This window comes from Magallana gigas, chromosome 4 (assembly GCF_963853765.1).
Source record: "Magallana gigas chromosome 4, xbMagGiga1.1, whole genome shotgun sequence".
In the NCBI taxonomy this organism is placed as follows: Eukaryota; Metazoa; Mollusca; class Bivalvia; order Ostreida; family Ostreidae; genus Magallana; species Magallana gigas.
Genome location: NC_088856.1, coordinates 55,724,251 through 55,796,339, shown reverse-complemented (window position 1 = coordinate 55,796,339; position 72,089 = coordinate 55,724,251). Strand labels below are relative to the sequence as shown.

The following is a 72,089-nucleotide window of genomic DNA, read 5'->3' as shown; positions in this document are numbered from 1 at the left end:
ACACACACACACACACACAGGTTATAACTTAAAATAGCTAATGACATGAATGATAGAAAATGTCCAAGTGTAGGGACAACTAGGCGCTTCTTCAGAACACAAGAAATGTTTTACATTGAAATAAAGTTGCAGGCAACACATCCTAGCACTACAGCTAATGCTTCAAAAGAAACTATAAAAGAAGCAGCAACTGTTTAGAACTTCTGTGATTAAGAAAGTAGGTATTGGCCACAGTTTCTTTAGTATTGTAAGTTGTAGTGCTAGGTTTTGTTTTCTATGTTTATATCCAAGTTTTATTCTTGTATCCTGAAGACTGTTTTAGTAGTTTATATATTTTATAAACTGGCTAAGTATCTATATATTGGATCCGACACTTTAAAAATGTTTAGTGATGGTGATTTTTAGTGCTTTATAAATGATCATGTATAACTGCTTGATACAACTACCCAACATACATGATCTTGTAATGATGGATCCATATTGATACATCATAATAAATGTAAATTGCTTGAATGATTATCTTTAAAGATCTTATGTTGTAATCTATACGGTCCATCTAACTTAAGTCTAATGATTATAGACCAGTAGCCCTTTTCACAAAATATCTTAAGGTTTTGCGTAAGATTTCAACTTAAAAATTTCTCACAATAACAGGTGTTTATCGTTGTTACCATATTTCTTGTGTGACATCAGACCGGGCTTGGGTTAGTGATGGTAGAAACAATCTCATCTTGACAAGTACAACAGGTGTCCCTCTACATCGTGTGGAGGATATATCTAAATTTTTATTTCGAGGATTTCACACAGAACTGAACTGAACTGAACTTTATTTATTTTACAACGATTGATAAACAAGTTCTACAACTTATATTAATATCTCTCGTTGGCACGGATGTTAGCGCGAGGGGGTCATTGGTGTGGGAAGAAGCCGGAGTACCCGGAGAGAACCCACGTGTCCAAGCGGGCGACCGCCATACCCTATCACATACGACCTCTGTCAATCACGGGGATCGAACTCTGGTCGCAGCGGTGAAAAGCGAGTGCATTGTCCACTACGCTACCTGGACACCTCGATTTCACACAGTGAACAGTGAGAGTGAACTGATTTATATAGATAGGAATTATAGCATCAACAAACTGTCAAAGGATATGAAAACAACCACCACATTTATAGAGACAACAGACTCTAGATGGATACCACAGTTTGTGTACTGGTCCCCGTCCACGGGGGATCTACTGATCGGGATGTATATATATACTATTGGGACAGGCAAGGGCAAGGTAACCCGGTACAACCAGAGCGGAAAACTGACACAAACCATACAGCAAGACAACACTGGACTGGAACTGTATATACAACCTGCCTATATAACAGAGAACAACAATGGGGATGTCGTGGTGTCTGACTCTGATGCTGTAGTGGTGACAGAGCGTGGAGGAAGACATCGTTTCACCTACACAGGACACCCATCAGGATCAGGACTATGGCCATTTGGAGTCTGTACTGACGCGCTGTCACACATCCTGATGTGTGATGATAGAACCGACACAGTACAGATGTTGGATAAGGACGGTCAGTTCCTGTCGCATCTACTGACAGAATCACAAGAGATGGGTGAACCATGGAGCCTGAGTTATGATGTCAACACTCACGTGCACCGTCTCAGGGTCGATAGATGGACCAAAACAGTACAGATGTTAGATAGGGACGGTCAGTTCCTGTCACATCTACCGGTAAGACCAGCGAAGACATTCGTTGCTCGCGGCCTGAGTTATGATGTCAACACTCACCGTCTCTGGGTCGGATCATACAACAACAAGCTGTGTGTCTATAGGTGTATAAACCACCAGGACGCTGCGACAGGTAAGTCTACTTCATTATTATTTTTATGAATTTATGTACACAATCTTTAGACACAGAAACCGTTAAACATCAGTCAGTAAGATATATGTAAGACATGTGTGTGGTTGTTTGCCAGTATCAAACCGCTTATTGTTACAGATTAATTGGCATTTACCAGTCATAATAATTAAATTACATTTAAATGAATTTAGGTAATCAAATAAAATGGCATATACAATAATTGATTTGGCTACAGCTCAATTTAAATGATTTAATTTAGATAAAAATTGAAGCAGTTGTCAATGTACAGGGTCAAAACTTATTTTATTTTCATTGCTTTATCAATATATTGTCTGATACTGATTAATTAACAACTATATAATGCTTTGTTGTAGATAAGGACACACACTTCCCTGATGAAGATGCTTTTATCAGCTCAACATCAGCCGTATAATAGAGATTACTTGGATATTGACAGGTTGTAAATGTTTCTGTACAAATGTAGTCTTACATTTAAAATCACACATGGTTTTCTCACTTTCTTTAACACCTGTAGCTGAAAGTGATTTGTGCATAATTCGCATAAACTGAAAACTGATTTGTTTCTTCTACACTTTAAAATCGTCTAAACATGACTGTCTGTTAATGAATGTGAAATATCCTGTATCAGATTATCAAATCAAGTTGATATAACTATATTGATCTTTATTGATTTGAATATTATCCTTCAACCTAGTCCTGTCAATTACCCATTTTGATATAAATCATTTACAATGTCATATAATAGTTATTTTTGTTTTCTGTAGATGAAACACCTTATTTCCGCACTGAAGGGGAGCGTCTGGATTTCGATTTGTGACAAAGAGAGAAATGTAAAATAATGTCATATTGCTTCTGTTTTGCGATTCTTTCTTTTAGATTTTTAATCATTCTTATTTTTCTTTGATGTTTAATTCAACACATATTCACCATATTTAAATCTATTCAAACTTATAATCCTATGCGATATTTGGTGCTAGGATAAAGCTGTCCCTTAAAAAATGTCTAAAATATGACGAAGATTTATTTTAATTTGTTTCTGTTTTAAATATCTTCAACATTGAGAAAATATTATATTAATGAGGAGTTACTGAAATTTGTATTTAGTACCATCTTATTAATATTCTAAGTTTATCGAAGTTTATACGTATGTGATTAACGTACAACTAAATATATTATAATATTATTTAAGAAATGAACTCAATGTCTACCCAAGTTATACGAGTATAACCTGGGTTGTATTAATGAGGAGTTACTGAAATTTGTATTTAGTACCATCTTATTAATATTCTAAGTTTATCGAAGTTTATACGTATGTGATTAACGTACAACTAAATATATTATAATATTATTTAAGAAATGAACTCAATGTCTACCCAAGTTATACGAGTATAACCTGGGTTATATTAATGAGGAGTTACTGAAATTTGTATTTAGTACCATCTTATTAATATTCTAAGTTTATCGAAGTTTATACGTATGTGATTAACGTACAACTAAATATATTATAATATTATTTAAGAAATGAACTCAATGTCTACCCAAGTTATACGAGTATAACCTGGGTTGGGGCAATTTACACTTTATAATCCGCGAAGTGGATTATAAAAAAAAAGCGTAAATTGCTCCAACCCAGGTTATACTCGTATAACTTGGGTAGATATTGAGTTCATTCCTTATAATTTAATTTTCTGTAATTTGCTGTACAAATTGAGTCCGTTTACTTTTAAAAATGATATTAATCTGTTCAAAATTCAAACGTAACGTCAAGCGGATTAGTACGTTTTTGACGTTAGTGCATTGTGACGTGTCTTGTGACGTGCAAACCAGGTTATACAAATTTAACTTAATTATTCTATCCAATCAAATGCCGCGTTACAACCAGAATTAAATTATAATAATATAATACAATGAAAGCCCCCCTCCCCCCCCTTAAAAAAAAAAAAAAACCCTCTAAATTCCCAAACAAACAACATGAACCTGTTCACTTACAAGAGGGTTTTTTGGGGGGGGGGGGTGCTTTCATTGTATTATACCTATAAACTTTAAATGCAAATATTTGAAATGATATTTACTTTATTCAGCTTAAATTTGACAGGTGTACCAATTGATGCATGTCTACTTGAATGCATGATACGCATTGTTGTGCTATAAAAGAAGGTCACAGTGACCTTAACTGAAGTCATAGTTTGTAGTGAAACTATGTATGTGAAATATTTCTTTAATGTTGTTGAGATAAAGCTTTTTTACACCGCCATGTGAAGAAGAAGTTGCTCAACAACCACGCTTGTTTTTATAAACTTCAATATGTCAACAAAGGCATTGATGCAGTATTAGCAATATCCTCAATCAAAAAAGCTCAAGTCATGTATTCAACCATATTTTGAGTTGAGGTCTACTACTTGTATTTCTTACAATTATACATGTACCATATATGGACCATTACATTTAATTGTTTTCACTAACAACCCCCCCCCCCAAAAAAAAAAACAAAAAAAAAACGAAAACAAAAAAGAATTATAGAATGCTTCGACATCAAGCATCTGAAAGTTAGTTAACCAACATGTTCTTGCTCTTCTTCACCCTTTAACTATAGTCCTGCTGGACATGGCATTAAAGGTGACGTAAATATAGTAAATGATGATGACATTAAATCGATTCTTCTTAAAGGTCCAAAATGTAGGGAACTTATTTTAAACATATTATGAAATATCTAGAGGAACACGACAGAAGGTGGGCCAAACCAGAAAAAGAAAAGCTTACTTTTTCAGTAAAAGTGGATCTCGTGAATTTACATACCTCCTCATCGGCATCGGCCATTTACGAAATTATTTGGTTAAAAACCATTCGGACAGGTAATCTGAAGTGGATATTAAAATTATGCTTGAGGTTCTCATAGACAACATTAATGTAGTGTTTGGAAATCAGGTCTTCCAACAATCTGTTTTAATTCCCATGGGTATTAGCGGACCTGTTTGTCTATTCATAAGAAGCATAATTTTATTTAAAAAAACTTGTTCATGAAAAAATAAAACACTCGCTATGGCATTCAACTCAACATTCATGTATACCGACGAGAAGTATTATCCGTTAACATTTGTTACTTCCATACTTACGTCAACTGGATTTATCCCAGTGAACTTGAAATAAAAGATACCAAAGTGTCAGCGTCATCTGTTTCATATTTGGATATTTCACTGGAAATGGACATTGACGGTAGCCTTACAACAAACCTTTATGGTAAACGTGTTGACATCAATTTCTCTATCGTCAACTTCCCCTACTTGCAATATAGCAGTATACCTTCATCACCTGCATCTGGAGTTATTGTCTCTTAGTTAATTTGATACGCACTGGCATCTCCTACATATGAACAGTGTCTAAGGCGAGGCAAGCTACTGACAAACAAGTTTATAAAACAGGACTGAACATTCTCGATTGAAGTCATCTTAACGTAAACTTTTAGCTCACCTGAGCTGAAAGCTCAAATGAGCTTAAGCTTTCTGAGCACATTTTGTCTGTCGTCCGTCCGTCTGTCTGTCTGTCTGTCCATAAAATTTCACATTTTCAACATCTTCTCAAAAACTACTGGGCCAATTTTAACCACACTTAGCACAAAGAATCTTTAGGCAACGGGGGTTCAAAGTTTTGAACATTAGGGACCACACTCTTTTCAAAAGGGAGACAATTAGGAATTAATAAACATTTTTTTAAAATATATTCAATAATCTTCTTCTCAAGAACCATTTGTCCAGGAAAGCTGAAACTTGTGTGAAAGCATCTTCAGGTAGTTTTGTTTATGCTTTATATCTATTATTACCAATCAAAACAGTATTCTTTAATCTTCTTCGCAGAAACTATTTAGCCAAAAAATCTTAAACTTTTGTGGAAGCATTTCGGGTAACGAAGATTCAGAGTTGTGAAATCATGACCCCCGGGGATAGGGTGGGGCCACAATAAAGGGGGGGGGGTCAAAATATTATACATAGGAATATAAAGAGTAAATCTTCAAAAATCTTCTACACAGAAACTCATCAGTCAGGAAAGCTGAAACTTGTGTGGAAGCATCCTGAGGTATTGTACAATAAAAGTTGTGGAAATCATGACCGCTGGGGGTAGGGTGGGGTCACAGGGGGGGGGGGTCTAAATTTTACATAGGAGTATATAGAGTAAATCTTTAAAATCTTCTGCTCAGAAACTAATCAGCCAAAAAAGTTGAGTGAAACTAGGTAGTGCAGACTCAAAGTTGTGAAAATCATGACCCGTGGGGGTAGGATGGAGCCACAATGGGGGAGGGGTCAAAATTTTACATAGGCATGTATAGATTAAATCTTTAAAAATCTTCCTTTCTGAAACTAATTACCCAGGAAATTTGAAACGTGTGTGTGAGCATCCTCATGTACTGTTGGTTCAAAGTTGTGATAATCATGACCCCCGGGAGAAGAGTGGGGCTACAACTGGAGGGGGGGGGGTTCAAATTTTTACATAGGAATATATAGAGTAAATCTTTAAGAGTCTTCTTCTCAGAAAACAATTAGCCAGGTGTTTCTTTAAGATTGCTAAGACTTTGGCTCCGGACAATTCTTGGGCCTCACACGGGGTTCAGAGTTTGATGTATGTTTATAGCCTATAGATAAACAATTGTTTAAGATCTTTTTTAGAACTGCAATGCTCAACATCTGATGTTACTATAAAGTCATCCTGTTAGAAAAGGAACTAATGATAACAAACATAAGAATATTCGGGAGGAAACACAAATTTTTATTTATACAGGATCTACATTTATTATAATGCATTGTCCAGATAGTTTGTATTATGACTCCATTAAGCTGATTTTATCATACCTTTTGTTCCTCAGGTGAGCGATGTGGCCCATGGGCCTTTTGTTATGATCGATTCAACGGCATTATGAGCAAAAACAATCTTTCACTCGGAAAACTTCATCAATGCACGAAGCGCATTGAGGAAAAAGTTTTCTGGATCAATGAACGAAGCGCGTTGAGGAAAACGTTTTCATCGATACGTCGATCAATAGAAAAATTAGTATAGTTCATTTCTTATCATTTAATAAAATCCCCAAAGGAAAAAGCTTCATTTATCAAAAATGTACATAATGTAAACGACAATGTAAATGGCGCGTATGAATACAAAACAACAACAACAACGATATCCAAAACGGATGCGCCTTCAGCTGATGCAGAGCTATTGAGCTGAATTTAATGGATTAAACACAAATAGTGAGTTGAAATCTGAACCGGCTGAATTGAAAACGAAAGGGAAATACATGCAATGGTTTGTGATGTTATTTACTGTGATGCAGGATTCGTAAAAATTGGCTTTTGTGTGAGTTAAATCACTGGAATTTGAAACTGGGCATAACCATGCAAGGAGACTCGATCGTGGACGACAATAGCTAATATAACGACAAATAATGCATGTAGTATGTATGTGCTACTTTTGTAAATGTTGTAGTTACTAGATAGTCTGTGAGGTACTTAAAAGATATATCTGCCGCTTGAAATACGCCGAAGGAGTTGATACACTACTCATAGCTTTGTTTTATGCTGCTTATTCTGATGACCGATCATGTACTTGTGTTAATTCAAAGCTCATCGTTACCAAATTTGAACAGCAGTTTTACCGTAAAAGTACATATACTTTAATGTTCGTTATTATCATTCCTAGAATTGGAACAGCCAACCTCGCCATAAATGTTGATCAGTGTTCGCTCGAAAGTGTATACGCCTAAATGTGATCGTTATTACTATTCCTGGAATTGGAACCGCTAGCCTCGCTGTAAATTGAGATCGTTGATCTCAAGCAGACGAAATCGTAAGAAGACGCTTAATTTTCTATTTAGTGAATTAAATAATGTGTATTGTTTATCTATGAAGGCTAAACTTTTATTTTTTTCTATTTATAAAGTTGTATATTGTTTGCTGACAGTTTGCAAACAGACGCAACTTTACAAATTTGTTGACAGTGTTTATTTTGTAATAATTCCCGTTCTTTAAATAGTGTTATATCAAAAACAGATGAGAAAAGTAGATCCGGCAAAAATTTATTGATGCAGGCATCGAAATGTTTTTTTCAACCAATCAGAAACGCCAATATCTTATCAAACTAATAAATATTAAATGACTTATATTACAGAGCAAATTGTAACAATATTTACTTGTCAATGTATGTTCATTGTTATAAAGCATCTTTCGAACATATGTGAAATAGCTCTGTTTAACGGCTGGATGGGCAAATTAATTTTATGTAAATGATTTTTGAGATAGATTGTTCCTATGTTTAAGTTAACTCAGCTGCAAGTCTGAAAAAAAATACGGATGGACGACCTGGGAGATGCAGTGCCTCCTATAGTAAAATAAATGCAATTTTTTTTTTAATTTTTCAAAATTTGGACTTATTAACCTTATTCTCACCCTAATCCTGTGGATAAAAATAATTCCACACAATTTTGCATGCAGGTAAATTAACTACTCATATCGATATTCTTATCGCTATCACACAAGTTTAAAGAACATTAATAACATGAGTCACCAATGTACATGTTGTGAAATCATCTAAAAAGGAAGTAACGAGTGCAGTATATCCGGATATAGCAGTGTAAACAAAACGCAGGTGAGAGAATACCCTTTGTTTGTTTTCTCTTTTTAAAGTTTAAAATGTTAGTCCTTTTATCCAATATCTGGATTAATACAGTAACAGTATATTATTCGATTGGTACATATATACAATTTTCTGAAAATGTCGTTTTATTTCTTTGTCTCTAACGTCCGCTTTCAAATTAAGGCATGTGCGAATATGTCACAGATATACATAGAGTCAGAGGAATCGCGAAATAGATTTTGTTTTCATTATTGTAAGGCGTTTTTCACTCTCAATACATCGATTGTGCACCAGTGTATAGACTTTTGTTCATACATTTTAATTAGTAGGAACGAGTCATGATAAGGTCCGGGCCGGGGAAAGCAGGGAAGGATAGTGTCCCCACCACACTTCTGTAGCTTTGTGTTTTAACGTACTTGACAGGGGTGGGGGGAGGTCAAGTACGTTAACACACATAGCTACAGAAGTGTAATTTCCTGGGACGTGTCTAAAGACAACCAATCATTAAAATAAATAATCATTCATTCACAAATTATACTTTTATTGCACACAAGGTGAAACTCTATACAGTTTAAATACATTTTTTATCCATTAAATTTTGCAATGTCCAAAAGTATTGTAGGAAATGTGAAATAGTTTTAAATATGTTGGAAGATTCATTGGTCCTTATCATGGCCTGGTTTTGTACACAAGGAAAACTTATAGTTTAGACCGTCCTCGACAACTGCGGAATGCCAGGTGTGAATCTATGGCCATATCTACATACTGATGGGCGAGGGTAACGATACTCGTAGACCTACGCACGTCTAAATTTAGCTGCATGTCTTGGCTCCCAGGTCTGAAAAATTTCAGATGGACGACCTGGGAGCTACAGTGCCTCCCATAGTAAAAATCTGCAATTTACGGCGCACAAAAATCTGCGCTAGTTTTGGACTGATTTACCTTATTTACACACAAATTCTGTGAACAAAATTAGTACCATTAAGTTATTCATGCAATTTTCTACTGGTATCGTCTCTTTATTTGCCTCAGACTTTCCCCAAAACACGGTTCCCTACCTTGAAAGATGAATTATGTTAAAGAGACAGTACAGCTGAAAACACATGTGTGAATAACTTCAGATTTACCCATTGTTTCGTTACGAAATAAGAAATAACGTTGATTGTAACAGTTGAAATAGATAAAAATCCCTTTCACGTACCTAATTAATGTAATTATGAGCTTCCGGAAATTTAAGAGTCGCACAAACCGGAAATAATCTTATATCGTTTATTTGTATCACGTGGATTTTGATTGACAGTAATTGACACGTGCTGAAAACTACAAGATATTCGCCCGACCCCGATCATCATGGTATACGAGGTAAATTTCCAATTTCGGTTCATTTTAAAATGAACAGACATAAATGAGTCAAATAACCCCTCAAGGGGCCTCACTTACAAAAATAAATTAAGCTTGTAGTCAACTCCTATGATAAGCACGCAAAATACATGCTTACAAAATAATAATTGTGGTTATTTTAAAAACTTTGAACAACTATTACCTTGGAGAAGTAGAAAAGACATATTTTTATCAACAAACATGTACAGAAGAATCTTCGCGAGCCCTGCATGTGTTTTGTTTACAGTAAATACGCATGCGTAATAGTATAGAAGGCTGACCCCGTAACACGTGCGATGTATTTATGTGATAGGTTATACGTAATTTTTAAATTTAATGAAATAATTAGATTTATTTAATGGGGAACTTTGTATTTTCTGAAAGTTTATACATTCAAAAGTAGTACAAAAATACCGAACCTGATCAGAAATTTTTTTGATAAGATGCGCCGTACTGTCTATTTAAATTTACGTCGAGATCGAGAGTCACCATTTTTACATGTAAACATACTGGACCTCTGCAGGTTGCACTACAGTATTAAATTTTACTATATGTTCTTACCAAAATTGCACAACTTTACATACAGATTAAAAATTCAAAACGAACTTCTGGAAAAAATCCTCTTGACATCTTTTCAAACAACGCTTCATTTACAATTTTCTAGCAAAATACACACGTGCATCCAGCAAGGCGTGAGACTTTGTTTACCTCGAAGTTACACATGTGCTTGAAAATCAAGCCCGGGCCTTTTTACCCCCCTCCGGAAACAACACGCATCAAAAATTCAAATGACCTCGCATTATTACAAAACTGGGATAGTTAGACCTCTTACACATTGTTTTTCATCTCAATAAAAAAATCAGCTCCTGTCTTGTACGGAAACGCCCCAAATTCAAAGGAAAATTCGGGAACTATTTTACATCAGCCATGTTTTGACGTGAACCTTCAGTGAAATACTGTAGTGACACCTTCAGTTAGCTAGTCCAGCTAACGCCATTTAGGTCACATACCACTATTTGTACTCCGTGCTCATTGACCACGCAAGTAGTTCCATTCTAAAAATGTATGTATTATTTCAAAAATTCCTAGGGGTACAGTGAGGTTGCCATTAACGAATCGTCTCCATTACCGAATCACTTTCAGATAAACAATTCTGTATTTTTCTATTAAAGGTTCAATACTTAACTTAACATATCCTGTCATGTAGAATTTTCTTATTTAAATAATTTATCATGAAATTATTAAATTTTATCTTGTTTTATGTCGTAATTTCTAAACAAACATGAACAAGCTTTTTGAAGACGCAGACAAAAAGCATGCGTGCAGCTCACTACTTTCACTTTTCGGTTGAGCTCTGATGTGAACGGCTCATTGTATGTAAGCATATTTGGTATAGATGTTTAATAAAATTATCTGTCTACAAGCACTGAAAGGGTCAAACAATTTCTTAATCAGAGAATAATTATATTGGCTATAATGTTGTTGGTAGTCAGGGCTCCAATAACGAATCACTGAGATGGGGGGGGTCATCGGAGGGATCATGTCAAAATTAATTGATACCGCTACGATTATTTGCACATCTGCTTCAATAAAAAAAACCCAGAAACAACAATAAAAGATTTTAAAAACACATCTCGTTCCCATTTTCTAGAACATTTTTCCATTCGATTATGATTTCAACCATAGTTTGGTTTCCCCAATTCCCTGTATTAATTAATACGGATATTTATTGATTTAAAAACCCATGCCTTTCAAATTAAAGTTATTCGTATTCGATGTCATTTAGTAGTTTATTTCCTAAAAAAATTAATTTCCTTGAACATGGATCCAGTTTGCAGATTCACTATACTTTTTTATTTTTGTTTTAAAAAATTTTCATAAGTACAAACGATCGCTGATTCCATACATATATTTATTTATTTTCCTTGAACACCCATCCAGTTTGCACATTCAGTCATTCACTATACATTTCTAGATTTGTTTTAAAATATTTCATAGTACAAATGATCGCCGATTCAAAACGTCTATCTTCCTGGTATTTGTTCTTCCATTTCTATCGGTGGGGGTCTTCTTTTTTTATTGCTGGATGTCAAAACTGGGTCCTGTTTTTGTTTGTTTTCTTTTTTTTGGTTGCTTAATTATACAATCACTAAACACATTTTTAGGCAATTTTGTGTATTTTAATTTGTTTACTTTAAAATCGCCCTTGGATATGCTTCTAGATCTTTTAAAACCTTTTTTTATAATTAGTTACCGTGTGTATATATTCAAATTTCAACCTTTCTAACGTACGTGCTAAAAAATCTTTAAAAAATTCGGAATGGCTATTTTTTTTTTAATAAATAAAAAAAAATGCAGAAATGTAAATTCATTTTTTTCTTCTTTTTTTTTTTTAAATTTTTTATTCGTGAGTTATTTTCCTCACGATATTCTTCAAGTTTTTATATGTTTATTTTATTTTTTTTAAGTGTCGTTGCGCTGCATTAAAAATTTATGATGTAGTATATGTTATAAAAACCCAATCTGATACAATCAATGTTGACACATAATTTCAATGCAAATAACTTAAACCCGTTGCGACACAAACTTCATCATTCTGTGAGTTCTATGAACTGAATAACGTCACTTGTCTATGCAATTTTTGGCAAACCCTCGTACATGTCGTATTTCGTTTTTTTTCTTGATCCATTTACATGCCATTGTATATTTCTTTGTAATTTCATGAAAAGATATTCATATACACGTATCTCATAAAATTGACAATATTGATGACTTACAATGACTAAAAACTAATTGATTTTTAATAAATTGGTGGATTAAAGTTTACAAATCATGCAGTCATTTTTTTTTACCTTTGAATTCATTGTTCTTTTTTCATGAATTGTCGGTTTCAATAGAATGAACACTTAACTCAAAATATAAAAAAAATATTAGCATTTCCATTTTGCTTATTCATGCTTTAAAGCATATTAAAACTTAAAAAAAATATTTCGACACTGTCCCTAACAAAAACTAATCAGCTGTATATCACGTGATTCGGTAATGGAGAAAATGATCCGCTAAAGGAGAAAACATCGTTCATCAAAGTACAGCGATAATTTTTGTTTAATCATTGGTTGTTGAGAAAGAAATATATGATGTTATGAGTCAAGTATGGTACAATAAAACAATGTTGTATTATGAATTTAACTCGGGCTTGGTTACGTACTATCAACGCGAATTTACTTAGTGATTCGATAAAGGCGACCTCACTGTACTAAATGGTCGAATTTGGTTCCTTTTATGGCATGGATGGAAAGAAGAAGGTTTAAAAAAAAATACAGGCAGGAAAAAATTTAGAAAAATTATCTTTACAGGCGCAATAGAAAGGGTGTAAAGAGGCCAATGTTTACACAAATTCCAAAGTGAAAGTGAATTTTTCATGGTAGGGGTTATTTTAGGGGCCATATCTCAGTCCCCTCTCGATTGATTTTCCTGTAGTTTGGATATGTTGTTGGACTAGTGTCATTCTATAGGTATGCTGTGTTTGAACTCATTTGAGCCGGTGGAATTTTTTATATGATTTATTTTTGTATAAAGGAATAAGAGGGAAAAATAATTGTGGTCTGTGTCCATTTTATGGTAAGAAAGATAACTCGTGTTTGTTACCTGACAGCCATTGTGATTCGAATTTCTTCTGTTATGTAAACAATGGTAAATGGTAAAGTCAATAAGTGAGTAAGTAAAATTACACTTCCGTTACATATTCCCATCCTTGAGATAAGTAATAATTCGATAAATAAGAGTATATTGATGAAAATGAACTTAATATAGGAAGTATGGTAAACTCGATTTTTTTTTATCGATTCTCATTTATATATAAGTAGTTGGGGAAAGTTGCACTTCCTGGTAGTTAATACTACTACTACTGATTTTTCCAAGCATAAGCTGAGTTCCCATTGAGTTGCGAAAACGTGCGCGGAATTTTACAAAATTTTGTCTTGGTTGGGATCGGAGACATCTTTGTATTTTTGTGAATATATATAGATAGCATTATTCACTGCTGAGAAATAAAGACAGATCTTATGACATTTGCGATATAAACTCATATTAATTAATTCTTTCTGTATAAATTGTTCCAAACATGGAATATAGATTTTTTTAAAATATATAAATATGTGCCTTATTCAGATCGCGCTCGAAATGCACTACGGAGTTATCTTTCTTGATTCGCTCTCCGGGTAATATACATGTACTTTTTGAGTGTTTGGGTATATTTAAGCATCAAAATCTTCTATATTTTGTGACATTTGGTTAAACGGATGGCAATTCTTCCCAAATGATGGATCATTCTGCCTAGAAATCAATGTTTAAAATCGAAATTTTTGTTTTTAATTTTTAGGTGGACTAGCTACTTCAGTTTACGGGACTGGTAATGGTGTTTAAAAGAATATCATTTTTTATTTTTTATTTTTTTTGGAATCAAATATCTGTACAGAATATGCTCGGAAATAAGACGAATCGGTCCAAACCTAGCGCAATTTTTTGTGCATTGTAAATTGCAGATTTCTACTATGGGAGGCACTGTAGCCCCCAGGTCGTACATCCGAATTTTTTCAGACCCGGAGCTACAGACCTGCAGCTAGTCTAAATTTTGATGTTGTGGTTGTAAGAGTCGTAAAATATTGACATGCAGGTTTATGTTCGTCAGAAGTAATAGACAATATTTAAGGTAGTATAAGACACTTCCATATCGTGACCTACTCTAAACATTGTTACCTAACAGCGTAGAGCAACGAGTTAAAACGTTCACTACAAATCTGTTAGTCATAATTCGAATCCCGCTGGGGCTTTTATAATTTTCCCCTTTTCTAAACATTTTTAAACGTAACTTTAGGTCAAATATTGTAAAATTTGTAAATTTAACATCAATTAAAGTATTTTGATTTTAATGTCTTGTTATCCACGTTAATGTAAATGTCGACGGATGTTCCATACCACCTTAAATATATTTCATTGACTAAACAAAAATTTTTGATATTAGTTCCTTGTTACACAATATTTTTGGTAAACATTATTGGTTTTTTTCTTCTAATCTTATTAATTTGATGACACCTTATGTAATTAAAAATTCCTAAATACTATCTAAACAGCTTATGTTTCTTAACAGAATATCCACAATGTGTACCTACTTTTTTCGGAAACCGTTTCTATCCAGTTTCAATTTTTATAGGTATACTTTTCAATCAAGTATTGTGTGCTATACACATCATACTTCTTATTGATAAACATATTAAAAATATGTAGGGAAAGAATTTAAGAGTTTTGTTTTGAGAGCGTTTCTACGCAACCGTTAATCTTAGCTAGGATGTTCACTACTTGACCCTCCCATGATTGATTGAATTTACGATATTAATTTAAATATGTATAAACATGCGTTATAAACAAACTCAGTTAATCCAATGTGTCCTTTAGTCTCTTATATACACATCAAATCGGATATCTGTATTTTGAGTACTTTAATTGAATTAGTTTGTATTAGTTCTGTTATACATGTATATATTATCATTAAACTATTTTTTCCGGAACTATACTTGTATGTAGTAATTTGTAAGAAATAATTTGTTTGCAATCTTATGATGGGTTTCTACACAAGTGAATTACTTACTTTACTTACTGCCCGTGACACCTTTGGCGTATAGGAAGTGAATTCATCACTAATATGTTAACATTGTATTAAAAATACGTAATTATCATTATTGATAAAGCACATAATTTTTTTTATACACCATGAGTTGATTATACTGCATACATGTAAGTACCAAACCGATTTGTTTTTAGCTCACCTGAGCTTTCGCCTGAGCTGAAAGCTCAAGTGAGCTATTCTGATCACATTCTGTCCGTCTTCCGTCCGTCCGTCTGTACACATTTTACATTTTGAACTTCTCTAAAACTGCTTGGCGAATTTGAACACAATTTGGCACAAAGCATCCTTATGGGAAGGCAAATATAAATTGCAGAAATGAAAGACCGATCTTCATTAAAAGCGGAGAAAACCTCGAAACTGTAGAAAAAGGGAGGTGCATTTTAAAGAAATCTAGCAAAAATCATCTTTATGGGAAGGATAATATAAATTGCAAAAATTAAGGGCTAATTCTGTTTCAAATTTGAGTCATGTACGAAAATAATAATAAGACAGAGAGAATGGGGGTTATTCAATTTAACTTCGGGCTCGATATTTCATATATTGAAAACCAGTTTAGAGGACCAGTCTATGTTAGAAGCAGCCATCTTTAACGGAGATGAATTTGCTTGTTGTGCAACAGTTTACGTGCAAAGGGAATATTTGAAACATCCAAAATATGTTTGTGCTATTTATGTGAAGTAAATTGAGGTTAAATATTTCAATATGTTGACATCTTCATTTATAATGGTGGTTTTCGCTTGTTTTGATTTTCGTTTAGCATGTTTAGTTTCTTTTTATTTTAATTTGAGAAGACGTCTTTATTTTAGAATTTAAAATTTTTACGTGCATACCGGTAAATCAGTCAGCTGATTGTTTACATGTACCTGCGCAAAATCTGATGCACTAACAACATATTGTAAAATACTATTCATTATGTTGGTGCATGTATTGTAATTTGGTACGATCTCTACGTAATGGTTGATTTTTGCAACGTGTGCATGCTTTTAGCTCACCTGAGCTGAAAGCTCAAGCGAACTTTTCTGATCACATTTTGTATGTCGTCCGTCTGTCCGTCTGTCCGTAAACTTTTCACATTTTCAACATTTTCTCAAGACCCACCAGACCAATTTCAATCAAACTTTGCATAGAGCATCCTTAGCCTAAGGGAATTCAAAGTTGTGAAAATTAAGGACCACGCCTTTTTGCAAAGGGAGATAATTAGGAATTTATGACAATTTTTGAGAAATTTTCAAAAATCTTCTTCTCACGAACCATAAGACCAGGAAAGCTGAAACTTGTGTGGAAGCATCCTCAGGTAGTGTAGATCATGATCCCCGGTGGTAGGGTGAGGCCACAATGGGGGTCAAAGTTTAACATAGGAATATAGAGAGTAAATCTTTAAAAATCTTCTTCTCAAAAACTAATCAGCCAGGAAAGCTGAAACTTATGTGGAAGTATCCTCAGGTAGTGTAGATTTAAAGTTGTGAAAATCATGATCCCCAGGGGTAGGGTGGGGCCACAATGGGGAGGGGGTCAAAGTTTTACATAGGAATATAGAGAGTAAGTCTTTAAAAATCTTTTTAGAAACTAATCAGCCAGATGATTCTATATAATTGTTAAGACTTTGGCCCAAGGAAAATTTTTCGGCCTCACAAGAAGGTTCAGTGTTTATTGTAGGTTTATATCCCAGATATTAACAATTGTTAAGGATCTTTTTAAAAACTGCAATACTCAACAAGTGATATGACTATAAAATCATTCTGTTAGAAAAGGGACTAATGATTATAAGGGGAAAAATGGATTTTATTTAAACAGGATTTACATGTACATATATTATTGTACATTGTCCAGATATTTTGCATTATGACTCCATAAAGCTGTTTTTATCATACCTATTGTTCCTCAGGTGAGCGATGTGGCCTATGTGCCTCTTGTTGTTGGTATCGTTTTGGAGTGGTTGACTCTTTCTATAGTCTGGACCAGAATGATAAACTATCATTTATTTATTTAGAGAAAATATGTATATTATTACTTTTAAATTTGATATCATGTCTTTAAAACAGTTTTGTAAAAAGGTAGTTTTCATAATTGACATCAATTGACCTAAGATTTTCTTTTTTCATTGAGTAGATTATGATTTGAAAAGATCTATACCCCCACATCATGAAACCTGCAAGCACAACATACAGAGTAAATCAGTGTTCTAAGTGTCCGGGGGACAGAGAGTACTATTGTGAATCGTGTCCATGTGATCTGTGCCAGAGGTGTACAGAATATCATGTAAAAACTCTTAAAACAATAGACCATTATGTTGTGTCACATCATGAGAAAATCAACAATATCCCAAAACAAGAGATGTGTGTGAAACATCCAAGCAATGATTATATAAAGTACTGTGAACCTTGTCAAGTTCCTGTGTGTGATTCTTGCTTTGGACAAAGTAAGCACAATGTTCTCAGCATACAAGGAGTTTATAAAACAAAGCGACAACAACACAGAGGAACCATTCACACCATCAGAAGTGAGGCTCTCTTTTACAGACCTGTTCTCCTGCCAGGAATCACAGATGATATCAAAACCTGTCGCACAGAATTCTCCCGCTATCAATCAGAGATGTTAACAAAGGCCCAGAAACTGAGAGATCTCATTGACTATGTGCTATATGATCTATTGAACAATGTGTTTTGTTGCTTCGATTTCAAGCACAGGTGTTTAAAACAGATGATAGAAATGAGCAGACACATTGTCTGCCTACAGAGATATGTATACATATATGAACAGAGGAGAGTAATCAGACCGCTACAATTCCTCTCCTCCATAAAGACAGCCCTTCCCCAGATACATCCTACACTCCACACCAGCCAGCTCTCCATGACTGAGTCACTTAACAAGGAGGATGTGATATATTCACTAAGTATGATCCAAATCACTGAGAGAGGAAACCGACGCGTAGAAAACGAGTGTCTGCTGAAACTGACGTCTGGTGCTGAGTTCCATAAATCTCTCAAAGTGACACAAGCTGATCGGTGTTTACACATTTCCTGTGTGACATCAGACCGGGTCTGGGTCAGTGATTATGAAGGCAATCTCATCTTGACAAACACAACAGGTGTTCCTCTACATCGTGTTGAGGATTTATGTGACTGTGATTTAATTAATGGTAATGGATTACACACAGTGAACAGTAAGCGTGAACTGATCTATATAAATAAGAATGATAACATCAACAAACTGTCAAAGGATATGAAAACAACCACCACATTTATAGAGAAAACAGACATAACATGGAGACCACGGTGTGTGTACTGGTCCCCATCTACTGGGGATCTATTGGTCGGGATGTGGAACCCTAGTAACAAAAGAAGCAAGGTAACCCGGTACAACCAGTGCGGACATCTGACACAGACCATACAGCACGACTACAAAGTTTGGCGACTGTATAACGCACCTAAATATATAACAGACAACTACAATGGGGATGTCGTGGTGTCTGTATTTAGAGCGGTAGTTGTGACAGAACGTGGAGGAAGACATCGTTTCTCCTACGAAAGGAATCCATTAGCATCAGTACTACAACCGTATGGAATATGTACTGACGCGCTGTCACATATTCTGGTGTGTGATGGTGTAACCCACACAGTACAGATGATAGACAAGGACGGTCAGTTCCTGTCACATCTACTGATAAGACCATCAGGAATTTTCTTACCATACAGCCTGGGTTATGATGTCAACACCCACCGTCTCTGGGTCGGATCAGAGGACAACAACATGGTGTGTGTCTACAGGTATATCATCAGACAGGACGATCTGACAGGTAAGTCTGAGTAGTTATCATTGTGAATTACATAGATTTTTGTTTTAATTAGGATCATTTTTTTATTTAAACATATTGGAAACGAATTCTTTCAGGTGGCTTTCATCATGTTCCTCTCCTAATGATAATATTTACAATATATACAATAATTTTTGTCATAGTGACATTTCTTTATAATTATAGTTATTGACTTTATAATCGGTATATTCATTAATATGCATTTGCAAAGTAATTGTAAATAAATAGTTAAAAAAGTGTTTATGTACAGAATAAAAATAGCAATAAAATAGAAAATTTGATCATTAAATCTGCAAGACTCTTAAGGTTCCTCGACACACCAAAATTTTATTTTATGGATCGATAGAGAATCTTTTTTGAAACATGATTCCACAAAACAGAGATCAATATCGGCTTTCAGTAATTTTATACGAATTTTTTTGTATTTTTTCAGTGAAATAGGAAAAACTGTTTTGCAGACAAACAGAATATATTAGAGCTTAAAACTTGTTGTCAATTAATGTGTAATATAATTATAAATAAATTCATGCCAAAGATCGTTTGGTCAAGTGTTTAATTTTTTAATTAAAAAAATATTTCTGAAAATCAAAATTGTAATTCTTTAATATCTTATTAATCTATGGATAAAATTTTTGAAATAACATATAGTCACATAAACTATTTACTAAACAATGATATTTTACAAAGAAATTGAAATGAAAATGCGAAATTTTGGAAAAATTGCTATTTATCAAATTTGAACCGATCCCGATTGAAAAAAAAAACTGATCCCGATCAGAATTATTTTAAAATTGAAATTTTACAAATAAACTGCAGTTTTTTTCTAAGTAATTGATATCAATTATAAAGTTAGTAAATGACCATTTTACAGCTAAACAACCTGAAATTTTTGCAAAATTCTGATTCATTCTAACTTTATGTGATTTCGTTCGGGATCAGTTTAATTACAATCGGGATCGGTTCGATTTTAAAATTTTCCATTTATACTTTAATTTCACTATTTGGTTTCAATTTCTTGTTGAAATATGATTGTACAGCAATTGTTAAATGCGAGTTACAGTTTACCTGCAGTTTTTTTCCATAGATTTAAAAAATATCTACAATCCTTTTTTTTCATTTTCATAAATATTTTTTTACAAAAATATTTCAAAGTTTATCTGGCCGATTTTGATATGTATTTATAGATAATTGTATTGTGCATTAATTGATAACAAATTTTTAGCTCTAATATATCTTGTTCGCAGCTAAAACGATGTTTCCGGTTTCTATAAAAAAAAAATACAAAAAAATTCATATAAAATAATCAGAGGCCGATATAGGTGTCATTTTTTAATAATCATTTCTCAAAGAGAATTCTTCATCGATCCATCAAATAATGCATTGGTGTGTCGAGACACCTTAAAATAAGTATTAAACTGTTGAAAAAAATGAAGCAGATTGTATTGTTAGACAAATTGTCAGAACCCCAAAGAAGCAAATATGAATTAATCAGAATAGTTTCTTCAAGCCTATTTAAAAGTAAATCATAAAAATGTTTTCTTGTATTTTGATAATTCTTGCATACAAGAAAAAGTGATGTACATCCTCCTTTGATCCACATATACAATTATTTGATTCATTAATGTTTCTTCTGTGCAGATAATAATTCAAAAACAAAAAGAATATGTTGAGATGTTATTTTACTAGCTTCTAATTTGAGAGAATGCCATTTCCGAAAGTGTCGGGTACAAAAGATTTTTTTTTTACCAAGTTCCAATATGCTGATAAGAACAATGTAATTCTTTCTTTTTCTTGTATGGTACATTGAGATATTTTTTGTTACAGGGGGAATAATGTTGTTCAAGTACTCAGGTACTTGCTTTGTATAAATTTTAAACATGGTTATTAAATTAACCTTATTACGTCGATTGACAAGAGGTTCCCGGCCAGTTTCTGTGTTTAATAAATTTGTTCTTTACCTAGAGGTAACTTATTTTTTTTTTCAAAAGTCCATTTTTTATGTATGCATTGTTTACTATATTATTAATACCATGAGACCAACTTATATCATCAGTAAAACGTAAACCAGTTGAAACATGGTCCAGCTGACATTCTTGTAAAAATACTCTGATAATGATGACATATTAAAATAAAAAACCGGAAGATACACCACTGGTAGTAAACATACAACTGAATGAAGGAATTCAAATAAGAATGATACCTCAATATGACAACTAGCGAAATATTGTTTGAGGTGATAGAAAAAACATGGGGGTAGAAGTAAGAACACAATAAATATAAGTGCGCAATGACAAAACAAAATGGTGAATGACAATATATATTACAGTGTTTAAAAAAAAATCAACGAACCGTAAAAGGTAGTAAATGTGATAGTAAATGAAAAAAACCATGAGTTTTATAAAACATGTAATGAAATGAAAAAATACAACGAAAATAAATGTACAAAAGGCTGTAATTCACTGCTCCTTAAATAGGACGGCTTCTGTTGACCAGTACAATGCTTAACAAAGCACGATGATGAGAAAAAGTTGACCAGTACAATGCTTAACAAAGCACGATGATGAGAAAAAAGTGACACAACATAGTGTAAACCGGAATGTAAACACTTTATCTACTGTCCCGCAATTTGTTAAGTGGGTTTTCTATCGTATACATGTAATCACACAAGGGAGGTGTAAAAATACAACATAGGATGACTGCACTAAGCAACGGGTTTAATGTCTTTTATGGTTCTTCTGTTGGGTTTATTTCTTATACTAATATCAATTTTGTTCATTTTATTAAAGAGTTTTGTCAATTTTTAATATAACTTAAGATTTTAGACTGTGAAATCGAACTTAATGTTGATATTACTATGCATGAGAGGTGAAGCTGACATTATCAAAATGGTACTAAAATTAAACTAGCATGAATAACAATGCCATGTATAAAACTTAATGTGATCACTCTTTCACCATAGCTCTATCTATTCTTTTTGGTACATATTTATCATTTATTATTCACTATGATTTCCACAATAAGACCACGCCCATGTAAGTATAAAAGACTTTAAATCAATGTTTGACAACGTACGCGTGTTCGATGACATTGTCCTAGTTAGCACATAACATGTTTCTTTACACGTCACGTGATAAAATTTTGTATTCCAAAAGTTACCTGAGGTGAAAAATCCCGTGGTGAATTATAAAATTGAACATGTACATGTATAAACCGTTGGTTATAACAGAGAAAGCAAAAGTAAAAAGAAGCAGTTTTTTTTTCTCATTTAAACCATGAGCGCATGTTTGTCTATTAATCTCGCTATGACATAATTGGATAATGCAAATATACAACTACTGTTAAACGGAAAGCAATAGACAAACATGCGCTGACTATGTATAAAGTCAGTAAAATGTGGGTGTCCTCATTATCGATAAGAGATTCAAGAAATTGTGATGACCCCCGTCTATGAAAACAAATTGGTACAACATGCTTTTATTTTACGCAATTACATAGAGTTGCAGTTTGAAAGTTGAATTTTTGCAATTGAAAAAAACATTCGTCCTTTAAAATTTATTTCTCCCAAACATCGCATGCCCTTAAGTGCGGTCACCCTTTGTAAAATTCACATATTTGATATACATTTAGTTAATTAAGGATTTAATGCTGTCGTACGATCGGTCATTTTGTGAAGGAAAGCTCGTCACCACATCAGAAAACGAGCTTTGGCGCGTTTGATTAGTAGCTTCGATAGCTTCCTCAATGTACGATTTACTGTGTCCCGCATCGTTGGGTCACGAGAGACAAGATTTCCTATGTCCTGATCAAGACTCGTTTACATGTACCTAGTTACATATAATATGTAGTTACAAGTTAGACATGCATGAATATCATTATTATCATTCTTGGGAGTTGATTTCAATCAACTCTCCAATGCAGTCACTCTGGCAAACCGAAAGTGAAACAGTGTTTGGACCAAAGCACAAATCATCGCCGCTGACAAGACTTAGTTCTTGAGAATAATTGATAAACTCGAAGTAATGTACGCTAAACCTTTGTTTTTAGCTCACCTGAGCTGAAAGCTCAAGTGAGCTATTCTGATCACATTTTGTCCGTCGTCCGTCTGTCCGTCTGTCTGTCCGTCTGTCTGTCTGTCCGTCTGTAAACTTTTTACATTTTGAACTTCTTCTCTAAAACTGCTTATCCAATTTCAACCAAATTTGGCACAAAGCATCCTTATGTGAGGGCGAATATAAATTGCAAAAATAAAAGTCCGATCTTTATTCAAAGCGGAGAAAACCTTGAAACTGTAGAAAAAGGGGGGTGCATTTTTAAAAATCTTCTTCTCAAGAACTACTGATTCCAATTCAACGTAGTTTAGCATAAATTATCCTTATGGGAAGGAAAATATAAATTGCAAAAATTAAGTGCTAATTCTGTTTCAAATCTGAGTTATTACGAAAATAATAATAAAGGAAATGAGTGTTTCAATCAGTTTAATAGCTTCGGGTTCGGCATCCGGTAATCCGGCATCCGGTAAAATTGGTAGGCAGGACTTGGTCTGGGCAAAACAAAGATTGGCAGTTATTAATCTGCCAATCTCATTAAAATTTCAGGATATCTGATGGACTAGTATATTTGTATTCGCTGTAAATATTGCTGCAAAATAATGCGTATTTGGAATCGACGATTGTCGATCTGCCTTGGCTTTTATTTTGCCACGGCCCGGGTTTGCATACCCATTTTACCTAGACTCGTATTCCATACTTCTAAAACGAGGTTCTTTGTTTAAAGCAGCCATGACATTATACGAAAAAGGGTCGATCTGACTATGATGAATTTGCTTGTTGTGCAACAGTTCGCGTATAAAGGGAAATCTTTGAAACATGCAAAATATATTGTTGCCGATTTTGTGAAGTAAATTCAGGCTAAATATTTCAATGCGTTGACAGTTTTCACACATGACGTTGGTGTTAGCTTGTTCCGATTTTCGTTTCGTTTTCATTATTTCTGCTTGTAACCTGGGAACTATCGTCTGTATTATTTCGTGATTTTTACGTATCAAATCAAACAGAGACTTTGGTAAATCAAACAGTTAACTGTTTACCTGCGCAAATTAAGCAAAATCGGATGTATCAAAAAATAATGAAATACAATTCATTCTATCGGTAATTCGATCGGCATTATCTTTTGCGTAATGGTAGATTAATGCAATAGGTTTTGTTGCGATGCTCGTCATTCTTGAGTTTATTCAGTTTAAATAAAGTTTGACATTGCTGACGGAAATATGTAGGTATATACATGTATATATATGATTCATTTCGAAAAAATAAATTGTGTTCTTTATTTGTTATAGTGAATGTTTCTTGTGTTTAATTGTTTTCAATTTCTATTTACTAACCATATTTGAGTGTTAAGCTTCAAATTATAAGCAAGATACAGAAATTTTCTCACAATTCTATGTTTGTACACATGATCTTAAAAACTAAAGATTAAAAAAGTAAAAAAATTGTCAATATTTATTAAGAAAATTTTCAAAGTCTGTTCGTTCAGAAACAAACTTTAACATCTTATTGTATTGTATACTTAACATGTTTTCGTCATTATTACTCCTACTGTACATGTGATCCTTCACTGTGTTTGTGTACATTTGGATAAACTGATTTTGAACCTCAAATACCAGTGAACTGGTCTTGAGTGAATAAAAGAATATAAAATCTAAGGCCATTCGTTTTTTCATTTTAAATGCTGAATAGGAAATACTAAGTTAAAAATCATAAGCTGAATGTAATAAACTCATGTGAACAAAATATGAATCAAACCTAGGCGAACTGTGAGCTCTGTATCTTGCTTATAATTCTACGATTGACGCTGAAATTTTGGTTGAACATTAGAAAATCTCTATGAATTAGAATATGTTAAATACTTGTACAAACAAAATAAAAGAATGATACTAGTATTCTGTATATATCTACTCTCTGGGGCCCTCTCTTTATACAATAAATAATGTGAAATCTACATCAATTTTGATAGTTTTTCAGACACGAGTAAATAAAAACATCTTTAAAACAGTTTCCATATTTCTGACACATTTCTGTTGCGGGGATAAAGTAATTATCGCTATTCCTAAGAATATCACATCGGAAAATTATCCTGGTTTGTACGCGAGGTAAATAACAGTCATTTACTTATAATGGAGAAGACAAATAAAATTTTTGAATGTTTTTAATTTGAGGAATTGAGCACATTGAGGTGCAATTTTCTTCTTCACATCTATACATGTAGGGTTTTTAAAATAAAAAACAATAACTATTATTTTTTTTAATACAATAACTAGTAAGTACTGAGTAGTTGATGAAAAAATGTACCTATATGCACTCATATATTTTGATCGCTTTACAATATTTATTTTTTGTTTTTCTACCGAGGGACCATATGACACAATATCTTTTGAACGCCCATTGTTGCTCAGGTGAGCGATGTGGCCCCATGGGCCTCTTGTTTATAAATACCTTGAAAATAGTCAGATTTTAAAAGGTACGAACAATTTCGACATTTTTTGTAGTTGTATGTATTCTTTAGCCAGAGTTCAATATAGTACTCTACGCTCGGCCGACAAGCATAGAGCCTACCTTGCAATTGCTTGTCGGATATTAACAGCGACAGCCGAGCGTTTGGTTGAACAAGACGAGGGGTTCAATTGCTTGGATCCATTTTTCCAGAAATATTTCTAACACTGATACATAGTTTGATTGAATTTATTCCATCTTTAAATTCATATGGGGTTTTATCAACATTCTTGTGTCAAAAAAGTCCGAAAATTCGTAATATAAAAATGTGCGTAATTCAGATACAGATTAGAAACTTCCTGTACTTGTCATGCAAAATAACATATCATTGATTTTAAAATAAATAAACATCGATAAAATCCACTCCCATCAGTTCTTCGGTACTTTGATTAAATAAATTGAATTATCTATTTATCAATAAATTGTAAGCATCCCCTACTTAGAATAAAATGCAGATATATAGCATATCTGTAATCAATCAATTTTTTGTATAAATATCTATGTCTTCATGAAATCATTCCATTCATTAGTTATTGTGCACGTCTCCATAATTAAAAGATCCATTTTAACAACGCGGTGGACTCTTGTTATGATTCTTTGCATCAAAACAATTTAAAATTGCAATGGAGAAAACTTTGCATTGCAGATGAAATATATGCAGGGACAACTTTAGAGTCAAACAAATGTTGTTGATATCAAAGAGTCGACAATGAAATAGACAGACATATCATATTGTTGTGTGAAATAACCACCGAAATTCCATGGTCTGTTTATGATGGTTCTATATAGTTACATTATAATAAACACAAATTGCTGAATAAGTGGTTAATAAAAGATCTGTTGTTTGTAATCAATCGAGTCAATGTCACTGTAAATGTTTAATGTTTGTAGACCTTAATCCATCAACTTCTGATGTTATGGAACCACTGAGTGACATCCCAACTACAGAGACAGAAAAACCACAGAAAGGAAACAAGTATCTGCTGAAACTGATGTCTGGCGCTAAGAACCATCAATCTCTCACAGTGACAGGTGTCCGTTGTTCTTATCACATTTCCTGTGTGACATCAGACCAGGTCTGGGTCAGTGATAGAAACAATCTCATCTTGACAAACACAACAGGTGTTCCTCTGCAACATGTGAAGGATTCATGTAATGCTATAGGATTGTGCACAGTAAACAGTGATAGTGAACTGATTTATATAGACAAGGATAATAACATCAACAAACTGTCAAAGAATATGAAAACAAGAACCAAATTTATAGAGAGAACAGAGTCTAAATGGAGACCATGGTGTGTGTACTGGTCCCCGTCCAATGGGGATCTACTGGTCGGGATGTATAGAGAGATTACAGAGTTTAAAGGAAAAGGCAAGATATTCAGGTACAACAAGAGGGGAAAATTGACTCAAACCATACGACACGACAAAAAAGGACTTGAACTGTATAGATACCCTATGTATATAACAGAGAACAACAATGGGGATGTCGTGGTGTCTGACGCATTGAGTGCTGTAGTGGTAACAGAGCGTGGAGGAAGACATCGGTTCTCCTACACAGGACATCCATCAGGATTAGGACTAAAACCTTTAGGAATCTGTACTGACGCGTTGTCACACATCCTGGTGTGTGATGATAACAGTCACACAGTACAGGTGATAGACAAGGACGGTCAGTTCCTGTCACATCTACTGACAAAATCACAAGAGATGGGTAACCCATGGAGCCTGAGTTATGATGGCAACACTCACCGTCTCTGGGTAGGATCAGACAACAACAAGGTGTGTGTCTACAGGTATATAGACAGACAGGACGCTCCGACAGGTAAGTCTGAATTACAAATCTTTCACACTTTTCACATTTTTACTCCTTTTCCAGAAGCAGTGTCCCAAATTTATCAAACTTAGTACAAAGCATTCTTATGGGAAGGGAAATATGAATTGTTAAAATAAAGGACACCACCTTCTCTAAACGGGAGATTATTGCGAAACTGTGAAGACTGAGTTAAAATTGGTTGAGTTAAGATTGTCTTCAAAAATCTTTGTCTCATGAACCACTGCACCAAATATGCAAATATTTACAAAAAGCTTGTATATATGAAGATTCTGAATTGTTAAAATTGTGATCCCCGTACCAATACCTCGGCCCAAAGGGTGGTTCAAAGTTAACGTAGAAATACAGAGGGAAACTATTTAACAAGATGTCCACCAAGGACTACAATGCTGCAGTTAATTAGATTACTATGCAAATATCCTAAGATAATGTAGATTCTGAATTGTTAAAAATGTGACCCACGGACACCATGTTATAAATGTTTTAAGATATTGTTTTAAGAAATACAGTGCAACCCTGAAGTAGTTACTATACTTTGTAAGCATCATATTTTTATATTCCCGTGGTCACATTAACCTTTCAGTAGCCTTTCAGTAACCTTTAATTTTTTTTATTTTTTTTTCATTTTAGAGTTTTGTTATCTCTTTAATGCGTTGATGCCTAGGCTATTAATATTGGTCAGTTCAAGCATCATTGATCTTATGATAAGATGTTTAAAAAAGCAGGCTTTTTATATATTGTTTCAATAAATGTATGGCAAAATCTTGAAATATATGAGAAATATATGAGAGTGTTACAATAATTCTTTGAAAGTTCAGTTCAGTTCATTATAAACCCTTTCGAAATAGAACTATACAGGAACTATAGTTTAGGTGGGCAATATGTGACCCATGTGCCTCTTGTTTTGTTGATTTGTAGCTTCATCAATATACTATATGATATTAACTTTAAGCTTATTAATGCCTTGTTCTAGATGATGATACAAACTTCACTTATTTGGATGTCTCGTTCAAATCAACATCAGCCATAGAATGGAGATAGCGTGGATATTGACAGGTTTTAAATGTTTTGTACAAATCTAATCTAATCTCAAAACTAACCTAGTTCTTTAACATATTCATTGTAGATGTATTTAACATGTATATAATTCACATGGACTGTAATGCTGTAACATGGTTGTCTGTTGATGAATGTAGAATAACATCTATCAGATATTATTATGCCTCCTGTCAATTTGTTTCTCTACATTCAATACTTGTATATTTTTGTATAGTATACAACGGGTTTATGTAGCGTAAACATACTATGCCGAAATAGAGAACGGCAACTGTTTTTAAAGGAAATCTTACTAGCGCCGACAGCGGATTTTGAACTCACGACTCTTAAATCGTTACGTTTAATAGCACAACGCGTTACTGTTAAGCCACATCAGCCGATGGTTCAAATGCGGTTTTTCTATATATAAAACGTAGATACATACAATTGACATCAAACAATTTTTCGTAAATCTCCTCGTTATTGACAGGGTTAAAGGTTCTGGTAAACTTTTGGACAAATTGATTAAGTAAACCATTTTACAAAGAATTTGTACTAGAGAATCACGAAGACGCATTTTTAAATGACGCTGGATAAAGAATTTACCAAAATAAACATCGAAGAGATTTCGTCTGCTAAACAACTAGTTTCTTGGTAAGGTCAATCGTGTCTAATTTTTCTAAGAAATAACGAACATTTGTTGATTTTTGTGATTGTACAGCAACTTGTTGATAGAAAATCAAACAGCAGTCAGCATAATAATAACAAAAGTGTTGTGCATGTATTCTGCCTAAAGAGTTGGCAGGGTCTAATACATAGTGCATATTCGGCTCGTACATGAACAACACAACACTATCATATAAATCAAATCAAGTTTATATCAGTAAATTGATTTTTATCGATTTGAATATTATTATTAACTCTGCTAAACATCAACTAATCAGTTTGGTATTAATCATTTACTACATCATTTTTCAGTTTTTTACCGATTAATTAACTGTTTTACGCCTTGAGAGGAAGAAACTGCAGAAAAAGCGGTCATATTGCTCCAATTCTTGCTGACTTCAGTAGAATTCCGCCCTAAATACAAAACCCTTGCCTATAACTACATGTAACTAACATTGCATAGGCTCAATGCATGGTATTTACAGGACCTGATTACAGTAATATCCGTAAAATTAACGTTATGTTCTTATTCGTTAACACTCAAACGAACATAAATAATTTATGAAATAAATAACAACACGTATATAGATGCAGAAGCGCTCTCAGAAGTGCAGTTCATGCAGAAGCGCTCTCAGAAGTGCAGTTTAATTATTACATGTATACAATCACATAATTCAATTTTCTTGTGTTCTTTTTCTCTACAAAAACAAACCAACACATATTAGCAAAATATTTATATATATATATATATTTTTCATAAAACCAAACATTTATGACTATCTTTGAGGGCGGGTGGGTGGGTGGGGAAACGTCTGCTTGCACTGAGAGAGAGCCTTCGAATGACTTAAAACTCAATTCTTTTCCAAATCGTGCGTACCTTACGAGAATACCTGTAGAACAGGTTTTCTATAAATATAATAACCAATCAAATTGGTTAGTCTTCATAACAAACACCAGGTAAACACGTGTTCGATCAAAACACGTGTTGTAATTCCTTCAATAAATACATTTATGTTCTTATTCGTTAGCACTCAAACGAACATAAATAATTTATAAAATAAATAACAACACGTATATAGATGCAGAAGCGCTCTCAGAAGTGCAGTTCGACGATAAAGAAAGAAAAGACATTTGAATTATAACCCAAGTTGTTTGGTAACAGACAGTTTAACTTGTAAGTTTTCATGCACATAACCATCTTTGGCATTTTCAGATTTCCAACGCCCGTGTTTTTTAAAAAGACGATCGCTGACACCTGCTGCGGCTGCAGCAGTTGCCCCACCCGACCTCAAACTATGAACACCATATTTCTTTGAATCTAAGCCCAGACTGTCCAATGTAGACAACACTAATTCTCGTACTCTTGTATATGACAAAGGTTGTTTATTATTTCTAAGCTTGTATGAGTTATTTTTCTTGCAAAATGTAACTTGCCTAAAAATAAAGTCTTCCGACTTTTCATCAATGTCTGATAAAAGTAAATATCGGAGAAGCATAGATACAGGACAAGTAGAAGAATTCGTTTTAGATATACATAGAGAAGAACCTTGTTTGTAAACGTCTGTTTTGCTTTTTGTAATAAACAATGTTAAATGAGAGTCACTAAAAACTAATTGTGACCTTCTTATGTTTACAATTTCTGAAAAACGCAAAAAACCTGCATATCCTAAAAGAAAAATACAACAGGTTCGAAGGTCATATAGTGTTGCATCACTCTTCCCAAACTTTTCAACAACAGCAGACAATATATCTGATGAAATCGGTTCTTTCTTAACGACAGGGTGACTATGTTCTCTGATACAACCTTCTTTCACAAACTTAACAAAGGTGGAATCACAAGGATTAGGGAATCCAGCCATGTCATGAGCCCATGTGATTGCATGAGTAGCTTCTTCTATCTTCGAAGAGGAATCAAAAGTGTTTGCGAGATAAGCTAAATATAATGCGACATGTACATCGGAGGCTGGTAAATGATCGATGGTTGGTTTAAATGTTTTACACCACTTGGAAAAGTTTTTGAATGCGTACCTATATTTCTTTACTGTATTTTCGGCTTTTGATTTTAGGCAGTAATTCGGTAAGGACTCCGCAAGCTTCAAAAGAGATGGATCCTGAGCGCTGTCAAATAAAGACGTCCACCTGCCGACCGAAAATAATTCTGCAAAATGTACAAGACAAATAACCAATTAAAAGAAACTGTTCAATCAAAATATCTTGAATATCAAGGTAATTCTAATTAATGCACATTAACTAAACAACTGCAATACAATTATGTACCTGAATCTTAAATAAATTAAAACAAACATCTGCAGTACAATTATGTACCAGGGCCTTTAATTAGAATATATCAAACATCTGCAATACAAATATGTACCAGGGCCTTAAATTAGAATGTATCAAACATCTGCAGTACAAATATGTACCAGGGCCTCAAACTATATATTTACATCAACGTCTGCAGTACCATTCTTATAGTACCAGGTCCTGCTGTATATATACACGTCCTATGATATATGTATCATTATATCACAAAAACCTTGCATCAAGTCTTAAAGCCAATACTGGAGATACAAATCGGTTAGAACCAAAAACCGTGGATTTGTTCTGACCTTGCACGTAAATTCCTGATGCGTCACTGAACTCTAAGATATCTGTGATATATTCATAAGTAGAATATTTATCTTTATAAATGTAAGGCCAAAAAGAAGCAGATCTCCATTTTGGTACAATCAAGGTTCCCACCGCTTTGCTATTAATGAGATATTTAATGGTTTTTGTCACTAAATAAATGGGCGGAACTAACCAATTGTTTTCTGTTCTCCAGTCTTGAGTAAATGAATTTACAGCTTCCGTAGCCGGATTCCAAAACAACGAATTAAATCTAGGCAACTTTTTGTTTTTTGAATTAGCAAATCTGTCAACGGAATGTGGACCATATAAAGAATCAATGAAACTGAAAAAATCTTGAGACACTCCCCAGTCTTCATAATCAACAAGTTTGCTTAAATAATCAGCTTTCTGATTTTTGTCTCTGGGGATCCACTGAATGTCGACTGAAATGTTGTGCTCCCTGCGAAACAAGAATATATTAAATGCTATTTCTTGTAAATCTGCTTTCATGCTGCCCGACTGCAAAATATTCACACAGCTCTGGTTATCTGTAAACCATTTGACGCATTTGTTAAATAACAGTTCGTTAAATGATATCAAGGCCAATTCTATGGCTTTCATTTCTCGCCATGTCGAACTTTTGCTCATTTCATTTTCATTCCACATTTGATGAAAACACTTTTCATCCACACCCACAGTAAATGCCCCAGCGCCTACAGCGCTAGCATCTGAATAAACTATCGTACTTTCTCTTTCCGTTACTGTTAGTTTTTTGTTATTGTATTTTCGAAAATGTATTAACCAGAACTTTAATTCGTTTATTGATTTTGTAGCAAACTTGAAATTCAGTGTATTATCCCATGACACTCTGAAAACTATTTCCATATAGCAGTATCTTGTCATTAGTCTACAAATATTACCAAAGACAGGTTGCAATGAAATTATTTTCCCAGCAACTCTGGCCAGCGCCCTAGCTGAAACTTTTGGTAAATCTGAAAGAAACTGAACAATAGTAGACTCAACATCTTGAATTCTTCTTTCTGGAATGGAAATGCTAAATCTTACTGAATTCCATCTGATCCCTAACCATTCAATATCTTGAACTGGACTGAAAATAGATTTTTTTTTGATTAATTAATAATCCAGCATCCTCTAGTGATGATTTGATAAAACTGGAAATTCTCTGACATTCCTCAAATGATTCTGCCATAGCTAGCCCGTCATCTAAATACAGAACAATTTTTATATTGTTAGATCTCCAATACTTAACCATAGCCCTTAAACACTTAGTAAATATGTACGGGGCTGTAGACAAACCAAATGGAAGTACTGTAAAGCAATAGTATTCCCCTTTCCACTCAAAACCAAGGAATGTTTGACATTCCTTACAAATATCTATATGGTTGTAACCAGATTTAAGATCAAATTTAATACAGAAACAATTGTTCTCAAAATATTGTAAAGCCAGTTTGTGATCCTCAAACTTTATCTTTTCTTTTTTCAGAAAACCATTTAACATACTCAAATCTAAAATCAAACGCTTCTTTTCTGTTTTCTGCAACGCTCAATGGACTTACAACAAATGGTCTGAAAGGAACTTGTATGACGCAACCCGATTTTACTAAGTCTCCGATGCTTTCTGTAACAAAAGAAAAATTCTGTAAAGCTGACTTATTATTTTTCAAATAAATCCTCGGTGGGTTAACTGCAAAAGGAATGTTATAACCGGTTTTGATCAATCTCAAGATATCTTCAAATGCGCCTATCTTTCTCCAAAATTCATAATGATTTTGTAAACTATTTTTTACACCTGTGCATGATTGATTTGATTCTATGATAGATAATAACTTGCAATGCTCATTCATTATCTCATTATTTGTTATTCGTTCGAACATATCTACAGATAATAAATACTTATCATCAAGATCACTTGGGATTTGAACTTGTGGAGATGTTGAGGGGACATCTGGTCTTCCAATGCCCGGTCTGGAAGCACCTGTAGCAGACGTCGCTGGGCTGTGGGGTACGTCTACTACCTGATCGAAAGGGCTGGTTGAACGAGTTCGAGGCACCAGCATTGGTCTGCAGAGTGTTGGTCTGTTGTAGAGCAAGGGCAGACAACTGAGCAGCAGAACCGGCAGCAGCAGAGGGTACGGGTTTGAAGTACGGTTGGAAGCGTGACTTTTTCTGTTTACTGTTCCTGAGAGCTCTGTTCTCGGCACTCCTGATCTTTTTCTCGTCGTCCGAGTCGTCAGCGATATCATTGCACTGGTATTCCTGAACCGTTTTCCACCCTGCAGGTGACCCGTCTGCCATCCTAATATACTTTTGTCTAATTTTAAGTTTATCATTAATTCTTTTGACAACATTTTCATTGTATTTAGACAAATTTTTGAGTTTTTCAAGTTCATCTAATATTTCTTCATTGAACAAATATTGTACCTTATTCCCTTCGTACTTCAGTTTTCCAGCTATATTTTCTTTGAATTTCTTAGAAAGTTGCTGTGCTGAAGATTTGTTATCTTCTTGTAACTTCTCCGTTAATTGTTGAAATTGTGTAGAAATGGCCGTAGAAAGCAGCTTAACTGCGTCGGTCAAAGCGAATGCGTTAGCCGTATTCTGTTCTGTAGGCTATGAGCAGTATCTTCTTCCATTAATATATCTTCCTCGTGGTCTGTATTAGCCATAGGTAAATGCTAAGAAACGTCTGCTTGCACTGAGAGAGAGCCTTCGAATGACTTAAAACTCAATTCTTTTCCAAATCGTGCGTACCTTACGAGAATACCTGTAGAACAGGTTTTCTATAAATATAATAACCAATCAAATTGGTTAGTCTTCATAACAAACACCAGGTAAACACGTGTTCGATCGAAACACGTGTTGTAATACCTTCAATAAATACATGGACTCTACAATCCGACGGAAGCTTGCTACCCAAATTACCAAGGGTGCGAACTGGAGCAGTTGGTTAAAGACAACTTAGCCATGCAACTCTCTACTAAGAGAACAGTCTTGGATGTGTTTTATCGCGCCATATCCAACCAATGTTAAAGAACATAATTGACAACTGACACTAATGTGTGGCGAAGATATATTTTTTATTATTAAAGGATATTTATGCATTACTATAAACCAACTTTTATTGACGGTGACTTTATTTCGCGATTTATCTGAGATAAACTGGTTCGCTACGACTAATTTTCGTGATCTAGATGTAGATTATCTAAAAGATGATATGCCTGACATAATTTGATATATATTGAGGACTGGTTTGTAGCGAGAATTATTCACGACGACTTGTTTCTCGTGCCCCTTTGGAAAATTTATCGCACGCCTATAAAAGTTGATTAACAGTATTTCTCTTTTCTCTCAGATTACTGCTATATAGGTTATCAATTTGTTCCGCTCATTGCTCCACTCCCCCCATATAAGACAGCACTATTTATGCTTTAACGCATTCAGGTATTTTTCTAGAAACTGATGAAAACGACGTTACGTTATTACTTTCTTGGATTTACTCTTACTAATCTACTACGCTGGATTTGGTGCTGTAAGGGTCTATAGTATTGTGTAGACGTAATGCGCTTTGTATGACACACCAAGTAACTGTATATACTCAAGATAATACGGAACCCATAGAAATTCTTTCAAAGAATATTAAAAATTCAATAAAAATCTCTAAAAAAAACTTACACTACATGAGATTTTCTTAATTGTGAAAATAATACAAATTGCTTAACTCTTTTTAAAATTAAATACAGTTTATGAATAGCATAGACACGAAATAAATACATTTCATTCACAATTTTTATAAATATTCCAGTCGGAATTTCTTCTATCAGTTTTTAGATCCCTATCCATGTTTGATTCATTTTAACAAAAATACTGAATGATGATAATACTAAAACATTTATAGCATTAAAATAAGTATATTGATCTGCTGGCTTTAAACTTAACGATAAAAATGTTGAGATTTGGTGCCTTATCGTTTTTAAGCATTTTTCATTATCTATGTAGATTTAGTTGATGTCTGTACACCAATGAAAATTTATATGTAACTGCCATATGATCTGTTGACCTAACATGCTGTGTAAACATTATTTGTATTGTATTATATACTTCAATTGGGAGAGGGCGGTTTTAGTTTTTGAACTTGTGCTAATACCAGTTGTAACTTTGTCCAATAAATTATGATTGCATAAAGGTCCTCAATATAATTTTGACCATGAGTTGCTGTTTTGTGTTAACGAATTCGGCACGGATTTCTAGTGTTCTTTTTATTTTTAACCAGGGGATGGGCAGGCCATGATGTTGTACTTCTGTTGTCATTAGCAATGTATTCTTTTACTAAATTGGCTCTATGTACGGGAGCATTGTCGTCCATAAATACACTTTGGTTATCAGGGAAATGTCTGGCTAAAACGGGCCAAAGGCTATTGTGTAATATTTCAATATATTTTCTGGTGTTTATGTTACCTTCTACATCAGTTAAAGTCCCCATTCCCTTTATAGATACACATCCCCAGATCATGATACTCAGATGTCGTCGCGATGGCGGACACACAAGTTGCGCATTATATTTTTCGTCGTCTTTTCTCCATATATAAACTTTCATCACTAATCACCCATTTACTTCAGTCATAATCAACAGTCAAGTTTCTCCTCTCCTTACACCATTTACACCGAGCCTTTTTGTTGACAACCCTCCGTTTGTATCCAAGCTCTTGAATTTTCCTTTTTATGGTTCTGGTACAAAATCTATGATTGTTGCCCTTATTAACAATACCATCTGTGTCTTTGTAAGTTCTTCGTCTGTTTTCTTTAACTACGCGCGAAAGTTTGTCGTTATCTCTGTCCGTAAACACTCTCTTCCTTCCCCTTCCTTGTGGATTTTCTACATATGTCCTGTTTCTTCAAATATTTTTCACGATACTATGTACGTATTGTAGATCTAGGCATTCTTAATGTTCTTTCCAACTCTGATGTATTTCTGTTTTTCTATTAGCTTTTACAATTCTTTTCCTGACGTTCGTACATAATTCTTTTCCCTTTCGGCCCATGTTGTTTTCGTATAAATTTACCTGCAAACAATACAACAGAAGACAAAAATCATGTGTTAACGTCATCAATTCTGGTATTACATCACAAAGTTAAAATTAGAAAAGGAATATGTTGTGTCTATTTATAGCGCGCAGCCCTGCATTACGGACCAAGCAAGAAAATGCAACGCTATTTGCGCACAGGTTGCGAATAATTATGTCCTTTGACTATATGTTAAATTGTTTTTATATTTTACCCAATAATTGCCCCGAAATTTAAAAAAAATTTAAAAGTATTAGCCTTGGTAGGAGTGGAGGGGTCACTACAACAAGCATGTTGTTGCAAGAGCAGAAAAATATTTTCAAATGCCACATTTATTTAGAACTCATTTTATCAGACCTATTAGCAGACCTATTTTTGTTTTCTTATGAAGCAGAATTTATTCAAAAACTTGTACGTAAAAAAAATAACACTCGCTGTGGCTTTCAACTTAACACTCAGGTTTATCGACGACGTATTTTCAATCAACAAATGTTATTTCCATTCTTACGTCGACTCGATATATCCCAGTGAACTTGATAATGAAATAAAAGATACCACAGAGTTTACGTCATTTGTTTTATATTTGAATATTTTACTGGAAATGGATATTGATGGTAACCTAACAACGAAACTTACTGATAAACGCGATGACTTTAATTTTTCTATAGTCAACTTTCCTTACTTATGTAGCAATATACCTTCATCACCTGTATATGGTGTTTTTGTCTCTCGGTTAATTCGATACGCAAGGACATGCAAGGACATGCTCTTCGTATGAACAGTTTCTAAGGCGAGGCTAGCAAGTTGATAAAACATGACTATCAACAGTCTCGATTGAAGTCATCTTTTCGATACAATGACCTTGTCAACAAATACAATCATCCACTGGGTCACATGCTGATTGACGTTTTTCATACTAATTTTTAGACCATAATTAATCACCTAATTGTTTACGGATTTTTCCGGGTTTTTTTCCCGATTACGACAAAGAGCACACGGCTGGTGTGACCGGTCAGCAGAGGATGCTTATTTACTCCTCCCAGGCACCTGATCTATCGATCTATCTCTTTTGGGGTCTGTGTTACTCTGCTTTGAATTTGTATTTCGTTTTATGATTTTTGAGGTGGTTGAGGGTTTGTTCTTGTTTTTTTATCCACAAATTGATGGAGATAAAGTTTGTCTAGACTTTATACTCGACTTTAAGTACCCAGTTTCTAGGCAATAGACTAATACCACATGGCAATTTTTCCTGCGAAACTAAAAGGTTAAGATAAAACACGTGATCTAAATCTAAATATCATTCGCACTGCCACTAGGGTAGGTCAATACGATGTTTCCATGCCCTTAAAATGAATAATGTATTTTCAGAAGGGCCTCGAATCTCAAAAACTAAAGATAACCCTATTTTCAAAGAACTTCATGGAATATTGATCACTTACCAACCCGTACTTATATACCGATATACACCCAAAATGATACCTTATTTTTTATATTTGCATTTGTTGCAAATTATGACAATAAAAATGCTCCATACTTTTTTTTGTGATGACCGAGAGAGAGCCCTTCGAGTAATATGACGTAATAAAAAATAGTACAACAATGTTGCAAGTATTTGATAGTCATGATGAATAAATATCACACTACTTTTGACAAGACGACACTTGTTTATTAAAGTTAAGTGAATCAGAAAAGAAAATTAACTTGTACAATTGAAAAAAAAAACCGATTAAAACTTGAATTTAAGAATAGAACAACTTCTGTTGAAGTCGTAGAGCGGTTGGAAATCTAAATAGAAAGAGATTGAAAGTTAAGTTATAGTCTACTTTATAGCATTTTCAGGGGAAACTATATCGCAGAAGCAGATTTAAGAGCATAATGATTTTCCTCCGATATTATAGACGAAAGCAATTTTAACTTCTAAGTTCTCTTAACGGAACAAAACGGACAGAGATGCACTAGGAGTTAAATTTGACCGTGGTCCGTGAATGGACTGAACATGAAAGAACTGGGATTTTGATCGAGGCTTGTTATACAGTCAAAAATAGATTTTAAATGAATTAACTCCTTTGAAAAAATGCAATTGTAATTTTTAAGAACGCCTCGTTACGGTGTCAATACATAAACATCATTCTGTTTACAGGCCTATCTTACATGACTCATTTATCTCCCGCAATTAAAGTTATATTTTTTTGGAATATGAATTAATAAAACTTCGTATAACAAAATACTGATACGTTTATTTTTTGTATGCCTAAAGTATGTTTTCATTACGATAGCTAATAGGTGTGTTTCAGCACAAGTAGGTTTGAGCACATAGAAAAAGTTGTAATTTAGATTATTCATGCGCTACTTTGACCTCTTGACCCATAATGATGTTATGCAGGAATAAATGAATGACATACATTTGTATATATGTAAATTGTAAATAAATGACAAAATAAAATATTCATCTACAGTAGTATACTGCGTACTATATATATATATATAACAATTGTTGACTGTCTCTTTTTTGCTCTAATGCGGTAAATCGGGTGAAAACTTTAAACTGCGTTAGGTATAATAGACATTGTACCAAACGTAATTTTGCCAATCGGGAATTTTTTTTCCTTTAAAGAGGTTCACTCCTTAGGATTTGGGTAGCCAATTTAGGTCACTTCTAGTCTGAAAATTCTGCATCACATATTAATTCTAGTATTATATTTATCTTTTACAATGCCAAATAAACTATATTGAATGAAATTGCTTTTTAACAAATGACATTTTGACAGGGTTTAGTAAGGGACAATACGTTGTGGTGGAAGGTTTTCAAGAAGGAAATGGACAATTTTCATAACTCACTAGTTTTAGAACACCTTTACTTTAGCTTCCTTATTTTCAGCGCAGACCAAACTTCTAGATAGTTTGTGTATTACGATATATTCATGATGTTCTAAAAAAACATATTTAAACAAAATTTTGACATTTCTATTGATAGTTTTTGGCATATTTAGCTTATATTTCATAAAAGTTAAGAACAAATTAACTCCAATTTTGGCCTAAAATTAGCTTATTTTATGCTTTATCTCAAATATTTGAGATGTGACTCCTACTTGTTTTACTTTTAAATGAGATATGAAATGTATGTCTATTTGTATGCAAAGTCTTGGAAAGATGACATTACTATATTTGTTTTTTTATTTGCGTTTTAATTTGATTGCTCCAAAATTTTGTAGCATCTGTTGTTGTGTTCATCATGAACAGCCCTTTTAGGCCACCAGTACGTAAATTTTAAGATTTGACTTAGATTTTACTTTTATAGTCACTACATGTGTTCAACTTCATACTGTATTAAATCATAACTAAATAATAGTTCAAATTATAAATATGTGTTTGATTTCTTCAAATTATCAATTTCTATATCAAATTTTAGCAAAAATTTCAGAAAAATTTTCATTTTTGTTCGGAACCCTAAATTTCCAAAAAAAAAATTCCATGTGACATGGATCACAAACAAAATAAATGAACATTTTAGGTCCTTTATATCTTATTAGGTCTTTATATCCAAGTGGTTTTCGGATGATTGACATTACCTTTATTGCAGGATTCAATCTCAGGGACCTTGGGAAATTCGGCCTGGAATATTTTGAAAAATTGTTACTGAAAACTTTATGTTGGGTATATTTCTTGTGCCATTCATAAAGTTTATTCCTTTTTAAAGAGTTTGATTGTTGGGGGGGGGGGGGGGGGTTGGGGGGGGGATTATTTTTAGTTTTCCAAAAATATTCAATGGCCCTTGTCTAAACAGTAGATCATACAACATATACTAGTATTTAGGCGTATTACATACACATTATGTTTTTTTACAGTGTTTTGTTTTTGTTTTCATTTTAAGTTAATATCATCCTTTAGCGTTAATTTATTAATTTTCAGCAAATTTAAGCCATAAAAATCCTGAATTTGAACCGGTATAAAATCAAACTTTTTAATCGCCAAGACCTACGCTTCTGCTTTATATAGATACGAATATTGATACAGTTGTCTATCAATGTTTAACAATAAAAGATTTCCTGAGAACATAATAAAGGCTAGGAATAAAGCTAAGATAGCGCAATAGCAATAGCGATTTTTTAAAAAATTAAATGCACTCATAAGCTTTGGTCGCGATGGGTTGGAGTGGGGATGCTTAAGCCATATCATAACAAAGAAATCCATTTAATTGAAAACTAAAACACGTGTAGTGAAATTAAATTTGAATTAAAACATGAAATGATTATCTGCACATCAAATTATTTTTTTTCTAAAATACTATTTGCAGTCGAGTGGTCACACACTTGAAAAGTGTTTGGATCATATTTTACTTTTAAAAATCGTGTCTTTAACTGTGACAAAAAGCGGTCGGAAAGGAAAATAAATGTATCCCGTATAAATAAATGCGCACAAAATTTACTACATATACTGTAAACAAAACTTTATAGTTTGAATTAGATAGAAATATAATTAATTGGGGGTTGCAACCATCCACCCAAGAGAAGTCGAACTCTTCCGTGATATATGCCTAAGTGTAAAGGGGAAAATCTTTTTAAGAGAAAGGATGGTAGAAACTTAGGTATGCATGGTTGTGGCGATTCTTTATAATTATTTAATTATCTTTCATAGCAAGGAATTTTCTACGCAACCTGTGCGTGCACAGATTATAATTGCAGTGTTCATAAAGAACTATTAATGCAATCAAATCAATAAGACCAAGGTCTATACTGACATTGATATGATTATCACACAAAATACATATTCACCAAAACCAGGATCCACCTATGTACAGTGATGTCACAACGGAAAGGGAGATTACTCGTGTTGTATATCCGGAAAGAGCAGTGTAAACAAAGCTTGAAAGCGAAGGTAAGATTAGTGCTCTTTGGTTGTTTACTTTATCAAGTTTCGATTTAAAGTCCTAACAGGTAGTAGACATATTCAAAAAGTAATGATACAAACTAATCGATTGATATAATTATACTCCACCAATCTTAAGATGTCGCGTATCTTATACTACATGTATGACTGCAGGGTATTTTTTGACAATCGTGCAGGGGTGAATCAGACGTCCAGTATATAGACAAAAGAAAAATAAAACCCAGACTTTAAACACACACCAGTAATGGGTCGGGGAGAGGTCCGGGCCCGGGGGAAGCAGGGGAGGATAGCGGTCCCCGCCATGCCCCGCCCAATGGCCATCATGTGCTTTGTGCTGAACTTCATCGTTCCAGGGTTAGGTAAGAGTTATGTTTCTTTGATTAATAATTTCATCACTCTCTCTCTCTCTCTCTCTCTCTCTCTCTCTCTCTCTCTCTCTCTCTCTCTCTCTCTCTCTCTCTCCATTTAACAGTCATTACAGAACGTGTCGATATTGTTGTACACTTTGTTAACTTATATAATACATTTATGTATAATGTATATCGCTATATTTCCAAATTATAAGAAATGCAAACAATAATTTTAAATTAAACCAAATGTTAAAAGAAAAGGAAAATTCAGAATTGATTATTCTCATGTTTTTACCGCTTAATACTTATTTGACAATGTAACATATTAATCTTTTATTAAATATTGTATTTTGGTTTATATAAATGATTTTTATTAAAAATAACAGCCCAGAGAGTCGAAATGGTTTCATTTTCTATAAAATGATATGCAAATTAGAATTGTATCTTAGAAAGAAAGTAAGTGTTGGCTTCAGATTTGTAAAATTAAATACAAAGGAACGGAGGGGTTTGGGGGTGGGGGGGGGGGGGGAGGGGGGAGGTTCCATGCCTCAAGTGCCTTTGAGCAATATTTGTTCAGAGATTAAGGGTAGATCCACCTAGTTTAGACACAGTTAAATCTTATTGTATATCGGCCTCGTCAACATGCAGCAGAATGTAAGTACGAGAATTGGTCGCCTATCTACGACCATAGCTACACATACATGTAGACTGGGTCACATTTCCCTATAAGGCCTGTATAGATGCAAAGACCTATGTACCTTCAAACTGCTGTGTAACGGGACAAGTCGGTTAAGTCGACAGCTGCGTTTAACAAAAGAACTTACGACTAACGACCAAATTAATGAATGATGATTTATCGTACACTAATCAATATTTAAATTTAATGACAATAAAATATATATTATTATAGAAATCAAAATAATGGTAAATGTATAGTTTTATGTAAATTATGTTTTCAAAGATTTTTCCACGAGACTGAAAATACTTTGTCGTAAGTTCTTTTGTAAAACTGTAGGCTTATGATGTTTATCTTATGTGTTGAAAAAGTCGGTGAGGGGATAATATAATATTGGTGCCTTAGTATAAAAAAAGGCGTAAAAATGTGCACATGCAGCACATGCATATTGTGATCCTGAAGTGAAATAAGATTCACGAGCAGTATGGTTGAAAATAAAATCTCTTTGACAACTTACTAGTTCATCCCCTTCAATATATAAAAAAAACGACCGTACTCCAAAACAGAGAAATTGTGATTTGATTTGCAAGGATCATCAATAAATTGATGAATTGCATGAATTCTGTTTTGTAAACGCAGGTCTAAAATATAATTGTATATATTGTATATCAAACAATATATGGGGGATAACTCTTAACTTCCTAATTATTCATAAAATTAGAAATGATTTAACAAAATACTCCGCAATAAATATGATACTGTTTGTTTTCATAGCATTAAAGTTCTAGGGCTAGTGTCACGCACCCTCTCGTCCTCATAGAAAGAACAAAAAAATTGAAGCACAAAATAAAATGAAATATCTAATTATAACTTGTTTGAATTTAGAAATCAATAAACTACTCAGCAATTTGTGCCTAATGTACAACTTCTTGGTTTTTCCATTGGATTTAAAGAAGCCAAACTTACTTTTAAAAACCTGACCCACAGCATAAATGGATTTTCTCTCTCTCTCTCTCTCTCTCTCTCTCTCTCTCTCTCTCTCTCTCTCTCTCTCTCTCTCTCTCTCTATATATATATATATAAACACACGTGTAACCGCGTGTAGTTAGCTATATGCTGCACTCCAACGATCGAATTTATATCATATTATTATAAATAAATATCTATAAACTTTTCCAGTTTTTAGATCTAATTTAAAATTAGGGTACAACACTTTCCCCCTTTTTACACAGGTACAATCATTGCCGGGTTTACGGTATGTTGCTGCGCACGCAGTGAGGACATGACGTATTGCGAGAAGATGAGTAGTTTTTGCATTAGCTTTTGGATCGGGATACTGCAAATTCTGACACTTCCGGTTCTATTACTGGGATGGATCTGGAGTTGTGTGTGGGGCGTATCCTTTATCGGAATGTCAAGTAAGAGACAAAAAAACACACGGGGATGAAAATCGGAGCTCTAATCATTAAAAAAAAAACCAAAGAACTAGACAAAAGACAACAAAACAAAATAAAGCCGAACAAACAAACATTCAAACAAGCATAATCTAACCAATTGAAAGTTGCCATCAATAAACACCCTGCAATATAATGAATTTAAAGCAAAGTTAAGATGTATATTAAGAAGAGAAATCATACATATATACATTTTATATTTCAAGTAGAACATATACATGTAGTAAAAGGCGTAAATACATGACTGTATACTGTACACAACATAAGATTAATAGTTGTTTTTTTTAATTTTGTAAATTTTTGATAGAGGGTGCTTTTTACGATTCAATAAGTATTAAGCATGTGCCCGTTTGTGAAATTATACCTGGCGTTGCTTAGAAATTCAGCTGATAGCATAGACAATGCTCTTGTAGATGAATACTATGTTGATAACCCTGTGATGGACAATGGTCACGTGATATCAGCCAACCAATCACATCCTGTCACATCTGCGCCCCGCCCCCAGGCCCACGGTTACCCACGGGCGACAACTCAGCAGCCGGCAGCCCAGAGCGGTTATTATCCGGGCTACCAGCAGCAGCCACAGCAACCGTACCATGGCTACGGAGCCCCTCAGGGCCCTCAGTATGTAGCCACCCCGTCTGCCCCACCCTCCGAGGAACCTCAGGCCAGTCACAGCGGTTACGGTGGGGTGAACCCTCAGCCAGGGCCTTTCTATGGGGAGCCCCCGCCGCCATACTCTGAGTCGGAACTTCCGCCGGCAAAACCGCCTGTCAAGTCGTGAGCATCACGCGAACAACAAGTGTGCATATGCATCACATTACTTGTTCACAAGTCAGAGAGGTCTTTCAAAACACACTAAAACAATATACGAATGGTTTTTTTTTTGCAATGTTACAATTAAGGATGCATGTTGTATAAATTGTACATATACCAGTATTTGTTTAGTTTACATTTTCATTGTGATATATTGTTACTACAGCGTGTTATATCAAATAGCGGTATCATACATCTACATGTTATTCATTTAACGTCCGTTTGTGTTGTTTTGTTTTTCAAATCTTCAATTCCTTGTTTTTATATAAATTGTTATCACCGTTTTATACTCATAAGATATGATTTTTCGAATGCGTTTTTTTATTTCCGATATTTTTTATTACGGGCCGCCAGGAGGCGGTCCGTTATTTGATACACATTTAAAAATTGTAACTGCGTTTCTGCGGGATAGTTTTTTTTTAAATAAATTAATATTATTCTCATTATTATCAATTAAAAGTAAATTTGCGTGTAGAAATATGTTTTATGCCTTTTAAAAATATTACATATTTTTTGTTTTGCTCGTAAATAAAAAGTTGGTCATAGACTGTCGTGTTAGACGCATTTTTATCGAGACTATAATATATTCGGAAAATTTCGGAGTTCATAGTATCGGGATCGGTATACGGGACATACTAAAGACCTAAAATACTAAAGACTTGAATGACATGGACTTTTATATAAATGATGTATTTGAATTTCTATGTGCTGCGTCAAATAAAATAACTTTGTGTGTGAATTTGTTATATTTCAATGTGAGATGTGGTAGAAAATTATCATGAAATGACATCCATATCATTTTTTTACGCAAAAATATGAAAAAAGTGAAAATTTGTATGGACCAGAAAATTTGAGCTAACCTGATTTATTTTTATTTCTTTTGAAATAACAATGATTATCTTCATAAACTATAGTGTTGATAAGATTTATAATTCCATTTAGGAAAAAATTTATCAAACTCTATTCTTAATGATAATAGTATATGTAAAATGTCAAAATTCAAATCGAGTTGCTGAAAATATAGTAATTAAAACTAAATATACCATTAAAATTAGTACAACCAACTCGTTATTTTCTTTGTGATGTGTTTTTTATGTAAACAACCAATGATGATTCTTACAACAATTATATTTTTGCGGCCCATTTGACGCTTGCGTCAATATGATTTCTTGTCTTTCTTGTGATACAAAATTTAACTGCCATTCTCTCTCTCTCTCTCTCTCTCTCTCTCTCTCTCTCTCTCTCTCTCTCTCTCTCTCTCTCTCTCTCTCTCTCTCTCTCTCTCTCTCTGAATTATTCTATTTCAGTTGTATTTCTGTATTGTCTTTACTAGCTGAATTGAATTATTTATTTTAAATGCTCCAACATGTAACTAGCCTGCACCTTTAAGTAATATAAATGTTCTATCTGCCTGATTTAATTCTATTATTCTTTAACTTGAATTAATTTAGGGGTTGGTTTTATTGTGACTTTGTTTATAAGATTATCTGTATTTTTTTATTTTCAGTTTGTTTATTAAAACAATATTTATTATCTAACAGAGGAGCCAAGAAATTTTTGAAACAGGTTTTGTATGGTATTATGTGCAATCGGCCTGTTTTGTTTGAGATCTGAAGTAAGATACTGTTTGTTAAAATTATACAACAAAATCAATGTTCTTTGTTTCTTTATTAAATAAACATGCGATTAATCATTTGTTTTATGGTATCTATATTTTGAGACATTAGAATCATGCTTCTTCTGCATTTTGAGTTTTTGTAATAAAGGAGATGGGCGAGAAATAAGTTAGCGCTAATGTCTATCGATATATTCATAAAATAAAATTTCATTTTTCCTTTTCCTTTTTCCTTTTCAAATAGCAAATTAAAGTACTGATTCAATTAATATAATAAGTTTGAATTTTTTAATAACCACGAAGAAAAACAAATTGGGTCAGAATTTCATGATATCGAACCCTCAACCCAAAAATCTTACGCTGTGTAAGGTTATCTTATTGACTTTGGCCTTGATTGATTATTACAAATACATGTTCTTTTTTTTATTTGTAATGTTGAGATGAAATGTAATTACTTCTAATATTGAGATACCAGGTGAATTTTAAAAAAAAAATATACGTGCCACATTATTTGAAATTGTTTTGTTTGGGTTTTTTATGAGACCTTTACCTTACCACGACAATGACAACATATGAAGCACAGACACGCTCGAAAAAAAAGGCAACAAAGGACTAATAAGGGCCTAAAATGAACATCATCATTTTGCTATCATTCTTTGTTTTCTTTGTACAGATGTGTATGTGATGTGTTTACACAATATTCATTTTGGTTCAAGTGCCCACAATTTAAAAATATGACATTGTAAAGACAACCTTTTCCCGCTATTTTTGCATTTTTAGCTTAAAACAGCTTGTTTTCAAGCAGTTTTTCCTTCCGAAAACATAGAGCGCATTCTTGAACAAATAAAATACTTTAATCATACATGCATCTAGCCAAGACTAATAAGTGACAAAAAAAATTTCCTTGTTCAAGCATGCGCCCTTTATTTCCCATTCGTAAATAGATAAGAAAAATGTCAATTTTTAGCTGATTTTGATTGAATTATAGAAATTGCGTCACTTCTGACGTCATATACTGCCAGTGAGTGCAAATAAATCAAATAAATAGATGAAAAATATATTTTATAACAACTCTTTTAAAAAATTAGTTAACATTTTATTGTACCCGAAACAAAAAATGGCGAATTATGGGGGCCAAATTTAACTCTTATCATATATAGTTCTTTCTAAAAATTGACACTTCCTGACGATTTTGATATACAGTACACAAACCAGCTCCAATCAATATATTTAAAATATTGAACTCAATTCAGGACTAAAACATGTATAAAATAGACATCGTTTAGAACAAAGTTTGGAAAGAATCAGCTGATAATTAGATACTTTTAATTATCAGTATCTTATCTGTCCTAATATAGACATTTCATCAGCCTTATCTGTCCTAATATAGACATTTCATCAGCCTTATTTGCTCATCTTCTTAGCATTGTAATGTTTTGTTGAATCATGCATAAATTAAGGAGTCTAGGTGATCAACAAATTAACCATTAAAACTTCCTTAAATTGTAAGATATGGTTTGTTAAGCTATACACTATCACTAAAGAAAATAATCCACATATCTAAGCTGTCAAATTTTGATATTTTCTATAGCTTTATATAGAGTTCTTCTTAAAGATATTAATACAGTCTTAAAATGGCCGCGACCATCAATCCCAATTAATACGTTTTGACATTTGTAACGATTTTTTAGTACATCTATATGTGCGCTTTTTTTTTTTTAAATTTAACTCTGTAGAACTATTTTTATTCCTAACGTGAATGACATGCATGTGTGAAGTGTGGGATGGTAGGGGCGGCGGTTTGTTATTTAAAGAATCTTCTAAACAAATGCGCTGCAATACAATACAATAGGAGACAAGGAACCCTGTCAGCACTGTGACTGTAGCGGGACTACAGACTCTCAGTCTGACTGATAAAACTCGTGTAATTCATCAAGAGGACTGAATTACTTACTCTGGCCATTTTTAGACTGTATTAGACAGCTATGTATCAAATTTTACAGCTAGGGCATTAAGTAAATTAAATCAGGTATATTAAAGAGTATTTTTTTTTTAAATTAAGTAGACAATTGAATATAGTAACATTTTCATTACATGGTCAATGTATTTAAAATAATATTTTAACAGTTTACAATGTCCACCGGAGCTACTATAGAGTATACGTTTATAATGTCACTTCAGTAATTTTAATCAATAATGGTCGCACCATTATTTGACTTATTTGAATTGTTTGGTATATATTATACGAACACAGAGTTTGCAGATTGGCTTGCAAATGGTCCATATATGCAATACCATTTTGATCTTAGAATTAATACCATCAAAGGAAACAAAGATGAATCCAATCTTAATATGAAGATTTTAAAAGTTACATCTATTATGTTATGCTTAAATTGTCCCAAATTTTAAGGTAGAGTCCAAGGGAAATGAATGTACATTTGTCATGTTTAACTTAAAGACTTGACACGAAAAAAAAGAAGCTCCGCATGACTGAAATGATCTTATGCGAAATGATACGCGTGTGCCACATATTAAAATACGGTAAGCTGCAAAGTAACGAATCTGTTTTCAAATGGACAGCCTCTTTATACATGCACAGGCTAGACGAAAACTGCAAAAATGAGGGAATTCCTATCATGCTCCTATTCGCAGTGTATTGCGAAACAGCTTTTAGGAAAATTGTCATCTGTGGAAGCATTATGGGATTCCTCCGCCATTATCCATTGTGACCCCTGTGACCCCGATGAGGACAGACTTCTCACTATTAATGACTACTTTCAGCCCCAAGAATTTATATTACATCACAGCATGAAAGTTCAAAAATAATCAAAATTGAATAATTTTGTTATGACAGAAAAGCTGAATTATGTTTCAATTTCAAATCGGTTTAAACTTAATTGAACATCCGATGAACGGCCATAATAGCTTATTGTTGACGGAAAATTAAACAGCGAAGCTATTTGATATCAATGAAAAACGTTAAAAGGAAGAAAATTGATATCAAATAAAAAAGAGGAGAGGTGAAATCGTTCAGTTGCTGAACTTTTTTCCAGATGCTTAATTTAAAAGTGGTACAAATATTTTTATTATTAAGTTTAAGGTTTTATATTTTAATAAATAAAAAAAATCTCAATATGTAAAACAACAAAAATATTTTAATAATATCGACTCTCAAAGAGGTCAACAAATCTCCAGTCATGTTTACTGTAATTTCTAAGATTAAACTTTTCTTTGGCCATTGACTACTATGTATAATAGAAAAAAAACTTTTAAAGTTAAAGATTTTTCTATATTCTTATACCGAGCTCTTCTTCTCAAAGAGGTAAGAAAAGTATATAAAACGGTCACGACCATCCAGTTCTCTTAATTCATAAAATATAGATACCCCCACCCCCTCACCCCCACCCCCACCCCCAGTTTTCTCGCCGTTCTCTGTATGCATTTGATCGACGATCCTCATAGAAACGCAACACATTGGTCTGTTCGGTGTATAGGTTAAGGCTATCCACTATGCTCCTCTACACGTTTTTGAGGAGCAGAAGAAGTCGTGTATACGTAAATTCCTGGATAGCGAATATGGTTATAACAGAGAGCGTTGGTACACTATACTTAGTTTGAAAATTAAAGAAAGTTGCTTTTATGGTTGAAAAAAATTGACAGTATGTGTTTGTTCAATAAATTAATTCAATAAATATTATATATGTTGCCATTGGGTAGAAAATCATATCGAAAAGGATTAAAATCATAGGTCTAATTGTAACAGAAACAAATGGTTTTGCCCCGGCATAAAAACTTCCGGCCAAATTCATTAATGACATTATCAATCAAAAATCAGTTACTGAGTTTCAACCCAGGTTTGTATAAGTTTTGTGCTCTTCTGATAAAAATGGTTTCCATCTCTGTCGTACGTTCTTCCGTAAAACACTACCCAGCCAATGTCAAGGCCGATGTCATAACCTTTGTCATACAGTGAATGCGAGTATTTTACGATTTAAGAATTCAAACTTGTCCTCATCGAACACCCACGATTTATTGGATGCTTCGTTCCTATCAATTATGATAAAAACCAGTTTATGAACCACGGTTTGTGACTATGAACAATTATACGTCTTCTAAGACCTTTATTTTGAAGTTGCATGTCTAGAAAATATCCATGTATAAAAAGCAAAGAAACGATTTTGACATAATATACCGCACGGTGATCGTATTAGTAAACATTTATTTTCTATGCATCCACTGTCTAAACTCTAGAACGTTGCACAAGTCATAAATATGTGGTCATTTTAAGGCTTGAATTTCTTTATATTTTGCAGCACGTAGTAAAGCACATGCTTCCATAAATTACGGTTATTTTGTTTTTCACGGATAAAGTTGTCTTTTGTGTGCGTTGCTTTCCGGACAATATGTCCAGGATATTAACCGGCCTAACCTCTAGGGACAGGTTCATTTCTGGACAAGTAAATACTGACGAATCCCTATTCTTTCTCTCCCCCATTATCACAGTTTAATTGATAACAAAAAAGAGATGAAATGCTGCAAAGTTGGTCGACTTGGCGTTAAATCATTGCTCTGTTAATAGATTTCTTTCAAACTGTAATGCGGTTTCAAATTGTTTCCATGATTTAGTGACGTCAGAGAGCAAAGAAAAATGGTTTCCAACAACAATTGTGGATCGGACACAAATTGGCGCGTGTAATTCAGCGTAATAGTTTTCAGATTAAGTGTTCGGTGAATTATGTTGCTCTGACAATTACTACGACTGACAAAGGCGGCCCTAGAGAGCTCTTAGATCCGTTGTAGGTTATAACGCTATAAAAGATCGCGTATGTACAATTTTGCGAAACCTGTAAATATCGTTCCCGAGGGAGGTAGGAATTATTGGTATCGCGATCCCAATTCATTGAAATGTCTACGAGTGATGTTCTTTATTTCATCATTCCACTGAGTGGAGATTTCTAGAGGGGACACTTTGTGACTTCTTCCTCTTCAAAATCAATTAATTCAAAGAATAAATCCGATTTGGATTCTGATATAACCGAGGCCTTGTCTCGCTGTAATAAAATGTGTTTCTCCAAGGTTCCCAGCGAAACAATGGGATGAAGTTTATTGCTCCTAAATCTTAAGTAGTTAATTTTTATCTTTTTTGTAATTATGGCATAACGATCTGTTAGTTTTGTGTATTCGAAGCCTTACAAAAGAAAACACACCACACAAACTTCCATACACTTCCACTGAACTAAAATACAGCCACAATTGCGTTACATCAAAAACACTTCATAAATTAAAGCTTCATCCAGAAAATTCTGACCTCAGCTCAGTTAACATAACGTTAAAACCAGTGTTAATCAACTGTAGTCATGTATATTTTCCCTGTCATTTTATTTTCAAAAGTTTATATTAAATTTTGCAGATGGATTAATTGATATAGTGGTAAAATTGAAGTGAAAATATCTGAAACTACAATATCAGATATAGTGGATAATAAATTGGCTCAAAAATAGTCGGAAAAATAAAAAATAAATAGGAACAAAATCAAAGCTGTGTTAGCTTTGGAGTAAAATGCTATGCACACTATTGTAATATTACATGCACGATATAGTTATATAACATGCACGATACCATGATATAACATGCACGATACCATGATATAACATGCATGATATCATAATATTACATGCACGATACCATGATATTACATGTACATGCACGATACCATGATATTACATGCACGACACCATGATATAACATACATGATACCATGATATTACAAACATGATAAAATTCAAAAAGATGAAAAGTCTAATGCTACGGTTGTTTTCTCCTATCTCATTGCTAAAGTCATTGGGTTTTGCTTCACCATAGCTTTTTGCTCGTGCGTGCACGTGTTGGCTTGTAAAACTTTTATGTACCATTTAAACAAAATAAAACTGAAATGACGCATTTGTGTGTTTCCTTGTCTTGTGTGTTGTTCTTTATTCCACGTATTGATGTCAAGTTTGACTCTGCACCTGATTGTGGTGATTGTTAAGTTCTACCAAATAATATGCAGTGCTGGAGTGGGCTTATCATAGGGAACAGTGCTCTCTAGTTTTTGTCCATTCTTCTCCTTCTAGGCGGGCTATCCCTGTCCCTTTTGTGAGAAATTTCTCATAATGATACTTTTCCCAAGCCAAGGTCTTGCCAGCTAATGGGGAGCTTGCATGCTCTAACGCAAAGGCCGTTTCGAGAGGGCTGGGTAAACAGAGATCCACAAACGAAGCCGCTCTTCAACTCTCAACCAACCCTCTTGAGCGCAACGTTTGGCAAACTTACGCCACTAATTAAAATGACATTTTGTCTTATATTAATAGAAAATTTCGATTACCATTCGCTGAAAAGTGTTAAGTAATGTTTGAGCTATCATGGATATTGTTCAGGGTATCTTTTGAAAATGATTTTTCTATAGGGGAACAAAACAAAAGCAGAACTGTATCCATTTAAAAATCAATCGCGCTCGCTGAGACGCTTACAAGGACCCCTGGTGGGAAAGGGCTCGAATTAGATGTTAAATCTATTAAGAAAACAGTAGAGGGATAACAAAAAGCCACAAAACCATTTACATGCACGGTATGCGCTCAATTCTGTCCAATATATGGCTATTCAATTGCCCAAGTGTACATTTCCTTAAGGAAGACACTTACACGAAAAACGTTCAAAAGACTGAGATCGAATGAGTTTTTAACCATCTGTGGCATTCCGTTCGGATTGTTTACAATGGGGATATTTGTTGAAGTTTTGTCCATATTATGCATTAAAACAGCGCGCGGCTAAATAAGAGAGTTTTTGCGATCAATCGTACGGTTGCATAATTTCTCACAAGGTGCAGATTTAAATGCACTTTTTATTTACTTCCCTAGGAGTTAATTAAAACACTTGTTTGTCTTCGCTGTGTTAAAATTGGCAAAGTCATATTACTTTTTTGTCCTAAACAGCGCCAAACAAACAAATATACATGGAGACAAGGATCGAACTTTTAGGTCGTATCTTGTACTTTCCGGTGATTGTCCTCATCATTATGTATATATATATCTTTATCTTTAAGGTTAATGTACCCATGTTAATGTTCCTGCCAAGATAGTGGCATCCTAGCAGGCAGTCTACTAAGACATTTTCAAAAACTATGAGCAAAAAATTTAAATTAGAAATAAGTATGATGTTGAAACTAATTGTTTAGTTAATGAAGATTCGTTATTTTACGCGAGTACTTAATTCCGAGATTCAGCCGTTTTCCATCAAATCACGAGAACATAAAATCGCGAATTCCGAATTTTTGTTTTAGTTTTATGTAGTTAACATATATGTAAAAAAAATAATAAAAGCGAAATTCTAAAAATTCGCGAGATGCGCTTCTCGAGATTTTACGCGGACATTAATTCTTCGCGTTCAAATAGGAATATACAGTACTCGACTTTATTCTAAAAAAAAATATAAGATACATGTATGTGTGTAAAATAAAAAAAGTAAAAATAAAAATCTATCCCATGAAGGAAAGAGCTGCCTTCAGTTGTGGTTGACGAATCACATTATATTGTGTCATGACTAAGTTTTTACCTTCAAGTTGTTAATCTTGTTAATCTGTTAAAGCTTAACATTTATAATTTACTTTAGATTATTTTTCTCATTGAAATCAATACACTTGCAGAATAAATGAAAAAACGCTAAAAAATGCATGTTGAATCATCGTTTGTAATTTCTTTTATTTATAATTTTTTAAAATTATTTTTGCACATTTTTAGAAAAAAATCTGTTTGATTTAGATATATTTCAGTATGAGTTTTCAATTTTAAAAAACATTAATAAGCAGCTATGCATGCATTATCTAAAGAAATTATTTCCCCGATCACCCAAATCTGAATTCTGGGACAAACATTATTACAGGGAATCAAATTGAAATATTATTAATTATTGGCTTTAAAAATCAATTCAGATCAAATCTCTGAGCATTTTCAAACGTCTTCAATGTATGTACATGTTAAAATTGCATCCATACAAGAGATCAATAGATAGTAACTTTATCGCATCGTCAAAATGAAATGTCAATTTTGACTTTAACCCCCCCCCCCCCCCCTATTTCTCATCTGATATTAAATCTGCAAGCGCCCATCTTATGATAAAAACATGCCAAATCTGTCACAAGAACAATCTCCCAGATCCGGGAGTCAGGAGAAACCTCTTTTGAATTAATTTTCATTATCTATGAGATGAAAATTATTTTTTCTCGGCATCACATAACAGATAGCATCTCGCTAGATTAACCCACAAAGCCCATTGTGTGATCAAATTTCGACAGTTATTAAACAAAATACTGGTCCTGAGCGAATTGAACGGGAAGTGATCGGCCAGCCTGGGTCAACACAGCATATTGTCTGTGGGTCCCCTGGGGGGACCTAGCGACAACCCCCATTTAATTCACTCACCCTGTGAGCTGCCGGGGTAACCTATTTTGTAATCCGTGTTCTACAGTTTATTATTTAAGTGACCAATGTGCTCTTTGTTTGAAACAAATATCAAGTACAAAATGTATGCGTGTATGTATGTGTTTGAAGAAAAATGTGCGTGTGGGAGAGAAAGTGTGGGTTTTGACAGTGGTCATGCATTAAGAAAAGAACATGAATTTACTTCAGCATCTAATGTAATACCCCCCCCCCCCCCCACACACACACACACCCAAAAAAGTAATTTTCAAAAGTATCTAAAACGGTGAATTTTCATTATGTTGAATAGAAATAAGATTCAATCAATTAATTTATTGAATTCAAATTTCAGAGTTCGACAATACTCCATAAACCGAGGGATGAACTAAACGGCATGGAAGAAGAAGAATTAGAACAAAAATTCTTTTTAGCATTAGGTATTTTACTAATCAGTGACGATAAAATTAATGTTTATTAATGTTGAATTTATTAATTATCATTAATTATTAATCAATTGAATCAGAAAATTAAAAATGTCTTTTAAACATTAGTCCTGTTATTAATCAGTGACGATAAAATTCATGTAATTAATGCTACACGTGTACATTTATTGTGCTTGTAAGTTTGTATATTTCCTGAAGAATATATTTTACAGCTGCAGGTTGTAAAAAAAAATTATTGATTTAAACTTTTCTCGAATAGTATAATAAAATGGTCATTGTCATCAGACATTCACGTTTATTATTGGTCAGTTGAAGCTTCGACATGCAAACCCCCTGATTCCCAGTGACACTCCATTTCCCATCTTTTATTCGATTGCAGACGTGAATACAAATTATTCCGATAAACTTACAAAACGTCTTTATGAGGGTAAAAATGACAAAAAGGGATGGGATTTGATAATTGCAACCAATTCATCGAATGCCTGTTGAGACGTATGCAAATTCTCGCGCATCGCACCGCGAGAGTCTCGCGTTATCTCCGTGAGGCAAGGAAACGTAACAAGAACCCTTCCTGTCGGCAGAGTGAACACTTCCCGCCAAAATTTAGATTCCCACGAAGCAACTTTTGTCTGCGATGCATTTTTAATTTGACATGTTCAAATCATCATCATGAATATTTAATTTGTCCGTTTGTTCAGTTCAGTCCTAGCTTTTTTCTAACACGTGACGTTGCAACTGCCGAATGTGTAGCGCCGTCGCTCATGCATAGAGTATTATTACCCAACGAGATTCCAACACACCTGTTGAATTTTAAAGGACGCGAGATTTTCAAATTGCTATGCAAATAAATTTGATGTTAACTTCTCTTATTCAATTTAAAATGATTTTCTCCAAAATTATAAAATCAACAAAATATTTTTTATGGACTCCAGCGTCTTGCATATGCGCATTCAAACCCGTCTTTCCTGTGAAAACAACAGATTTTTACGACTAATTTGTAATAGGTTTTGCAGTTTGTATAATAGCTAACATTTATGATTGTACAATAAAGTTATTATATATACACAGTTCCAATATATATAATATATCTATTTATCTAATGGAAGGCAAGTGAAAAACTGTACCGGCTGCTAAGGGATGTCTTTTTTCAAGGATTTTAAACTTTTGAGACTAAAAGCCTAGGATATATGGGATGTTATGAATTTTTTTTCACGTAAAAAAGATAATCCTCGTCAACTATCATAACCCTCTTTTTTTTTTACAAGAAGCTGGATTGTTTTAATAACTTTGACATACAGTAGTCTCACACACAGCTTTATAATTTACTTTCTTCGCCAAATTGCAATTTCATTTAAATAACTAAATCATTTATATATATATAAGGGAGAAAAGCCATGTTTTCTTTAAAGTCAAAAACAAGTCAATTGTATCTAAATACAGAAACAATGCTGTCAATTTTTGATACTTATATTGCTAGTATATTAAATTATGGCTGTGAGATATGGGGCATGCATGCTGCAAATGATATAGAAAAAGTGCATTTAGAATATATTAAATTTGTGTTAAGTGTGAAGAAGAATACAAACACTGCACTTGTATATTTTGAAACTGGGAGGCTACCTATGAAAACTATACGATTGTTTAGAATATTCAAATTTTGGTTCAAATTGTTACAAAGTCAGAATTGTATTTTGCAGTCCTGTTATAAAATGCTGTATAATGAGTGTGAATCGTCTTTGGCACCTGCTGAAAATTGGGTTACTGTAATTAAGAATAAACTTTTTGAAATAGGTCTAGGACATATATGGTATGAACAGGAGTATATACATTGTGAAACCTATTTTCCTTTAATTAAGCAAAGAATCATTGATCACTTTACTCAACAACTTGTAGAACAGATTAATTCCTCATCTCGATGTTATTTTTACAAGCATATTATTGACCAGTTTTCATTACAATATTATTTAACAAAATCAATACCTTCTAAATATAAGAAACAAATTACAAGAATTAGATTGTCATCTCATAGACTTGCAATTGAAAGTGGACGACACACTAATGTACCAAAAGAAAGACGCTTATGTAAATTTTGTTCAGATATTGAAGATGAATTCCATTTTGTTTTGAAATGTCAGCAGTATAGAGAAATCCGAGTAAAATATATTAAGAAATATTATTGGAAAAAACCGTCTGTATACAAATTTATACAATTATTAAGTGTTCAAAATTTTAAAGATCTGTGTAATTTGGGGAAGTATCTCCATCTAGCTTTCAATATTCATGATAATTAAGAAACATTTCTCTGGTTTCTTCGCCTGTTAGTAAAATTTTATTTTATATACATTATCAATGAACTTCACATGTTCATGTACCATACCATTATTTCAATATTGCTATATTTATATGTAATAACCTATGCCATAAGATGTATGTCTTGTGCAAATAAAGAATATAATATATATATATATATATATATATATATATATATATATATATATATATATATATATATATATATATTACGATGTAGGGTCACATGCCTCATTAAAAACAAAGCAAAATTTGTTATTCCTTCATTAGACAACGCAAAATTCATTAAAAAAAAACTTGAAACTCAAACTCCACACAAGAGAATTATATTGAAAAACATAAATTTAACAATGTAATAACTGGTATCGGTAATACTAGTGCATAGAAAATATAAAATTCGTAATTTTTTCACGGAATTCACAGACTTGTATTTTGATTTGGATGTTGTCTTAATGTTAATGAATTACTACAAAGCATATATTGTGTGTCATCAGGCGCCGATATCGGGTGTCCTCGCGATTTCCTGCGCCGGCCCTACCTGTCTCTCTCCGCTGTCCCGTGGGATTTCCCGGAATTTATCCCTCTGTTTGTCTTAATTCAATTGCTGAGGCGACCGCCGGCTAAAGGGCCTTTATTCCGCGCGGCTTCTCTCTGTGACATGGCCGTGCATCGGGTCTGATCAAACACTGAAATTAATACGCCAGTTTACGCAGAAATCCCGCGAGATTACCTGAAGATGGGAAATTGTTCATTTTCTAATTATTTTTTCCCCGTTTGCTGAATAAATCTACACCGGATTGCGATACCTTAGATTTCTGTGTTTGTATCAATACCCATTGATCAACGGCCGCTATCATCCGAATCCAATGTGCGTTTGTCTCTTTCTCTTTTTTTGTTTTATCCACTTATCAAAGTTTCGTCTCGTTTCAGTGAAAACGAGTTGTTTTTTTTATTCTAGTCGATACTAATTAAATTGAGAAAAGACAGCGATGATTGTCACTAACAGAAGTAGCGGGTAGTGTAAAACTCATTTTAATCAGAGACAGGATCAGAATACTACCCCACTATTTACTGATCCCGATTAATTGTCTTCGTCCGCTGCATAAACGGCAGGTGAAAACTAATTAATGAAATTTTCCTGATAGCCAACGAAATGTCGAATCACGCCCTTCAACGGTCCAAATGAAGTGACAAAGTTCGTTTTTCGCCGATCGAATTTAATTGGCGATTAATTTTTTTTTTAACTTTAAAAATATTCACTGCAAAGTTTTCGGCTCTTATTGTTTTATTTTTTAATGAATAGTTTGATTTATAATAAAAACTCAAAATTTTATGAACCCTGAGAAAAGAGTCAAATACAATGAATCAATCAATTGTCTTTAAAAAAAAATTAAAAACCCAAATATTGTTATCTGAATTTTTTTTCGGAATTTCGTAAAGAATTTTAATCTTTCATTTTTTGCAAATATACTTGTACGAATTATACCCATATACAATAAAAGTCATGATTAAGACACGAATACTGTCAGTGAGGAAATATTTTATAAAGGTAAACTTATTTTGACTTGCGTCTAAAACGTATCAAATGAATCCCTATTGTATTTGACAATTACATAATTCAATTCATACCTTTATTCAATACCCATTGATATTAGATGTTGGTCTTTGAAAATTATATTCTTTGGGTTAATTTTTTTCTCTTGCATTTACGTTTGTTTATTTCAAATGTTCAAATTACCTTTTCTTTGTTTTATTCGATGTCAGTTGAAAACGAGACAATTCTTCCCTACCCTTTATTTAGTTCATTCATCTATCAGGTTTGGAATTTACTCATGCATTTGCTGATCATGAACAATTTGTATTTTTTCATATAATTTGTTATCAGTTTTTGCAATTAATATGTTTTCTTGATAGACCAGCAAGCAATTGATTAGAGCTCAATTTAAATCAAAACGATTTAAAGATAAGAACTAAGAAATACGTATATAAATGAACAATCCTGTCCTTTCATTTGATAGCCATTTCCTCGCGATGTGGTACTCGTATCCTATATTAATTGAACCTAACAGTTTTATTCCTAATTAGATCACTTTCCACTTGACCACCTTCTGTTATCTCCTTCACCCCACGATACGTCCCTATCCACCGATTTACCCGCGCGACTCGATAGAAAAAAACCAATGCTGCACGGTTCAATGGCAATAAAAATCAAGAGTTAAAAAAATATAGCGATTTGACGCACCTGCAACGGTTAGAGCGCGATCTGGTGACGAGATCACAGGTGAGGAGATCGCAGTGCACTTCTAATGGACAATGATGTTTGTTTTTTCTTGACTCATCCCTCGGAGCCCGCTGTTCGATTCGTTCCGTTTACGAGCAATAGAACCGAAATTAGAAATTATCGCCGACGTAAAACTTGCCAAATGACGCGAGATAAGGCCGCAGCGACGAGAGAAATACGAGATTTAGAGATTGGCCCCGGTGAAAATGGGGCAGAATAGTCAAGTAGACATCAAACCATGGCTGGGTCGTATCTTGTCGTGCATGCCTCGACATTTCACCGGCGAGTAATCGGTTCCGCCAGTTTCCCTGGTGATTGTTAGGAACGCTATCACAGTACCTGAGTGAGAAATTGTTACCAGTATCAAGAAATAAAGGGGAAATATTACTGAAAATGGGGGCGAGATAGCAACGATCGGGGGACAAATGAACGTTTAGGTCGGTCGATTTCATCAACTGCGGATGGATTACGAGCAGGGAGCCATTTATACTGTGGATAATTAAAAAAATATGTTTTCGCCTTTTTAACTTTGCAGATCCATAAAATTATAACATTTGAATAGAAGCTTTGAAATTAAAGCAGAATGTTATCCTAGAAATTATTTTGTTCGTCTAGTTTGTTCACATCGGTGCCTTTTTACAGACTGTAATTTGTCGTAATCTACGGCTATGATAAAAAAATTAAATAAAGTTAATCATAATTAAGGCAGGAATCTGTATGCAATTTGTCAACAAATGAAATCAATCAACAGAAAAAAAGTGAATGAATGCTAAATGAACAAATATTGAGGATATTATACTTTATTTTATTTTTTTCTGCAAGGAGAGCCAGACAAGTGGTAAACATCTACGCTACATAGAAGTCTGTGGGAGTGTAATACTATATAGATTTAGATATGATTATTATATATACATTAAACTATGATACTATATCAAGACTCCCTCATGACAATGCATGAACAATGTAATCATTACTTCCGGCCGGGAGCCACCTTGCGGTTGTGACGTCACAATGTTGTGGTTTCCGAACAAGGACATCTCCATTCACGGCCTGCTTTACAAACAATAACTACCCACTTCAGTTTTCTTTGTAGGCTCTGGCATAAGAAGCCATTTATGTTGTTCTTTGTGAGTTGTTAACAGGTCACAACAATGAACTTGTCAAGTTGTCGAAGCTTGCTGAGATGTGATTAACTGGACAACACTGTTGTCATACATGTAGGTCTTATATTATATACACTTGAAGCGATAGAGGTTGGATGTGCCCATTTTATTTTCTAATCCCACACCACCAAACACATACTATTTACACAACAAATAATATCAAGATTTGATGTAAATTAATTCTTTTAGTTCTCACTTACAACACGCCTTAAACCTAATGCTTTAGAGGTTGGAATCTAAATTTAGAGCAGAGATTTGATCATTTGGTTGAAAATGTTTGCAAATAAAAAAACAAAGTCTTTTTTAGTCGATCTGCATCTTTACCATCCTAATCAAATATTAATAATTTAATCTATTGAGAAATAAAATGAAATTTGCACCACAATTTGTAAAAAAAAAATCTAAACAGGAGTGATTTAATCCCAATTTACCCAAATGCAAAATTCATACAATTAAACCCTTTGAATATTAAAAGTGTCACATTAAAGTTTAAAATTTATCTATTCAAACTAAATTATAACAGTTTATAAAGTTTAAATTAAAAAAAAGTTAGTTTTAACTTTAAACGAAACACACGAATACAAATATCAAAGTACCCTTTGTTAATCTTGGTTAATCTGGAAAACCACAAGGAATTTAATTTAAAAAGTTTGAGTGAAATATTTTGAAGTCTTGCTTCTCTCTCTGTCCTTAATTATTCATGTTCAATTTCAATCAACAAAACAAATTTAAATAACAACTTGTTGAATTGATACATTGATAAAAAAAAATGCATTTCTTTTTCATTTAAGTTTTTTTTTCTATACATCATTGGGACAACGGCCAATTAAATACTTTAGATAAACTGTTTTTTGTTGTGATTAGCTAATAGAATTATACATACAGAACACTCGATATCTCATTCTGTATATTAATTTAATTAAACGATTTTTCCATCACAAGCACGAAATGCATACCATTTTCTCAATAGACTTATTTCCTATTCAATTTGATTTAGTTTAAAAAATATTTTATTCATAAATATACATATACATTTGTAAGTATATAAATGAATCTGGATTGAACAGCAGGCAAAAATAGCCTATATAATTAGTTCTCTCCATCTGAGATTTGATTTTTTTTTTCAATTTGATTTTTTCCCTAACCAAAAAAACATGTACATTATTTTCTCCATTAACTTATTTCAAATTCAATTTGATTTTTTCCACACCGACATAAAATATTAACCTTTTTATATTGATATATGCCAGGACCACGTGTGTTTGAGTTATTCAAATGTATATCTTATTTTTAACATTTTCTAGATCTGGTTCGTCAAACAGCTGTGCCTGGCTTACTTAATACGACCTTGAATATTATACAATGCTTGTATCGAGCAGTTTTAAAGTCTAAAATCTTTATCCATAAAAGCTGTAATGTATTTTTTAAATGATTATCGAAATTCACAGTCTTTTAAATTTAATTCGTATTTTTTCACAGGTTGTTTACCTATATGTCGTTAAAAACTAAATCACCTACTAGGTAGATGAATAGATTTTGATTTTAAAATCTAAAGAATTGGTGAAATAAATGTATAATTATCATTGTATTATAAAATCAGAATTCCCCTTTTCTAGATCTGTTCTTTTTTAACTCGTTGTGTCTTAGATCTTAAAAATATTAAAAAATTGTCTGGAGTAAAAGAGGGCCCTTCATTAACAAATTCCTTTTAAAGATTTTTACACTGACTAGAAATCGACGAACCAACAATGTGAGGACAGGGTATACGATGAAATTATATCAAGAAACCGCAGTCCACTGGTTTGCATTGAAAAAAAAAACAGCCAAGATAAAATTCAATGTAGTTGGTTCAGTGAAATAAGATTCACGGAATTCATCAACTAAAAAATCAGAGCATTGTGAAGTGAAATAGAGAGCATTGTAGAATTAAAACTCCCCGGGTTTGTTCTACATGAAACCGAGTCTCAAACGAATGATGTAACTCGAGCCCGATCTCAGGGAACAAGTTAATTTGTTAAGAGTTCACATGATCTTATCAAGTTTCTCATAAAACGCTTGAATGCTGTTATTCTATGCAGAAAGGACATAACCAGATCAATTTAATAATATCAACTTTTATTAACAAGCGTTGGGTACAAACGTCAGAAGGCTTCGACGCACGCTTATAGCATCAAATTACAAAATAAAAATCGTAAACGGGGTGCACAGTATATACGTTCTCTACATCGCTGTCGATACATAAAAATTAAAACAATACAATCTCCCGCTCACAAGATAGGGCGAAACACCTCACGGGGCCACATATTGTACGTGTGATTGTGTGGTGACCATCTGGTAGCCTTCCGAGAGTTCCCGAAAGTTCGTGTCAGAGATTGATCAAATATTTAGAGACAACCAAACGTACACGTGCTCTACCCCAGTTCTGAAGAGTTCCACTCTGCTTCCAACATGGTACCGACTACATAATTATGGATAAAAAATCTTTTCCACTGTCTCTTAGTGCTGAGGAATAATTAATTAATGTTCTTGTTGCACGTGCACGAAATATCGTGGGATTTTTTGAAAAATAGTTCTCATATAACTTCGAATCTAAAAATTCTTTGCTACATTATAAGAATAAAATGCATATTCAAAAGTTTTTTTCCATCTTCATATTTCAGCAAACATTTCTTATAATTTTAAACCTTTTAAAGGAAAATGCCAATATCACATATTGTATTCTATCTACATGTATTAATTTCTATGAATGTTTAATTACGCAGAATTTTTTCCATTCAATTAAATTGAATATCTAAGATCTATACAAAAGAAAGAAAAGAAAATTAAATCTTAATGTACAACTAAATGCAGATTTTACCGTGCTACATGTAAGATGAAAACTTGTGCAGGAAATCTGCATTGGCAGATCCCATGAGATAACTAGAAAACACGTTTCTTTGGTGGCAGCTTACGGGCGCGGAATGTCCGAAGAAGGCCGACCGATTCCCGACAATCGGAGCTTGACCAGCACTGGGCAAGGAAAACATGCTCCCACTCCGAAGCATCTGGGGTGTTGTGGGGGTAGCCCCACTCCTGGGGGGCGATGAAGAGGCGGGGATTTGACTCCCATCGTGAAGTTTCCTCATATGCTTTTTTAAGTCAAAGTTTCTGCAGAATCCCTTTCCACACATGTGGCACGTGAATGGCTTTTTGTCGTTGTGAGTGTGCATGTGGAAGGTTAGGTTGTAGACCTGATGAAAGGCCTTATTACAAATGTTACATTTGTACTGCTTCTCGGCGCTGTGCGTGAGTTTGTGATTCTTATAGTTCCCCTTCTGGTGGAACCCCTTCCCGCAGTACTCGCACTGGAACGGCTTGTAGCCCAAGTGGATCCGCATGTGGGTGTTGAGGGTTGAACTCCTGTTGAAAGCTTTGCCGCACGTGTTGCATTTGTGTGGCTTTTCGGACGTATGGATGATCTTATGTCGACACAGGGTGCTTGCCTGACGGAAACCTTTCCCGCAGATCTTACAGACGAAGGGTCGCGCCCCGGTATGAACGGGCATATGCCTGGTCAGATTGTAGTGGGCGTTGAAGACTTTCCCACACTCTAGGCACGTAAAAGTCTTGTTGGTCTTTATCGCAGCTTTCTTCACTTTACTTATACTGTCGCTATCACTTTTCTCGTTGTCTTTGCGGGATGATAGTTGCTCCTCACACGATTTTCCCTCCTCGGTCGCACTAACAATCTTAGCTTTACTTTCTGTTTTTCTCTTTAGAAGCTCGCGTTGTTTTGGTTCGGAGGGCGGTACATCAAAATTTTTACTCTTGAGAGAGTTAAACTTGGACACCCCGCTGTTCCGGAGCCATTCGTACGTGTAGTCACGGGAGGGCACGGGAGACAGTTGCTGTTGCAGCAGGGAGTAGTTACGAAACAAATAGGCCTGGTAGTCTTCCACTGAAGTCCGTCCGAACAAAAACGCGGGATGAACCATAGGACCATAGCCCAACATTGCTGCGCTCTGGTCGTGAATTGTCCGCAGATAATCACTTTTCCGCTTCCGGTACGAGTGTCCATTTTCCGGCCACGTCTCTCCTGTCCGGTTTAGAAAGGACCGGGGTATCTCCCGCTGGTGCTCCCCTTCATTATCCGGATTTGTAGTACTCGGTGTTTCCCGGGTTTCCGAGTAGGATTCTCTCCGTTTGGTAGTTGGAGCAGAATGAGATGTTATTTCAGCATCCTTTGTGAAATTTTCGGACGATTTGGTTTCAATGAGATTCTCTATTGAAAACGACAACTTTGGTTTCTTGCAAGAATTTTCCTTTTCTGATCCCGGGGAAATCGCTCCCATGGTCTCCATGTTTTCTCTTTCTGTTAAATGAACACAACAAAAAATTTGTAATTAAAGTGAATAATTGTTTAATCGAAAATGCATTATTTGAAATTAGCTACAACTGAAAATTACAAAATATTAACGAATATAAATTGGAAAAAATATCTTTATTTAGTTTATTCTTAAAATACAGTTTCTAAAATTAGAAATAAATTAGACAATAATCTAAATATTTAAATATTTATATATTTAATAATTGTAGAATTAAAATTATGGGGTTTTTTAAAATTTCATTTTGTAGGAAAGAGAAATTGGAAAAGTAAAAAAAAAAATAATGATTACCTTCTCGTAGCTATGAAAAGAAAACTCCAAGATTCCACAAATTGTGTATTTTGTGATCCAACGCCGGCAGAAAAGTGAAGAAATTTGGTATTTACATGTTAACTTTAAATGTACCCTACGCGGATGTAGTGAGCAAGTCAATAAGTTTATTATCCTAAATAATTTTTGGGAGTCTTTCTTAGTGTAAGATCATCATAAACCAACAAGATTCATTGATTTCGATAGGCTCATCCCATAAATGGGCGACCGAGGATACCGGTTAATCGACCAATCAGATACCACTTTGCATCTTGACTGCAGACCGCAGTCATTTTAATGGACTTCATTAGCTATTGACGACCCGCCCATTTTAGGAGAAAACTCCACGTGGATTGTGGGAGTGAGGCGGAACTATTGCAAGAAACATAAACGACAGATTCCACTCGGTTAGAAGACTCAATCCTAGGTGGGTTCTTGCTTGTTAGCGAATTTTTCAGGCACGCAAACTGCCTCTAAAGAATCGGCTGTATAAACGGACCATAATGGGTAAATAGCTACCTTTTGTACGGGTAGAGAGTTAATGAGAGACTGTAGCGGGTTGTGATCTTCTTCTATCAGAGTAAATAGCTTCTATTAATCTGACATAAAAATCCAAATTGATGGTGTAAATTTTGCAGGTGTATGTATTCATTTTTTTTCCGTAAATTACAAGAAGGTAACACTTTTGCTCCTTATATATTGGGCCGTAATCGGCAGAGAAGGTTCAAGTGAGAAATCATATGAAAATAAAACCCATAACACCGGTTTTATAAGCCCCGCACTGTTATAATGTATTCGCTTTCTTTATAAATAATATATATTAATTATATACCTCTGAATAAGTATATTGCATAGTTCAACTATATTAAATTTGTATTTTTGATATTTTTTTTTTTTCTAACACTGTTTGTAGCGGACAAGTTGTGTTTGAAAACAAAAAGGGTTTTTGGCATACTTTTCTCCTAAAACGCACATCGTGAATGAAAATATTTATTATTTGAAGAACTATTCTAATAAAACAAGCATGTAATGCAAAGAAGTGGTTTCTTTATTTCTAGTCTGATATGATGTTAAACTTCGCATTTTTCAATATTTTAGGTAAGTGGAAATAAGTTCTTTGTTTTTTGGGTTTTTTTTCGATTTTTCTTGTTGCAAATTTCCTTGAAATAACAGTTAAACTGATATTTGCAAAGAGACAGAACATGCATGTACAAGAAGCCCTAAAGATACGACACACATTTGTACATAGGCAACACTGTGATTTCGATATGGCGGAAAATATGTATGCACTTACAAATAGGTTTTTGATTATATGAAGACCGAAGAAAATAGAATATTTATTTTTTATCTTGTTGTTTGATAAATTAGCATATAAATATGAAAAAGGTACATAGAAATTTTATTAGAATCTGTAATTTTGATACGTTTTTATGGTTGAAACTAGTATTAATAATAAGAATTGGAATGCAATTTAGATCTGTAGTTTGAGGGTTTTTTTTTGTAAATTTTAGATGCAAACGATTTAATCTCTTAGTTTTGATATTTTATCAATCTAAAACAGTATAAAATGAATGGGGTATATTTGTCATTCTGCAGATGTGATAAGCCTGTAAGTAAGAAATACTACATGCACAATAGTTATACATGCACAATACATTTACTCTATTTTTTCCTGATCTACATGTACCTTTCCCTTTTTTATAAAGTGTACATAACAAAGTACATGTAAAATACTAAACGGATTATATTTTTAACCCCTAGGTTCCGTTTGTTTGTAAGTCTGACAGTATGATCATTATTTAAGTGCATTTCTGACCCCGTTTCTATGAGAGTTTAAATAATTTCACTATTTTGGTACGCAAGGTAAAAAACAAAATATTAAATAGAACGTGCATGTGTATTTGTGAAATGTTTTCCCTGACAGAAGCCAGAGACATGAGTATTTGATTCAGTGGTCACGCTGACACCCTGCCTGCCCATATGCTGCAAAAATGTGTGAATTCAGTCACCAGAATCAACTTTCTTTTGACTGGAAGTGTAACTTAATAAACACTTAGCGATAAAGGACCGTATTGTTCATGCCACATTTGACCGAATCCCGTACATTGTCATTCGGATGCCCTCGGGACGGTAGGAATCATCACAGCTAGTCCCCTAATCGCCTTGCAGGAGCTCTGATCGTTTATTAGCGATTTAAACGATTAGGCGCACTGTAAAAAGGCTAATAATGCGGCGATGATCATTTTCTCACCCCCTTAAAATGGTTAAAAGGGACAGTCACGGTTAAGGATGGTCAGCGAAATTGTATGACAAAGCAGCGAGCGCTCCACGGGTCAGTTTGCCAAAATACAACCAGATTTTATCTCAAGTGTTCTGAAATAGAATAGGAGTACTTTGTCCAATTACCTGTCAGTACCAATGAGGGTTAAAGAGAGACCCGTGATTTTTTTTCGGCTGTGTTGTATGTCAATTATCAGAGAGAGAGAAAAAAAACTTGTTCCGTTTGATGTTGAGGATTATATTTTTATCTGTCCTGGGGGACCAATGAAACAGTACCTGGCTTTAACCTTGGTCACAGATTTAGACAGTCATATCAGTGCAGTACTATACATCATTTAAACCCAGTAAAGAAGATTAACATTATGATGGGGCAAAAAGTCTTCACTTAAAAGACACTAGAGTCTACTGAAAATAAAAAGTTTAGGGGGAAAAGAGAGGGGAAGGGGGATTAAGCGCCCACAATTGTCAATGGTAGCAACAAGTCAACAAGTACTTGTAGGAGATTAACGCACATCTTCACAGCTACTTTTTGGTTTTTTTTACCAATACAAAAGACAAAAAAATACCGTAATGCCACTTTAGATAACAATATTCAATATTCACCTGTAATTAAATATGGAATAAAAACATAAACCAAATCACTGTGTCAATGAAAAAATAGAACTGAATAAAATATTTCCAACTTTAACCAAACCGATTATAAAAATGTAATTTAAAAGGTTTTTATGTAAAAGACCAAAATACAGTGTTCGACGTTACTGTCAAAAGATGTGAAACTGTAAAAGTCTGTCACGTCTGAAAACCCAAGAGAGATACAGAATATATAAGCGGCCTTAGCTAACCAAACAATGTCTCCATTCGTTAGTCTTCGAAACAAAAGGACCTCATCGTGTTCTGTGATTTTTTTTAATCAAACTCTGAAACAACCAGGTTGTTTTGTTTTTTCTATATATTCCAGTATTAATAAAAATAAAACTAAACAAAACATGTTGAATAACTGTTTGTATCTCATTCTTATAATGAAACATTAAATACGGATAGCCAAAAGGAGAAATTAATTTGCGCATTTTTAAATAGCATATGTTTGCAATTTGTCAATTATTTTAAGGATGGTACTTTACCCGATGAGGAATTTTTCAAATCAAAATTTCAAAAAAGAGAATTTTTAAAAACAAATATCACTAAGCATATACTCAAACATATTATTTGCGCATTTGCACTGTTTAATTCTTATCCAACACACACAATTATTCATTTTTTCTTACATGGTTCATGTTAAACGCTTGAAAACGATTGCTCATTCGAACAACATGGTAATTTTCAATTGTTGACATCACGTTCCCGATCGTCTTTTCTTCCAAGCCCGATTTAAATTGTATTCCCATTGACAACACTGCCTGTTTACACAGCGTTAATTGAGTAACGTGGAGAGGATTGCACCTACCGAATCTTCACACCTGTGCATAAAGAACATATTATCATCATTGAAAAATCATTGAAAGATCAATCTCAAGGCATTATAAGTTGACACCTTTAAGTAATATGGAAGATGGCAAACATTAAGGGGTTATTTCACTAGTTCAAAAAAGTCTTACTTTTAAAACATAAATAACAACTTGGAAACACTTTGGTTCATTTGACACAAATTATGATATTTGTTATGTCTTCTCTGCAAAACTTCACTGGAATTAATTGATGAACTAACCTCATTGATTGATTGGTTTTTAACTGTTTTAGATCCTTTTCTGAATAACTTTCCTTATAATGGTACGAAGAAGGGCCCATACCGTTGAGCCATTTACTAATTGAGGTTCTTTTTCTACCGATCACCGACTATGGTTTGGGATATGTACTCTTGGTTAACCTAGGTTTCATTTTTTTAAAAAGACCCTCGAAAAGCTATTACTGTAGAGTCCTAATTAAACGCGAGGAATTAATATCCGCCTAAAATAGCGAGAAGCGGCCCTCGCAGATTTTCAAATCTCGCTTTTATTTTTCACACAGTTTTGAACTATAGGAAATCATAACAAAAAATTGGTGCTCGCGATTTTATTTTCTCGCGATTTGATACCAAATAGCGGAATCGCGGAATTAAGTACTCGCGTAAAAAAGGAATTTGTGTATTGCTTTAATTACATCAACCGGAATACAGTATGTATATAATTGACACTAGAGCTTACACAGTTCTCCAAAGTCTCCGTGTTCTCAGTCATCGAACACGTTTGGTTTCACTGATTCTAGAGGATCGATGTCGGCGTAGCACACACTGACCAACCCAACCATCAGTTAGAATTTAGACTCGAGTACTCGACGAACGTTCTGAGCGACTCGATCGAGAAAGTGACATTCGCTTTCTTAATAAACCAATGCGCAGTGGAAAAACAGAAACATTTGATGAGTTGATTCATTAAATGATTAAATACATTATTTGCAGATTTTTAAGTATAAATAAGGTAGCCGTTCATGAAATTTATTATATTATAACACTGCACGAAGTTACCAAGACTTTTGGATGCCTTTAAATTCCGAGGGCTACATATTGAAAAAGAAAAAAAGGCATCTTGCTTTGAATATGGTTTTCAGCATATAAACTATGATTTTCTAAAAATATATTTTGCTATTATTGTCCACAAAATGTGTGTTATATATTATCTGAAATGAAGTAATATATTGATTTTTATGAAATAAATTGAATTTGGACATGCTCCCCAAGCGTAGTGTGGGTTCACCATGTGTCGGGGACGCTAGCCAATGGAGGGGGCGTGGTTCGTCAAATCCCTTGTCATCACTGCAGGTGTTACGGAAGAAAGAAGCACTTTTCCGTAAACTTCTCAAGTCTGATATACGCTCGATCTTAAAAAAGATTCTCTTGCTCTCTGGATGCTAATAATTGATATATGTATTTATCAATAAGGGCCTGCGAGTCAACAAATGATCGACGGCTAATTACATGCTCTTTTATAACTAGCTCAGTGTGGTGTCCTTCTTAGGGGAAGAACTATTTCAATTGTATCCAAAAGCTAAAAAAGTACCCGGCATAATTCACCCGCGTGTCTTTTTCAATAAGAACCCGGCGCGGTATTTACTCTCTAGCCAATATGGTTTCTTTCTTGTGTAAGCTCCTCAGTTGAGCAGTTGGGCGCTTTCTCAATTAAACTTCATTTAATCAGTAATGTAAATTTAAATTCACGCTTTTAATATCGACTGACATTAAAGTTAAGTAAATGATTAATATTACACTACAATTATCAATATGCACTCTTTCAAAGTGATTTGAATGTTACCTTCGCGTAATTCTCCGCACAAAAGACAGGAAGGGCTTGCGCCTCTTACAGACGGTGCATAAAACACACACAATACAAGGGCAACACAGAGAATAAGAAATAATCATTTCTGCAGGAAATGAAATAAGTTTACAAGCTTATAACAATTACATCTAATTCGCTGTCTTTAAAGAACAAGATCGCAATTTTAAAAATATCAACATGCATTTTCTTTTATTTTGAAATACATTTACCCAAGTCTTGTAGTGAC

The 72,089-nt window shown here is 33.8% G+C and overlaps 5 protein-coding genes and 1 long non-coding RNA gene across 7 annotated transcripts; 3 read left to right on the top strand and 3 right to left on the bottom strand.

Moving 5' to 3' along the window:
* The first annotated feature begins 1,720 nt into the window (after positions 1–1,720).
* Positions 1,721–2,876, top strand: LOC136274861 (uncharacterized). Its single transcript, XR_010713295.1, has 3 exons — positions 1,721–1,864; positions 2,239–2,321; positions 2,650–2,876. It is a non-coding gene; the product is annotated as an uncharacterized lncRNA (long non-coding RNA).
* A 14,803-nt stretch (positions 2,877–17,679) lies between these two features.
* Positions 17,680–29,426, top strand: LOC136274981 (uncharacterized). The gene is made up of 3 exons (XM_066083119.1): positions 17,680–19,362; positions 26,820–27,752; positions 28,735–29,426. The coding sequence occupies exons 1-3, from the start codon at positions 17,709–17,711 to the stop codon at positions 28,800–28,802; spliced, it is 2,655 nt and encodes an 884-aa protein (XP_065939191.1). The 5' UTR covers positions 17,680–17,708; the 3' UTR covers positions 28,803–29,426.
* A 1,070-nt stretch (positions 29,427–30,496) lies between these two features.
* On the bottom strand, positions 30,497–31,353 carry LOC136274980 (integrase/recombinase xerD homolog). The gene has a single exon (XM_066083116.1). The coding sequence runs from the start codon at positions 31,319–31,321 to the stop codon at positions 30,599–30,601; it is 723 nt and encodes a 240-aa protein (XP_065939188.1). The 5' UTR covers positions 31,322–31,353; the 3' UTR covers positions 30,497–30,598.
* Positions 31,354–31,490: 137 nt separating this feature from the next.
* LOC117682283 (uncharacterized) lies at positions 31,491–34,648 on the bottom strand. Its single transcript, XM_066083117.1, has 2 exons — positions 33,650–34,648; positions 31,491–31,620 (listed from the first exon to the last, which is right to left on the bottom strand). The coding sequence occupies exon 1, from the start codon at positions 34,386–34,388 to the stop codon at positions 33,999–34,001; it is 390 nt and encodes a 129-aa protein (XP_065939189.1). The 5' UTR covers positions 34,389–34,648; the 3' UTR covers positions 31,491–31,620; positions 33,650–33,998.
* A 7,230-nt stretch (positions 34,649–41,878) lies between these two features.
* On the top strand, positions 41,879–45,672 carry LOC105319965 (uncharacterized). Of its 2 annotated transcripts, none has more exons than XM_011417702.4 (4): positions 41,879–42,029; positions 42,218–42,400; positions 44,300–44,485; positions 44,935–45,672. In XM_011417702.4, the coding sequence occupies exons 2-4, from the start codon at positions 42,286–42,288 to the stop codon at positions 45,303–45,305; spliced, it is 672 nt and encodes a 223-aa protein (XP_011416004.3). In that variant the 5' UTR covers positions 41,879–42,029; positions 42,218–42,285; the 3' UTR covers positions 45,306–45,672. The 2 variants fall into 2 exon arrangements, with proteins under 2 accessions (XP_011416004.3, XP_034308059.2); XM_034452168.2 differs by having other exon boundaries at positions 41,928–42,029; positions 42,195–42,400.
* An 18,028-nt stretch (positions 45,673–63,700) lies between these two features.
* LOC105319966 (zinc finger protein 8) lies at positions 63,701–66,442 on the bottom strand. The gene is made up of 2 exons (XM_011417705.4): positions 66,258–66,442; positions 63,701–65,953 (listed from the first exon to the last, which is right to left on the bottom strand). The coding sequence occupies exon 2, from the start codon at positions 65,940–65,942 to the stop codon at positions 64,464–64,466; it is 1,479 nt and encodes a 492-aa protein (XP_011416007.3). The 5' UTR covers positions 65,943–65,953; positions 66,258–66,442; the 3' UTR covers positions 63,701–64,463.
* Positions 66,443–72,089: the final 5,647 nt, after the last annotated feature.

What these genes read in the sequence shown, in the direction of transcription:
- LOC136274981 (XM_066083119.1), top strand. Translation starts at nt 17,709, where the DNA reads ATGAAACCTGCAAGCACAACATACAGAGTAAATCAGTGTTCTAAGTGT. An exon ending in CAGACAGGACGATCTGACAG is followed by an intron (nt 19,363 to 26,819) that starts GTAAGTCTGAGT and finishes TAATGTTTGTAG; the next exon opens with ACCTTAATCCATCAACTTCT. An exon ending in CAGACAGGACGCTCCGACAG is followed by an intron (nt 27,753 to 28,734) that starts GTAAGTCTGAAT and finishes GCCTTGTTCTAG; the next exon opens with ATGATGATACAAACTTCACT.
- LOC136274980 (XM_066083116.1), bottom strand. Translation starts at nt 31,321, where the DNA reads ATGGCTGGATTCCCTAATCCTTGTGATTCCACCTTTGTTAAGTTTGTG.
- LOC117682283 (XM_066083117.1), bottom strand. Translation starts at nt 34,388, where the DNA reads ATGGCAGACGGGTCACCTGCAGGGTGGAAAACGGTTCAGGAATACCAG.
- LOC105319965 (XM_011417702.4), top strand. Translation starts at nt 42,286, where the DNA reads ATGGGTCGGGGAGAGGTCCGGGCCCGGGGGAAGCAGGGGAGGATAGCG. An exon ending in CTTCATCGTTCCAGGGTTAG is followed by an intron (nt 42,401 to 44,299) that starts GTAAGAGTTATG and finishes CTTTTTACACAG; the next exon opens with GTACAATCATTGCCGGGTTT. An exon ending in ATCCTTTATCGGAATGTCAA is followed by an intron (nt 44,486 to 44,934) that starts GTAAGAGACAAA and finishes ATGCTCTTGTAG; the next exon opens with ATGAATACTATGTTGATAAC.
- LOC105319966 (XM_011417705.4), bottom strand. Translation starts at nt 65,942, where the DNA reads ATGGAGACCATGGGAGCGATTTCCCCGGGATCAGAAAAGGAAAATTCT.